Source organism: Amblyomma mixtum, chromosome 4 (genome assembly GCF_055824585.1).
Source record: "Amblyomma mixtum isolate Tamu chromosome 4, ASM5582458v1, whole genome shotgun sequence".
NCBI lineage: Eukaryota > Metazoa > Arthropoda > Arachnida > Ixodida > Ixodidae > Amblyomma > Amblyomma mixtum.
In genome coordinates this window covers 57794531-57866619 of record NC_143015.1, presented here as the reverse complement: position 1 = coordinate 57866619, position 72089 = coordinate 57794531, and positions in this window count along the sequence as shown.

Here is a 72089-nt window from a genome sequence, read left to right as displayed (position 1 = left end):
GCTTAGCTTGGTTAAGCCTGGCTGATTGCGAAAGCAATAACACCTGGCGGCGCTTGGTTGTGCTGGTAGTTTCGTTTCTCGAATTCACGCGTAGCAGACTCGAACTCGCCAACTCTTATCTCTGGTTCTTCACATCGCCGAGCCACGATGTCACCGTCTCGAATCACCACAATGCTCTGCTATGTCTTCTTGGCTGTATACTGCAATCTTCTTTTAGCAAGCCGCTCTGCTTTCTTTTCCGGCGTTTCTTCCGCACAGCGTTTTCTTCTCTTGTGATTATATCGTTCCGCACTACTCATAGATTCTTCCTCGGAATTAAGCAAAATTAATTTAATTAATTTAATTATTTTATTTATTAGATTAATGATTGAATTAATTTAATCGAATTAATTAAAAAATAATTAATCCCCTCCTAGCGAGCGCCCTCACGCGGCGGACCGAGGAGGCCGTCACGTGGTAGCCGCCGCGCCGAGCGAAGGAACGACTACGGCCGAAGAGACGAGTTGGGCCCCCTGCTTTCCTCTGGTCGTGACGTCACGCTGTCACTTGGCCGTGTGCCGCAGCTTGTGGGCAATTCCTCTGCGCGGGGACGCACAGGCAGTCACTCGAGGCAGGACTTTGTACAAACGGTTTATTCTCACATCAGGGGGGCCGGTCGTCGTCGTGGCAGCTGGGTCAGGTGGTCCTTTCGCAGGGCTGGTCCGAGAGCGAGAAGCCGCGAGCCTCTCCGGTCTCGCCTTATAAAGGCTTTCTCCCAGCCTCGCCCCCCCCGCCCCCTCACTCGGGAAGAAGGGGTCCGAGGCTACCCGCGGTGAGCGGCGCGAGATTTGACTTGCCCGCGAGCAGACCCTACATCTCCCCCCCCCCCCTCAAACATCCGTCCCGGGGTCCGCCAGCAGGCGTTCGATGACCTCCGGGTCCGGGTCCATAGAGTCGTCGCAGGGGGGAGGGGTGCTCGCCGGGGGGCCGCTCACCGCTGGCTGGACGGGCTCCTCACGAGCCGCCTGGGGGAGCGAGTCGCCTGGCTCCGCTGGGGGCCCTGCCGGCAGCGCCCTCCAAAGCTCCTCGGCACTAAACACGGCCGGGGACTCCTGGTCCCTCTCCTCCAGGGTCAGGCCGCGGAAAGGCAGCGCCACTTCCTGGAGGTCACCGCCGCGAAGGGGCGGCGCCTGGTCCCGCCACCTGGACCGCGTGCAGTAAGAGATGGCCGCTCCGTTGGCGACCGTGGTCCAGGTGGCCACGTGCCGCAGGACCCTGGGCCGCTTGGGTTGCGGCGGCTCGGCGGCCGAAGCGCCGGCTGGGTGCTGAGGGGGGCCCCTCGCCTGGTCGTCACTGGCCCACTTGCGTTGGCCTGCACCACTGGGAGGTGCTCTCCAGTGGTTAGGCATGTGGTTTGGCGGGCGGTGGGGGCGACCGCGGCCGTGGAACCTGCGCCACTCGCGCGGCTCCTGCCGCCAGCCGGGTGGCGCGCCTTGATGGCGGCCACCGTTCGACGGTGGTCTGCCTTGCCTTCTGGAGTCCGAGCCACGGGCGTCGGTCCGCTGGAGTTTTCTAGAAGACATACTGAGAGGGCGAGAGCACTGCGAGTGATAATTGATCGAGAGACACGGGTGCTACCTGGTCCTCAGGTTGTAGCGTCGGTTGCGAACCGCACCGCTGCCTGCTCGTCCTCCCGGGGATGAGATCGCCGCATCGCGCTGATTTTCCACCGCTTCGCAGCCATCGTCCTTGCGAAGGTGGAAAGCCTTCAAATCAGCGACATGCACCGGACCGGCGGTTTCGCCGTTTGTCAACAACCGCAACTGGTAGGTGAGCGGCGTAGTCCGTGCCGTAACTTCGTACGGCCGAGCCCACTTGTGCGCTAGCGACGCGGCGAAACCGCGCGCTGCGTTACTAAGTGGGTGCGTTCTCTTGAGTACTAAGTCGCCCGTGTTGAAAACGACGTGACGGCGACCTTTGTTGTACTGATTCGCCTGCTCCATGCGCGCCACATCGAGGTTTTCGCGGGCTGCTCGCTGCGCTGCCTCCAGGCGCTCCCGGAGCCTTGCCGCGTACTGCGAAAGCGGAGGGGGCGCAGGCCCCGCCGCGTCGAGTAGGGCATTCTCTAGCGGAAAAGCGATCTCTCTCCCAAAATTCAAGTAAGCGGGTGTAATACCCACTGACCTGTTCACGGTTGTCCTTGTAGCGAACGCCAGTTCGGACAGCCGCGCGTCCCAATCTCTGTGCTGCTCGGTCGTCGCGACCAGCATGCTCTTCAGATTTCGATTCACCCGCTCGGTTATGTTGCTCTGAGCGTGGTAGGGACTCGTTCTCCTGTGGCGGATTTGAAGCGCCCGACAGGAGTCTATAAAGACTTTGCTTGTGAAATACGAAGCATTTTCTGTAATCAGGTCGGAAGGGAAACCGAAACGAGTGAAAGTCTCCAACAGTTTTTCCCAAATTCGTTCCGACACAAGCTTCCTAAGGGGGAAAACCTCAACCCACTTGGAATAGTGGTCCGTTATTACCAGGATGAATTGGTTTCCGCGCGCGGACCGAGGGAGGGGTCCCATGACATCGCACGCGACCACTTGCCACGGGTAGTTGCTAACTACCGCCTTCATCATGCCAGCGGGCTTGCCCGCCCGAGGCTTGGCTACCTGGCATACCGGGCAGGTACGGGCGTATCCCAGCACATCCTTTCTCATGCCTGGCCAGGTCGCGACACGGCATAACTTGTCGTAAGTCTTACTGCCGCTGCCATGGCCTGCCAGCGCTGAGTCATGGAAGTACTGCAGGAACCGTTTCCGCAACCTTCTCGGGACCACGACTCGGAAAGGGGATGCTGTCGCCGCTTCCTCGTCAAGTTGGGGAATATAGCGGAGCAGCAAGCCATCATCGCCCAGCAGATACGCGTCGTACTTGCCCTCAGCGTTCCCGGTGCAAGCTGCGCTGCTCGCAAGCTCCTTCAGCACCCGCTGGCAAAGACCGTCTGCTTTCTGGGCCTCGATCAGCTCTTCTCTACTGACCGCTACTCCCCAAGACAGATTTCTTTCTGCCTCGCTCCTAGGCAGGCGAGCGGTCGCCGCCACGAGCTGCTGTGTTTCCCTTCCGTCACAGCACCGTGCGGGACCTTTGTCCGTCTCCTCTCTTTCCAAACCGGGCGCGACACTCCCGTCCGCCCTCTCCTCCTCTCCAACAGCGGTGACGCCGCTTTTTACAAAGCTGGGCTGCGCCTCTGAAGCGCTTTCGCCAGCATTCCATGGTGCGCGCGATAAAGCATCGGCCACCTTGTTCAAGCTGCCCCGGCGGTACTCGATGGCGTACGCGTAACGTTGCAACGTCAGCGCCCATCTCGCGAGTCTGCCTGCGGGGTTCTTGAGCCTCTTTAACCAAGACAATGCCTGATGATCTGTCTGCACGGTGAAGACCGCTCCGTCTAGGTACATGTCGAACTTCGACAATGCGAACATGATCGCCAGACATTCCTTTTCGGTCACGGAGTAATTCCGCTCCGCCGATGTGAGCGTGCGACTAGCGAACGCGACAGGGCGCAGTTTGCCCTCGTGTTCCTGCAACAAAACAGCTCCAACACCGTAGTCACTAGCGTCTGTCTGCAAGACAAACTGCTTGTTCAGGTCGGGGAGGCGCAGACTAGCGGTATTCGCTATCGCGCGAGCCAAGGCAACAAATGCGTCACTCTGTTCCTTGCCCCAGACCCACTTCGAGCCTTTACGCAACAGCAGGTTCAGCGGCCTTGCAAGCTCCGAACAGCGCGGGATGAATTGCCTGTAGAACGCAACCATCCCCAAAAACCTCTGCAAGCTTTTCACATCCATGGGGCAGGGGTAGTTCAGAATTGCCTGCAGTTTGTCATCATTCGGTCTCAGTGTGCCATCATCCACGACAAAGCCCAAGAGGTTCACTCTCTTCGATGCCAACTGCACTTTCTTTGGATTTATGGTTAGACCGGCACGTCTCATTCTATCGAGAACGGAATTCAGGTGAATGAGGTGCTCCTCAAACGATTGTGAGAATATCACAACGTCGTCGAGGTACGCCATGGCGTAGTTGAACCTTGCATCGCCCAGCACGATGTCCATGAGTCGCATGAACGTGCTCGGGGCGTTAGACAAACCAAACGGGAGTCGAGTAAATTCGAAGAGCCTGCGGTGGCAGGTGAATGCGGTTTTCTCAATGTCACCTTCGGCCACCTCAATCTGCAGGTACCCTCTGCTTGCATCTAGGACTGTGAAGAACCTCGCGTTCCCTAACGCGTACATCACAGCCTCGATCGACTGAAAAGGGTACGCAACCGTAGGCGTCAGTGAGTTGAACTTACGATAATCAACACACAGCCTGACCGATCCATCTTTCTTCGGTGCTAGAACCACTGGTGACGCCCAGGGACTTTGTGAGGGTCTCACCGCACCGGTGTCAATCATCTCGTCAAGGGCACAGTCAAGAAGCTGCCTCTTATGCGCACTTAACGGCCTCGGGTTACACCTGAAAGGGCGCGTATCACCCGTCTGAATCTCGTGCTGAAGCAGGTCGGTTCTGCCCGGTTTCTCCGTGAAGCAATCCGAAAACGGGAGTAAAGTTTCCGCGAGCCTTCGGCGTTGACTACTGGGTCCTGAGAAAGACGCAATAATCACTTCTAACGGGCCACCGTCTCTCAGCGTCTCGAGGGAGCTCACCTGCCTTCCTGTCGCACAGGTGTGGACACCCACCTTTTGTGCAGGACAGCCGGGCAAGGATGCGCTTTCGAAGGGAATGAGGGAGGCGAGCTGGCTGTAACGATAGCCATTCTCCCCCATGTCGAGCACAATGCCTTCGCTCGAGAGAAAATCCCTTCCCAGAATTGCTGGTATCGACAAGCCAGGCAGATAGACGAAGCGATGTCTCCGCTTTCTGCCGTCAAAACGCATCGTAAGGCGCACTGCTCCCTTTGCCTTTGCCGCCCCAGCTGCTAAGCTTAACGGGGTTTCGGCCGGTCTGACACGGATGTTACCTATCCGGCAGGCCTCGTACACCTCGTCACCGACCAGTGACAGCGTTGAGCCCGTGTCTACGAGTGCAGAGTAGCATCGACCCGCTAACTGCACTAGCATAAAAGGGCTTGAGCGCGGAACGACTCCCTGAGCTCTACAGGCGAGCGGGACAAAGGCCTCCCCGTCGCCGGCGCGGGAGTTCTTTTCCTGACTAGCGCCTTGACAACCATGAAATTCTCCCGCTGACGGTGAAAGGTCGGTGCCACCAGACATCACCGCCAGCGCCTGGCGTTTCCCTGCATACGCCTAGCTTGGCATTCGCGTGCCACGTGGCCGGGCTGGTTGCAATTCCAGCAAAGCCGGTCATTCACCCGCCGCGTGGACGGAGGACCCCTCGTTCCACGAAGCGGTTGGGGACGACTCTCCCCTTTCTCCGCGCATTCCTGACGCTCGCTCGGCGCGTGGCCTGTGAGGCCGGCACGGCGCCGCTGCTCGAATGCGTACGGGTCCAGCGCACGAGGGACAACAGGGGGTTCCGCCTGCCTTTCCACGGCCATTACCTCGGCGCGCCGAGCCCTCATCGCGCATTCTCGGCCTCCATCCCATGCGCATCCCGGTTCTAGCGATTCGGCCGGCCTGGGGGGCGGCTGGTAGCGCAGTTCGGCGATTAAATCCGCCTGCACGGTCTTGGCCTCCTGCGCTAGGGCCTCGAGGTTTGTAAAACTGCGGCCCCGCAGATACGGCTTGAAGCGTGGATGGCACTGCCTGATCACACGCGCAACCTGATCTCGGTCGGTTGCCGTCGGGTCTGCCCTCTTGTACAGCTCTTGCATTGCGCGTACAGGGTGGTCCACTCTAAGTGCGAACACGGCTCCGCGTGGCCGCGCTCCGCGGAGCGCCAGAGGATCCGGCGCGTTCGCGCATCGAAGCAAATCCGCGCAGGCGCACAGGGGCCCGGGGCAGGAGCTTCGTGTCGTCTGCTACCAGCAATGCAAGCGAGATGCGCGCCAGCGCTGTAGCAGACGACACGAAGCTCCTTCCCCGGGCCCCTGTGCGCCTGCGCTGCTTTGCTTCGATGCGCGAACGCGACGGATCCGCTGGCGCTCCGCGGAGCGCGGCCACGCGGAGCGGTGTTCGCACTTAGAGTGGACCACCCTGTACGTACTCGAGGAGGCTTTCCTCTGGGTGTTGGGTGCGCAACGCGAGCTCCTCCAGCATCCGGCGCTCATAATCAGGCGGCAAGAACTCGGCGCGGAAACGGTCTTTGAAGTCCGCCATCGACTGGAAAGTCGGCTGGCAGCGCCTCCATCGCGCCGCGCTCTCGACGAGTGCTACAGGCAGGACCTGCCCTAGCATTACGTCATCTGGGGCGCCCAGAGCCGTCTGGTAGTCCTCGAGTTGTTGTAGAAACTCGTGGACTGATTTCGCGTCCGTGTACCCGGAAAAGGAGGGGACCTCCATATTTATCCGCGGGCGCGATGTTGTCGCCGATGCTACCGATGCTGCGGCCTGGCTGGCGCCAGCCACCGAACCGAGCTGACGGGCTAATGCGGCAAACATCTCAGTCACCTGCCCCATTACGGCCGCCGCTTCGGCCGTCTCACTACCGGCTGCCCCGCCATCCAAAGCCGTGGCTGAAACATCCTTTCTGGGAGGCATAGTTCGCGCTAACTGTCCGGCCGCACCGGCTAACTGCTCATGGCAACAAGAACATTCACATACACAACAATCTATCTACAAACACGCGGAAATACAGAACACAAAACGCCCGAAAACTACATAAATAACACAAAACTCCTAACAAATTTACAACACTACACAAGTCGCTACCCCGCGAACATTCCGCCTGACCCGCTCCTTAACCCTATCGGTCCGACGTGGCCCCGAACAAAGAGGGCCTGCCACTAGTCTGGCTGCACGTCCCAAAATCGGCAGAGAAATCGTCCACAAGGTGTTAATTTAAAGCCGCACGCTGGGCGCCATTATTTGTGGGCAATTCCTCTGCGCGGGGACGCACAGGCAGTCACTCGAGGCAGGACTTTGTACAAACGGTTTATTCTCACATCAGGGGGGCCGGTCGTCGTCGTGGCAGCTGGGTCAGGTGGTCCTTTCGCAGGGCTGGTCCGAGAGCGAGAGGCCGCGAGCCTCTCCGGTCTCGCCTTATAAAGGCTTTCTCCCAGCCTCGCCCCCCCCCGTCCCCTCACTCGGGAAGAAGGGGTCCGAGGCTACCCGCGGTGAGCGGCGCGAGATTTGACTTGCCCGCGAGCAGACCCTACAAGCTGCACCGGAGCGAAGGAACGACCCCCACCGACGGCAGAAAAGTGCAAGCAGTATTGCTTTCGCAATAAAAGAAAATGATAGAGAGGCAAAGAGGGGCAAGGAGTGCCGAGGAGGAGTCAATCCTTTAGCATTCTCCCAATGCGGGTCACCTCAGTGATCTCGAACTTTTGTAGCGAGAGCTACTCTACGCCAGTTCTTCGAGCCTTCAGCGTGGCATCCTTTGAGCTCCGTGGCCTTTAGCCGGTTGGTAACGTGGTGCTGAGCAGCTGCTGCTGCCGGCAGTGCGGGACACCGACGAAACCGAGCTGCATCAGCTGTGCGCATGCGCAGTGACGAGTGGGGGGAGGGGGAGTGGAGAGGAGGAAAGTTGTCGCAGCAGCACAAGTAGGCGGATCGGTGGAGCTCTCGCTTCACTCCAAGTTTAACCAGAGCGAAACCACATCAAATTTTATAAGTTGTATCCTGCATTCTATATATTATTAAACTGCGGCTGCTTTTTAACAAACTCGGGGCTTTCGGTAAGGAGTTCTGGTGTCGCCAACATCCTTCCCCGATGGCTGCAGTGTGGGAAAGTTAAATGTGCTCACCCGTTACTTTGTCCGCCTTATTGTCCGCTGCCTCGTGAGGCAGATCTTCCACCACCGGCTTCTCCTCTGCTCCGCTCGCCGGTGTATTGAGCTGCTCTTTCGAAGGCGTCCGCTTCCCCTTGGAGCCCTTCCTGGAACGCCCTACTTGGCAGGTGTGTAACAAAAAATTGAAACAAATTGTGAATTTTTCTGCAAAATTTAGTTTTTGTAACTTTACTTCTACACATTATTTGCGAGCACTGAGCATAGCGGCATACGCAGGTGATTAGCCCACTGAATTTCCACTGATTAACACTAGAAATTATAAAGAACACACATTTTGCTGCGGTCGCTTAAGACAGCTCGCTTAATTCAAATGTGCCACAACAAGCCCCTCGTGTCCCTACATCCGTCTGCTCGATAGTGCCATTCAAATAAAAGAAAAAATATTAACGAACAGTTTACTTTTTGAATCGTTAAAGGGGGACGCGGCTTCTCAGCAAAAAATTGTCTATTTCTTAATATATTTTGAAATATTTTGCTGCACATTAGAAATAAATTTATTACTCTCAAAATTTCAGTGCTAAATCTCCACAAAATCGTTTCCTAACCTATAATTTCTCTCTGAATCCTGTGAAAAGGTTACAAGAGTTTAGAAATTGCGACAGAAGGCTGATTCAATGTTCATAACGTTCCTACTCACATGCTGCAGGCTAAGACATTCTTAGAATTTTTCGTCGGAAAATACAAATCTCGGCGGGATGCTTGAATTTTTGGAAGGATAAAGAAAGGGGGTGAAAATTGATAAAACAGCCATCGCAGCGGTTTAACTCTGTTATACCTATGGTAGAGAGAGGGTGTGGTAGATGGTCCTTGGCGATCACAAAATGAACAAGGGAGGGGAAAACCTCAGGTTGCTTGAGCCTAGTGAGACGAGCGAAATACTCGGTGAAAAATGTCGGCAGGGTGATCAGACGCAGCGTGGTTTCTGTACTGAGTCGTTCTTGAACAAGGCCCGACATCCATGGCGTCGCGGAGGCCACCGGAGTGTGTCCTGGAAGCGAGCGCACTGCCGCGCTTGTATACTACGCATTATGTGGTTAGGAGAGGGGGAGACGTGATAAGCCGAGCGGCGAGACCCGGCGTGGCGGTAGAGTGTACTAGCGGCGGCTGCGGTGGCCGGCACAGCTGCGGCGAGTCACGTGGTATGACAGTCAGGCCACTCCTCCGGTTTAGAGGTCACGGCGCAACGTTCATGACCTTCAGAGTTCCGGCTCAGAAAGTAAGAGCTTTCGCTCTTATTTTCTCCGCAATGTTCCGCAATGTGAGCATCCAGGCAGAAAACCATAACACACATTGTTCAAACGGTTCCCGCTAGCCAGCGCGGCTCACGAAACATTTTTTTAGAGCACTTCCCTATCGATTTCAGTAGAGAGACATCGGGATGGCATAAAAAACAACAACGCATACCTACGGATACAACTTGAGAAACAATCTTTTCGTCCCTTCTCTCGGACTTGAAAGCAGCGTCCTCCCTTGTAAATTGTTGCTGTTTTGAACAACCATAGTGTTGTCGGTAAGGAGTTCCGGTGTCGTGGACATCCTTACCCAACGATTGCAGTCTCGAAGAAGTTAAAATTGCTCAGCCGTTAATTTGTCGGTCTTGGTGCCCGTTGCCCCGTAGGGTCGTTCTTCCGCTTGGAGCTCTTCTTGGAATGCTCCCGCTCGCCGCCATGGATGGACGCTTTCCTGACGGGGCTCGCGTCTTGTCCGTCGGGCGTACGTTTCTTTTTTCCGGTCATCTGGCAAGGTTGCGCTGTATGGCGATCACGGATAATTGAAATGTCTTTCACAAGTAAAAGCGCGGTGCAGGGCTGCACATTAACAACTGGGGTTCCTGATAACGGCCTGTGACAAGACACAAACGACGAGCACTCTATGGGTAATCAATACACGTGTGTTCACATGTTGGACTGATTTGTCTATTGGATATCTGATTATTTTCTTCATGAATGAGATCCTCTAAATGTGCGTTCTTCTCGTACATCGCTATCTCTCTATTGCCTGCCGTGCCGTGCCGTGCCCTGCCGCGCCCTGTCCTCACCTGTCCTATCCTGCATGGTGATCGATCCAAAGAAAAAAGGCTGGATGGCGCGGGCCATACTGCCAATGTTATGTCCCATTTTTGAGATCTCTCCTTGGTATGACGTAATGCGTGGTACCTGCGCATGGCGCTCAGTCAGTCGCAAAAATTGGTTGCGGTTTGACCAATGGCCATCCCGAGGAGAATTGGGGAAGTAACGGCACGGCAACCACAACGGCGGCGGCATCTCAAGGGGCACTTTGTCTAAAGTGCGAGGAGGCGAAAGTGTTTTCACTCCCGTTTGACTGCCTGTATGGCACTGGTGACGTCATCACTGGATGACGTCACAGATATTTCAGCACTAATTGCTAAGTGATGGCAAATTGCTAATTATTGGCTAATTACTGATTAATTACTAAATATTCATTAACCGCTACTTAATGACGCTTAAGCGTGTTGTGTCGTTGTGTTGTGTTGGGTTTTATGGCACATAGGCAGCTAAGCATCGGCTTCAGGACTGGAGCGCGACAGCGTGTTGTAGCGCTGCCAGGGAGTCCACGAAGCGCCACCACCCGTTCGGCGCGATGCCTTGCCCTTTGAAGGCAACGCTTCTTAGCGAAAGCAAATGGTGCAGTAATTCTCTGTCATCTCGGTGGACACCTGAGCCGCTTCATACAGGGAGGGAGGAAGTGGGAGTGAAAGAAGAAAGAGGTGCCGTAATGAAGAAAATGAAAATTCTATTTAAGTAAATGAATTACGCAGTAACTGTCTCACATATCTCGGTGGACACTCGCTATCTGTTTGTAGAGGAAGGGAGGAAGTGGGAGTGAATGAAAACAGAGAAAGAGGGGCCTTAAGGAGGGGAATGAAAATGGTATTTGAGGAAAGAAAATTGAGCGGTAACTGTCTCACATTCGCTCCTCGCGCATGCGCTGTTGTGGCTCCCCGGGGCTCTGCGAAATCGCTCACACCTATCGTAGTGTTGCTTCCGCAACAAACGGCCAGTTCCTACTCCGTTGGGCAGGTTGTGATGACACAACGCCACCTGCCGCCTAGAAGTGGCGAAGGCAGTAACATGGAAAGCGACAAAGGCCTGTGGAAGCTCGCAAGCTCAGAAAACACAAATGCGAAAGGGGCTCCATGAGGGGTATACTCCAATGTATTAATGTAGTGGTATTGTCTGCGGTGGTCTCGTCCAGCAGTCGTGGGCCTGAGTGCAAATTCTCCTCGTTATAGAAACGGAAAGCAGAGAACTCAGCACCAAGCTCTCTCAGACGTGCGTCCACTGCGGCCTTTTTTTGCCGATTAGCTCCGATAACTTTTTGCATTCTTTCGGAAACCAGTTGAAAAAAAAATGAAAATTGTGGCCAAAATACGAGAAACTATTCTGTCGTAACGACAACAGGCAAGCAGATATGTGCACGACTCTTAATAGTTCCGCATGTAGACTCCCACAGCCAAGACACAAACTTCGGGACTTTAGTGGTCTTGCAACTGCCAATACTCAAGCGGCCGAAGGACGGCAGCAGCTTTTCAGCAGAGCATTGGCTAGTAAAACGAGCATTGGCATAATCGGAGCGCCACCTCAGTACCACTGACCAGTGCATCTTTTATAGGGGGCACTGGTACTACAGTATAACCCCGGGAAAAGCACTTGTGGGATATAACGCCTTGAAGCGATCGACACATGGGCTATGAGAGACGACAGAGTGATGTGCTCCGCAGTAATTGCGAACTGAAGTACACCTTATTAGATAAGTAGGCCGCTGCGTCCACTGCCACTATTCTGCCGCGAAATGCTAATTAGCGTACACACCCACACACCATAGACGACAGGCATGGAGCTGAGCTGCTGCCCTCAATGGCGTTCTCCGGCCTTCTAACTGCCCCCCATGCCTGTCGGCCAGAAAAGTCGTCCGCTCACCGCCGATGTGTCGCTCCTACAGCCCGAGAAGGGACGATGCCAGGCCGGAACAGGGCAGCACGAAGCGTGATGGGCCAGCCGGGTTGTACACCGTGACTGCACCGCAGGACAGGATATCTTCTTCTGCTTCGCCGCGAGAGCACCCGCTCGCATATCCATAGTGCGTGCTCGGCGAGCAGACCGCGCTTGGCTGCTGCTTCTTGATTCTCACATTCAGTTGAGCGTTCGGTGCAGAAACAAATGGCACAAAAAAAATTTCTTCAAGACATCCCTCCGATCGCTGATAACGAGATGGAAAGCATGCATAAAACAGGTTTGCCGTTCAACATATAAGACGCTTTTATGCTTTATGTGGGTTTAACGGCCCAGCAAAATTCTTACTAACACTGTACTGTGCCCGGCGGTGTTAATTTTCAACACATCTTTTGATGGCACGTGCCAGTTCTGTGGGGAGGTGGCTGATACCTTCCACATGGTTTGGGCGTGTCAATCAAACCCATCAATCCCCCCCAACCCCAACCCCACCAGAGAGGACTGGGAGGTGGCCCTGCTCGGCTGTCAGGACCTAACGACCCAAAAGGCCTTGGTTCACCGGACGCGGGCGGCGTTGCTTGCCAATGGGGCCCCGGAATAGGGGTCCACCTCGTATTGTTAGGGGAATGGGCCAATAGGGCCTACCCCAGTCACCTCTCTGTAAACATTTATTACACGATAAATGTTTTTTACCACCACCACTATCCCAGAGCGACTCGGGCTATCAGGGACGCCATAGTGGACGGCACAGGACAATTTCGACCACCTGGGGATGCTCAAAACATAGTGACTGGCTAGTTGGTTCTGCATACTGGAAAATTGCAGCGCAGCAGTAACAAGGACGAGACGAGAAGGACGTAAAAACAAGCGCTGGGGTTCTTTAACGTGCACTGACATCGCACAGCACGCAGGCCTCTAGAATTTCGCCTCTATCCAAATGCGACCGCCACAGCCGGGATCGAACCCGCGTCTTTCGGGTCAGTAGCCGAACGCCATAAACCACTGAGCCACCGCGGCGGGCAACAAAAGAAAGAATAATGCTAAAATAATTGCGGGGATACTTTTACGTCCACAGGTGTTACTCTCCACGAAGACGAGAGTAGACATGTGTGCTCGCGTGGATATGTCGAGGACATGGGAAGCAGAAAGAGAAGTAGAGATTGTTCCATCTCATTTTCTCTTCAGCTTTGTTGCTATACTGTCTCGTGTTTAAACATTTTAGCTTGTAAAAGTCCAAAGCGCCTACAATCTTCTCACTGCGGGATGAACACGACTCCTCCGGGACTCCTCTCCTAAGGGGCCGCGCGAAGTTAAGGAGCCCGGTTAGAGGATGCAGCCAGAGCTTCTTTAGGCGCGAAGCTGGCAGACAACCGAAACTACGACCGGAGCAGCGCAATCTACAGAGTTGCACAGACTAAGGAGGCAAAATACCCTTTGTCTGTCGTACCTTTTTCATTTTTTCATCGACGCCCAGCGCTCGCGTGTCCCTGCGGAGCCTTTCTGGATGAGTTGTTTACCGTCCATTGACACCGCCCTGCTCAAGGGTGTCTTATGCATTTCTGCTTCATAGGGCTGGGGCTATAGCTTGGCCATACAGTCCTAGACTCAATGCTTTTTTAGAGTAGCGTCCTTTTTCCATCAAAGGCGTGGTAGTCTCAGAGTAGATTCGGTTAACTGCATCCTGAGGAAAGCATGAAGGAGTGAGGAAACGAATCAATAGAAGAGGCGCCGTAGTAGAGGGCTCCACAAAAACTTAGACCACCTGGTCTTATTTACCGTGCGCTGACATCCCAAAGCATTAAGATGATTTTTTCATTCTGCCTCCATCGATACGCGGCCGCCGCGGCTGCTATTTTATCGCGCGTCTTCCTGTCCAGCAGCCGCGTTTATTATAAGCTGCCACTGCAGTAGGGAGTTGGGACTGCAAATTTATAACGTCCACCCAAAAGCAGCAGCAAACAATCCAACTTTTTGTTTAGACACCGTGTCTGTCTACAAAAATCATACATAGCATCTACTACCTCTGGTCTTCTGAGTGTGCATAGTCTGGTGTTACCAGGACATGGAGAAGAGCATGGACATGCTTGCCTATCACCGCAGCAACTTTGCGTGATGATGCAAGGAACAGCGAATGTAATATTGACCAAGATAATATTATGCGACAATGTTCGGAGTATGAGAAGTATGACCCAACGCATTTCATCCTTATCAAATAGGATATGTACAAAATATCCGCCCAATTTGTAATCGCTACAGATAAAATAAGCATTAGACTCAGTCTCAGAGCCACGAAGATTCTAAAGGGCGGCATACACTTTGGGTGTTGCTGATGGCAACACCTAGCCTCTATTCTGCTTTGCGTTATATTCCATATCAAGAGATTAGTTTGGAGGTATGGAGCCCTTTGAAATTGTTCAAAATCACCTTGATGCCTTAGTGGCCTTGGCGTTCGTCTGCTGATCAAGAAATCATTGGTTGAATTCAAGCAGCGGCGGTTTGTCACGATGTCAGCGAAACACACACAAAAAAAGCCATTGTGTAGGATTTGAGCGCACTCTAAGAACCGAAGTTTTCCAAAATTAATGTGGAGAGCTAATCTATACGCTATTCCTCAGGGCCTTTTTTATCGCTTCGGGACGCTAAACCCCACAATCAAGAAAAAAAAACTTTTTCGAGTAAGAGAAATGTCATAAGATTCGCGAAACCAGAAGGACCGTAGAAGGGCCGCCATCGGCGCCTGTATTTGAACCGGGTGGTTGTCAGTTCAACATTCAATGGAAAAAATTGTTTTTTTTTTTTAAGAAAGGAAATGGCTCAATATATGTCTCACATCTCGGTGGACATCTGAACCACGTCATAAAAGAAGGGATAAAGGGGAGAGTGAAAGAAGAAAGGAAGAAAGAAGTGCCGCAGTGGAGGGCTCCGAAATTATTTCGACCAACTGCGGATCTTTAACTGCAGTGATATCGCACAGCACATGGGCGCCTTTTTCGTGTCACTTCCGTCGAAACGCGGTCGCCGCGGCCGGGTTCGATCCCGGGAACTCCGGCTGAGTAGCGGAGCACCCCAACCACTGAGCCACCGCGCCGGAACTCACTGGTGAAAAACGGTAGTCGTGTCGCCCAGCCACAGAGCACCTGCCATGCGTGCGTGAGCGTCTGCCAGATTATGAATCCTGTTCATCTGTCACTAATATTTTTAGTTGCTACATCTGGAGCTCATTTACACGTATGAATAGATGGCCAGAATAAAACTGCTCTTTATTTTATCATCACAGAACTGCTTTACCATGCAAAACTTCCATTTCCTCTGAGCACCACAGGTTATCCACAATAAACTATGCTAGTTTTATTCGCCAGTACTTCGCGAGTAGTCAGCTTTCCTATAATTTTGTTTCCTTAAAACAAAAGAGGGAGTTGCCTGCCAACGTCGACCTCTGAATCTTTCGCTTTAAATATCATAGAGAGTGCATGCCTACAACAGCTGACGTAACCCTCTCCTGTTAAGCAGCCCTGCTGCTGACGTTGTCGATAGATATAAAGGAAAGCCAATCTTTTTCTAGAGTAGGCTTGGGCGTATAAAATTTGATCCGAGCTCAGGCCTTTTTTGATCACCGTTTACGTCACTCAGTCAAGCAGGTACGTGAAGACGCGTGAAAGCACAAGGTCGAGTTGCAAGGGTCTTTGCACCGTTTTGGTGGCTTACTGCAACCTCTTTTTTCACTTCTTTCTGCTTTCTTTCCGTGTCATGGCCATCAAGCCTTTCGCCATAACAGCGCCGAAGGCCGAGCACGTCGCTGACACCAGGACGACGTGCATTGCTACGCATCTCGCGTGGCGCACACACGTCTCCGGAAATTATGGCCTGGTGGACAGGGAGCTGTGAAAGTGGTCACGTCGGCATGGAAGTTGACAGGGATCGCTCCCATGGAAGTAAGGATTCTTGTTTCTACTTGAAAAGGCTCCACTTTTGTACGAAAGGTCGGTCAGCTCAGCACAAAAACTTAGACACTAACATGGAACTGCTACCTCAGTTTTTTCTAGCTTTTTTTTTCAGTGGCGCCGGTTGCTGTTTTATAAAATTGCGTTCTCCCAATCTGTGTCGTTTGCTGCGCTCTTGAAATCAATCTTGGTAGAACCATTCTCTTCAGTGCTTGTATTTTATTTGCAATCACTTCTTGGGCTGCAGGGTCCTTTCTTAAAGGTAACATAAAAATTATGCTCTATTTTTTATTTTTATTTTTATTTTTGATGATCATCCTTTATGTATATTTATCAGACTGTCATCAGATGTTAGCAAGAAACTTTGCCTCAGTAACTGCTGCCTTACGGTCATAAGGAGCCCTTCGTTAAGCATTTTCAGGACTCTATGCATACATGATGTAGCAAGCTGCCGGAAAACTTTCTATAAAACGTCATTTTGGATGCCTTCATAAAAGCCTTGTGTGCTAGAAAGGGAAAAATTTATTGAACTCTAGTGCTTTTTCCTGGTGCTTTGGGGCATCCTAAGAGAGCTTCTCTCCTTGGTTGTATCGCCCAGGAGTCTCCTCGGTCGATTTCGTCCACTTCGAATCAATGGTCGGTTGCCAATGGTCCAGGGCTCCGCCGGCCACTGCCGCCAGTTGAGCTCGGTGTACCAGACCTGGTTGGTATTCACAGCGATCGCTGGACAGCAGAGTCTCCCATTGCTCCGCGATCGGGTTTTGTATTTCGGGGACCACGTCTATGTTTTGGCAGGCCCTTGTGATGTGATATAGATTGGGTTGTTCGTCGCGCCAGGGACATTTGTCCGCGTGTATCGTAGGGTGCATTTTGTTTAGTATATATAGGCTTGGGTAAGAGCCTCTCGGCAATTGTCTCGAAGTGGCAGCTTCCTGTCTGTTGAGAGATATGTGCGGCAGGGATATCACATTCTTTTGCCTCTATAGTTTTCGAGTATGAGGGAGTATTACTTGGGTGGTGGTGCGAGTTTCGCCATCTCGTCGGGTGCTTGGAAAGTAATGTATCCTCGAGCTATCCTGTAGGCTTCTTGATTCCCTGCAACCCACGTGTGTCGCGGTACCCACACAATTTTGCGTGTGGTCTTATTTTCTTCTTCGTCGTTTTGTATTCTGCCGCTCGCTGCGAGCAGTATACTGAGCGCTTGACGACCTATCCTGCCATTAATGTAATTTCGGCTCACTGTGTGAGTGTCCACGAGCATTGTTAGCGATCGCCCGGTTCTATAGACCTCCGCCACCGCTAGAGCAACGGCTACTTCCTCGGCCTCTGCAGCCCTGTAGTCTTGCATAGACGCTCTCGTCATTTCGCATACAGACGAATCAACCACCGCGGCCACTACGATTTTGGTGTCTCCTCTCCAGGACACTTCTGCATACACGGTCGTGTGTTGAGGAGCGTATGTTTTCTCAATGAATTCGGCCCTCGCTTCTCTTTGGCCTCGGTTGTGGTTGGGGTCCATGTTCCTTGGTATTGGCGATATTTTGGAGGACTTGCGAAGCTCGTCAGGGATCGTTCCCGCCCTTGTCAATTCTCGCATCTGCTCTCGGTATCCGAGTCTCTGTAAGAGAGCTTTTCCAGTCGTTGTCTGGAACAGCCTGTGTGTTCGCGACTCGAGCTGCGCCGCTCGTAGCTCCTCAAAGGTATTTTGCAATCCCAGGGCAATTGAGCTTTCCAGTAGACGTGCTGCGTGGTAGTCGGAGCGCTGTCTTGTACGCTTTGCGTAGCAGGGCATCCGCTTGTTGTATTTCGCTTTGGTTGAGGCACTGGTGGGGTAGCTCGTACGTGATTCAGCTAACTATTAGGTTTCTAACTAGTCTTAGTGTGTCCTCTTGAAGCATTTCATGTCACCTGTTGGGGATGCGGGTGATCATGCGTGCGACTTGTAGCGTTGTTGCTTTGAGCAGGGTGAAAGTGTGAGTACTGCGCTGGTTGGTTTGAACCCACATGCCTAAGATTCTTATTGTGGTCATTGCCGGTATGGGCGTCCCTTGCAGGTAGACCTCCAGTTTCAGGTCCTCGGTGGTTGGGACGCTCTCATTTTGCTTGCCGCTCCAGACTCTCAGCAGTTCCGATTTCTCGGTCGAGCATGCCAGTCCGCTTTCTCCGAGGTATTACTCTACACAGGAGGCCGCTTCCAGTAGCCTTTCTTCCTTCTCTCCGAGGGAGCCCGTGCTTGTCCAGACTATTACGTCGTCGGCATACATGGCGAGCATGATACCTTCGATCTTTGCTACCTTCCTAGGTACGCCTATCATAACTATGTAGAAAAGTATGGGTGAGATAACTGATCCCTGTTTGCTATCTGCCCGAAGTTTCCAACCATATGTAGAGGTTCTCATCAGATGAGTCACGAGAATGTCAAATTTTGCAGTGGTAATTTTAGGAGGGGCTTCCGTTTCGTTCACGTGCACCTTAAGTTATGCAGCGGAGAAGTTTGGATCCGCACATCGAGCGCTGCCGAAAAATGATTTGCGTATATGCAGAGTGGGAATACGGTATAAATGGCTATATAAGATTTTGGTAGAGAGAGTGTAGGACGGTGCTTTCTTGGCTCACACAAGGTAAGCAATGGGCGAGAAAGCCTCAGGATTTGTGGAAACGTTCTGATAAGAGAGCTTGCTTCTGTCTGAACATAGCGTTCATCGTTGGCCAAGGTTATACAGGGTTTTCACTTTGAGCAGAAAGTTGCGGTACTGGGATGAGGGTGTGATGTGGGAAGAGGGATAGGGAGGAGGGGCGGAGAGCATGAACATTAAAATTTTTCTCAGTCAGGATGGCTTTTAAAGGAAATCGTCCGGTTGACCTGAAAAACTCTGATCAAGAAATAGAAAGGAATCCAGGGGTATGGAGAGTGGAGAGATAGTGGGCGTGGGCTTGAAAGACTGTGTATCCAGCTGCGACAGATTGCACGGTATGACTAGTTGGGCTGACCTCGGAAAGCTAGGATGAAGGAATTAGGCAGCGTTCGAGAACAAAATATAAAAGACGCCAATTGGAGGAAAAAGGGAAAATGAGGGAGGGGCGAAGAAAGCGCGAAAGGAAGGGTAAGAAGTGTGCGGAAGCCAAGGGTTAATAAAACATGATAGCAGGAGGTGACGGGCATAAGGTAAAAATCCAACGATAACTTAAAAGAAAAGGAAGGGCGGGAGAAAACGGAATGGGGAGGGAATGGACGTGTTGGGGCGGAGCGGTGGGGTGAAAGAAACAATAGATGCGATATGAAGCACTCGGAAAACCGGTGGTGGTGGTGGCGGTGGTGGAAAAACTTTTATACACAACCCTTAGCAGGAAGCCTGTGAGGGTGGGGATAGGGCAAAGAGGGGTTGCAGTAGAGAGGTGGGCCCTCGCGGTCCCGCTAAGTGTCCAGGAACCCGTGAGCTCTGGCGACCCCACTGGCCCAGGTCACCATTCGGAACTGAACCTACGGATATGAGCTTCGCAGCGTGACCTCCTGTCTCTCCTGGTCGCCGAGTCTCAGAAAAGGGGGAGTTCGGCTGGTAGAGCAGGCGCTAAGTGCAATGTTTGTTCTTTTTTCTTCTCACCACGTGCAAGAACGTTTCAACTATGTCAATGCCTGAATGTACCTGAGAGAGTAAGTTTCCTTTCGATATGGGGATCTTTGCTGATTTTAAGGTTTTATTTTTCTGCCGTTTTTAAGGATTTTTGGCGGCTTTTTACGGTAAATCGGATATATGGTGTCAGTCGTGTAACCAAAATCCAATATGTGCTCTGTGTAATCGGTGTTTTAAACGACGTAGCTTCAAAATTGTTTGTTCTTGTTAAGATAGCATTTTAGCAAACGCTTACCACGAAATGTAGCGGTTCTTGAAGAGTGTTTTGGCAAGTAAGTCAAGCGGAACAAGAACAGCAGTTTCGGGGACTACGGCTGAAGCGACGTCGTCGTTTTTATTAAACAAAACATGTGTTTCGTCTAGTCTGAATGCTGTGCGTGCTTATACTGACTGCATAATTTCGCAGAGACTACAGGTCGTACGAGCCGGATTTTAAGCAAAGTGTGTGTACTTCAAGGCAATTTGCAGCAGTTCGAGATATAAAAACTTTGGCTACGTTAAGGCAGGTATCGAATGTGCTACGTAAAACCACTTTTCAAAACATCTCCTCCAAAAGCTGGCTGTTTCAAATGTTATGCAACTGCTTTTTATTCCTATGGCATTCTAGAACTCTCGTCATTCTACGGAAAGAAGAACTGTGTATATAGGGAGATACGTGATATTCATTCATTCATTCTGAGAAATTATGACAAACGGACACCTGCCAGTGCAATGGCACTGCGCTGGTAGTGGTATATGAGGAGTCGCTGTCATCTATGAATCTTAAGTGGGAATTACCAATTCAGCATACATGGGCATTAACCCAGTAAAGATATTATGTCACACCCCTAAGGCCGAGTTTAAGTGCCCCCTCCGATTGAAGAATGAACACCTGCTTTCGTAGGCCTACTCGGTTTAACTACGTTAAGCCCCCCTCCCCCCCCCCCCACCTTTTTTTTTAACTGATTTCGTGTTTCTTCGTGCTCAGGCCAACCCTTGAACAGACGCAAGGGCGTCAAGGTGACTGCTCCCAACGCCCTCACCTTCTTTGGCCCCATCTTCTACCACAGGATCTGAGTTTTCCTAGACAGGCGGCTGTAGTTTTCCTCTTGGGCTTGTCACAGGGCAAAGACGAGAAATCACACACTCTGCCGTCTTTTGCTTTTTCTCCTGTAGACCGCAGGCTTTCCAACATGTCACACGAAAGGCGAAAAAGGTATCTGACCGTTCTTCTCTACTCTTCGATGCCCCAGAGTTTCACGATGCATGCGTGCCAGACGCTACGTGTCTCGTTCGCTGCTGCATATTTTCAAGCGCCGAGAAAGTTGACAATGATTGATGTTGACGGGAATTCACCTTAAAAGCATTTTTGCAGGTTTTTGCAAGGTTCGTTTACACTCACAGTTCAGTGGCTGCAGTATTAAATATGACATCCATTGTTCCCTTCATGCCACGGCAACACTGCCTGCATGAGTGCCAACATACGCATAAGCCCATTCTGTAGTTGTTCTTGGCTCCTGTGGACTGTGTCAGTCGATCTGCTTGCAACACAGCGACCTGGACACTTCGGGTTGTGTGGCTCAAAGCCTTGCGCATAGCCTGCCATCAGAAACAAAAGGCCAAAAAGTAAATGTAAAGAAAAGGTCTCCGAGGGCTACCGCTACCGGATGGTGTGCAGTAAAGGTCAGCTTAAAAAATATGGTTTCTCAGTGTGACAAGTCAAAACCATGAACGTAATTAGTTCGAAAAAGCCTGCGACAGAGGCAAATAAATGAACGTTCTCAGAGAGCAAATGCATGCTTGCTGAAGAATCTTGCCCAAGGATCCGAGAAACAATGACTAGTTTTTTTCGGGAAAATACTCGAAGATGCGATTTATCTCCGATGTCATGGGCAAAACGTAGGTTCTAGTTAGATTCGTGTGACCACTCTCGTATAAGTAACCCGGGTACCGCATAAACAGCGCAACATCGAAACGCTCGTGGATATACATCGATGCTGGTGGAGACTGTATCAAAAAATGAAATGTTGTTGAAAAAGAATGCATTCCTAAGTTTCATTTCAGCGTATGTTGTATCTTTATATTCTCGCCGCACAAAAAGTCCAATGCACCATACTTTCATCACTCTAAGTAATGATTGTAAGATTTTTAAAACCCGGATTTTCACCCGTCTGGAAAGTTTACAGGAGTGTCAGAAGACCGGAATTTTTTTCTAAAAAATATAGAGGGCAATTGCTTTGGGCCGTGCGAAGAAGGCGAATAAATTCACTGCAAATATGGGGCTGGATAGAGAGGAGAATCTTGTGCGTTTGGCAAGGAATGGTCTTTAAATTGCACGCTTTTTATAGCTAGCAGTGATATGTCTCTTTCAGAAGAATTTAGTGTTTTTCGTATTGCAAAAGGATTTTTTTTAGGTCTGCTCGTTAAGGCACTAAGTATTATACTCAAAACAGCATGCTTGGCAACCCATCCTATGCCATTTTGACAAATGCAGGTTTAGCCTGGACAAATAAGTTTTTGTTCTGAGCCTCTCACATCAAGTTCTACTTTTAAAAATTTGATCTCCAGGATCATTAGCTGCTGAAATCACAAACATTGATTTTTCGATGTTGCAACCTTTGAGATACTTTTCAGCGATCTTAAATATGTTCCGAAAAAAAGGCTGCCGCGGTGGCTCAGCGGTTATGGCGCTTGGCAGCTGACCTGAAAGACGCTAGTTCAATCCTGGCCGCGGCAGTCGAATTCCGATAGAGCCTTAATTCTAGAGGCCCGTGTACTGCGCGATGTCATTGCACGGTAAAGAACACCAGGTGGTCGAAATTTCCGGAGCCCTTCACTACGGTGTTCCTCATAGGCAGAAGATCGGCGTCAGCCGGACTGCATACGTCATGGACCAACACCACATGAACGTTTAGACCGTTAGTTGGGTCGTGCGGAGACCCACGAGGCCTGCGGTCCTCGAATTCTCTTGCTAACTAAAGTTTCCCCATCCATCCATCCATCCGTCCTTCCGTCTATCCATCTGTCCGTCCCTCCATCCGTCCGTCCATTCGTTTTCAAGTGGTTCACAGGGGAGATTCAGAAATGCTTATTTGCGTCACCCTCTGTTCGCAGCAGCCAAAATCCGCCAGCCAATATATAAACCACGTCCCGGCATCTAGCGGGGAGCAGTTCACATCATAAAATCCCTCTAATCATAACATAATCATAGGCGTAAACAAAAACATCCAACAATTGACTGGAGGTGGCGGTTCCTTGTCTGAAGCCAAAACTCTAAGCTGACTCGCTTAAATAAACCACACACGACACTCTCACGCTCTATAGCCACTTCCTGACCGCTGGCCTCTACAGCCGAAGGAATAACGGAGGAGTGTATGAGATGATGAAGAGCGTAAATTGTCCCCCGTGCGCTTGGCATCGTTATGTATAGTCAAGGTTGACATGGATTCGACTTGGACAAAAATCCGCGACGCTGTACAAAGAGGCTTGGGATGATCCGACTAATGCGTCAGCCCAATGTACAGCCGCAGTATTGATCTGGCACTGAAATCACTCGTTAAGCTTCTCCCTGGATCGTTACGAAGATGCGTGCATGTGTTCTTGTAAGACGAGCCGGCTGTGCGCACTTTGTTCCCCCCCCTGGATCCCTTTGAGGATGGCGGATATGGTAACGTTTCTTACATGGCGCTCTAGAGCAATCGTTGAGCGCCGTGAATAGGGGAGTGGTAGGTTGCAGCGTCACGAGGTTCTCGTGGGTCCCGTGTTGTTTTTGAAGACCAAGTGTGACCCGACCAGCGAGATCAACTGAAGCGCTTTCACGGACGCCACCTTAAGGCAGTTAGTAGGATAACAAGGCATTCTGTGGCGCCTATACTAAACAGTCTTTCCACTGATTTTGGTTATGGGGCCCCGCAGGGCCATGCAAAAATTTCCTTGGCTGACAGTGACGTCTGCTTGAGTTACATAGAACGCCTTTCAAGAAAAATAGGTAAAAAAAGATATTCAAAGCAGCTCTGATGTGAGTGGGAGCGGAACATTTGCCCAACGTTAGCACAAGTGAAAACGAATAATTTACTGAGTGAGTCAAAAGTCGAATGTAACCGTCAAAAAAAAAAAAAAGCAGACTGAAAGAGGCTGCTGCTTCACAATTCATTACAGAATAGATGTCATTGTACTGAACATTTCCGAAAAGGGGCACCTCGTTCTGATTAGCACAAAACGAACGGGTAAATTGCCTTGAGCATGTTAAGTTCATTCCCTGCTGTCTACTGCAGTTTTATTGTATATCAGCTAGAAAGACAAAATCTCTGTGCCATACAGAAATCTGTCATTAACTAGTGCATTGACTCTGTGCCTCCGAGAATGCAGTGTACTGTGGAGTGATCTTGGCTAGACTGATATGGGAGCATGCTCGAGGAAGCAAGCGGGTTTCGCAAGCCAGAGCATTACTGCATTCGTGGCAACAAAATGTGTAACTAATGTGGCCGGCCTGACACAAACCTAGGACCACCGGAATGCTCGAGGCCTCTGCCTTCTCGCTAACAGGTAATTACTTGCTTCCCTGCGTAGCTCCGCTCCGCTAGCGAAGGGGGAGCAAGACGTGCCGCAGCAGCGACCAGCCACCTCCACTGTCGTTTATCACGCGGTCAGTGTCGTGCAGATGCAGTGACCGTGAGAGGCGAGATAGGCGGCTTTTTAGCAGACATTAAACCTTTTCGCTCTCAGGGGAGTAGAAAGACCAGTCTACAGCGGTCTGCATGTTATGTATATACGCGAGTTTGCGAACTAATTATGCATGGGTAAGCAGGCAGCATGCAGTGGGGATCTTTTGATTGAAATCTTCGTTTGGGAGTCCATGCGCTAACAAAACCGCAAACGGGAAAGTGAGTACTAATGATGGGAGAAAAAAATCCTTCAAACCACAGAAAAAAGAACCAGAGGTGGCATATTTCGCATTTAGGTATGAAAGATTAGCTTGAGTTCTAATCCTGAATAAATAGTATTTACGTTGATGTTGACATCAAGAGTGACGTTTAGCATAGCGCATCCTGTGGCCGTTAGCATAATCCGTTTTCGCGCACAGCCATGCGCACGCTCTGATTGGTCCCAACGCGACATATATGCAAGCAGCTTGCCTGTAGGAGGCTCCATCTGATGACCTCAGGGCGATCTGTGGATGCCCAGCGGCTTACCGTGGAAGTGTCTCGCTCTGCACTACATTTCTCTGTTGTCGTCATTAAGACATGTTTTGCACATCGCAGAGCAAAAGTTTCTCGCAGAGATATCAAATTGCCCTTCTCCTGTTGTCAGGCGTGAATCGCTTACGCCGATGTCATAACATCTCTCTCGCTGGCTCTCTGCTGCTCTCAGTAATGGTTTTCTTCGGTACCTCGACGAATTTTACGGCGGAATTAATGTCAGAAACAGAAAAGTTGTGTAATTACGTTGTTGTACTGACTAACGAATGTTGAACGCTACTAACCTTATGTGGTAATTCGAAGCAGTTACTACTGAAGACTGCGCGAAGTTAGCACTGCTCATTCCATTGAGTCATGTTAACTGCAGTGTTATTAGTCACTGATGCTGAGGTGTAAAAGCAAACCAAGGTCTCTGTACATGCCACGACAGATCAGATGCTTTGGAGGCCGACTGCTGATCTCAAGATTGTAGGTGCGATATTAGCCACGGCGGTTCTGTTTCAATGCAGACAATATTAAAACACCGTCGTGTACTCTACGATGTCAACACACGCTAGAAAGCCCTCAGGCGCTGAAAATTATTTCGGAGCCCTAAACTACGACTTATTTTATACCCTGACTCACTTTGGGACTCCAAAACTCTACGATCCGCAAATAAGCTACATTGGCGTTTCATCGTTTCTTCTTTGGCTGAATTTGTTTCAGAATTACGTCCATTATCACCCACTCAAAAATTGATAATATGGTTGCAGTTCATAAACGTGAACACCTATTCTGCTGTAAACTGCGCAACCCTTTTCAAAGCACTTTTTTTTCACGAGAAATGTCGACACAATTTATATTCTCTCCACGTCTGGAACGGCCTAGTTAAAAGGTTCTTTTTTTATTTTTCATCGTCAATTGCGGAATTCTTTTGATTTTTAACACAGGTGCCTCTTTAAACAATGCAATTGCATGGAGGTATGTCAAAAACGTTAAGAATGATTGACAGTTATGCATATTGTCACAGATGGGTCCTTAATCACACAGGCTAGGCACAGGCCGCAAACAGAGAAACAGTCTCAGCTCCGAGAGCACGCGAGTTACTCACTTCTTCGTCCTTTAGGCGCCGCACGGGGACACCTGGCGGCATTATTCCCCCTCCCCCCAAAAAAGAAAGCAAAAACGTGGGCGCACATTGAGTGAACGGGAGGAAGTAAGCAAGTGAACAAACGGTCACATGCCGCTCAACGGCTGCAGGTACAAATAAAAAGAACACACGGAAGAGGCTACGTTCCTTACTGTGTACAGTAAGGCTTCATGCGCAGTACGTGCACGACCTCAGGCTGAGGTCGACGGCGCGAACTCGGTAGAGTGCCATCGGGGAGGACTTCATACGTCACATCCGTGATACGGCGCAACACTGTGTACGGTCCAAAGTAGCGGCTCAGGAGCTTCTCCGACAGTCCTGGGCGACGTACTGGGGTCCATACCCACACTTTGTCGTCGGGGTGGTACTCTACGTGTCGATGTCGTTGGTTGTAGCGTTGTGCATCCGTGGCCTGTTGCCGTCGGATGTGCATACGGGCCAGTTGCCGGGCTTCCGCTGCGTGCCGGGTAAACTCCTCGGCGTCCGACGTGAGCTCCTGGTCGTCAGGGGCGCACGGAAGCATGGCGTCGAGCATTGTCTGTACCTCACGCCCGTAGACGAGGCGAAACGGCGTAAAGCGAGTCGTTTCCTGAAGCGCCGTGTTATAGGCAAACGTCACGTATGGGAGGATCTCGTCCCAGGTCTTGTGCTGTACATCGACGTACATGGCGAGCATGTCCGCTAAGGTTTTGTTGAGGCGCTCCGTGAGCCCGTTTGACTGCGGGTGGTATGCAGTAGTCTTGCGGTGGGTCGTGTGACTCAGCTGGAACACCTCGTGCATGAGCTGTGCAGTAAACGCAGTGCCTCTGTCGGTGATTACGGAAGACGGGGCGCCGTGTCGTAAAACGATGTGGTGTATGAAGAAATGCGCGATTTCCGAGGATGTACTGCGCGGCACCGCCTTGGTTTCCGCATAGCGCGTCAAATAATCAGTCGCAACTATAATCCACTTATTGCCAGATGCTGATACAGGAAATGGGCCCAGAAGATCAATGCCGACTTGGTCAAAAGGTGTGCGGGGTGGTTCAATTGGATGGAGCAAACCTGCAGGCTTTAGCGGTGGCGACTTACGACGCTGGCACTCACGGCAACCTCTGACGTAGCGATGGATGGTCGCTGCAAGTTTAGGCCAATAATAGGCCTGACGCACTCGAGCGAGCGTGCGTGCAAATCCCAAGTGGCCAGATGTGGGCTCATCATGACACGCTGAAAGGATGTCGTCGCGGAGGTCGGATGGCACAACTAGGAGGTAGGTCCGGTCACCGTTACGTGAGTTTTTCTTGTAGAGTACGCCATTGCGAATACAAAAAGAGGACAGGTGGCGGGAAAAGGGTCGAGGTACGTTGGAAGCATGGCCCTCTAGGTGATCCATGACAGACCGCAGGTCAGCGTCAGCACGCTGCCTTGCCACCAAGTCCGAACTGCTGACCACACCTAGGAAACGATGGTCGTCCTCTGTGCTGTCATCAGCTTGCTCGACGGGTGCGCGCGAGAGCGTGTCGGCATCTTCGTGTTTACGTCCGGACTTATAGACAATTGTATAATCAAATTCCTGAAGGCGAAGGCTCCAGCGTGCCAGGCGGCCTGAGGGGTCCCGGAGATTGGTCAGCCAGCACAAGGAATGGTGGTCTGTGACGACTTTGAAAGGGCGACCGTAGATATAAGGCCGAAATTTCATCGTGGCCCAGATGACGGCGAGGCACTCCTTTTCTGAGGTGGAATAGTTGATTTCGGTGCGCGAGAGTGCGCGACTCGCATACGCGATCACACGTTCCACGCCTTCTTGATGCTGAACGAGGACGGCACCAAGCCCAATATTGCTAGCGTCGGTGTGTATCTCGGTAGCAGCCTCCTCATCAAAGTGAGCAAGCACAGGGGTAGTGTGCAGCCGTCGGCGCAGCTCTGTGAAAGCAGCCTCTTGCGCGGCAGTCCAGACGAACGGTGTATCTTCACGCGTTAAGCGGTTCAAGGGTTCAGCGATGCTGGAGAAGTCTGCGATAAAACGGCGGTAGTAGGCGCACAAACCCAAGAAGCGCTTGAGCGCTTTCTTTGTAGTAGGACGGGGAAACTCGGCTACGGCGGCTGTTTTCTCGGGGTCGGGTTTTACACCGTCGGCGCTCACAACATGGCCAAGAAACCTGAGCTCTTTGTAGCCAAAGTGGCACTTCTCGGGTTTAAGTGTTAAGTCGGCCAATCGCAGGGCATCCAGCACGGTTCGCAGGCGTTCAAGGTGTTGGTCGAAGGTTTCTGAGAACACCACCACGTCGTCTAGATAAACCAAACAGGTTTGCCATTTGAGGCCAGCCAGGACAGTGTCCATCATGCGCTGAAACGTCGCAGGCGCTGAACAAAGGCCGAAGGGCAACACCTTAAATTCAGATAGGCCGTCGGGTGTGATGAAGGCAGTTTTTTCGCGGTCACGTTCATCAACCTCAATCTGCCAATATCCGCTCTTGAGATCGATCGATGAAAAATACTTGGCGCGGCGAAGTCTGTCGAGTGAGTCGTCGATGCGAGGCAGCGGGTAGACGTCCTTTTTCGTTATGGCGTTCAGCTTACGGTAATCAACGCAAAAGCGCAAAGTCCCATCCTTCTTCTTTACCAGAACAACAGGCGACGACCATGGGCTCTTAGAAGGCTGAATTATGCCGTCTGTAAGCATCTCCTTCACCTGCGTTTGGATGGCGTCGCGTTCCTTCGGAGAAATGCGGTATGGCTGCTGTCGTATGGGGCGAGCATCATCGGAAGTGATGATTCGATGCTTTGTGACCGCCGTTTGCCGCACTTTCGAGGAGGATGCGAAGCAGGTTTGGTATTGAAGCAGTAGAGTGCGTAGGTCGCGCTGTTGAGTCGCTGATAGCCCGGAGCTAATATCGATGCGATCCAGGGACGTGTCCGGTTGTACCATGTCCTCGGACGCAAAACACTCAGTAACATCTGCCAATTGGTCGGCCCACGCGATGGCAGTAGCTCGGAAAAGGCGACGAGGTTCGTTGGTAAAATTAGTAATCAGGAGCTCCGACCGACCGTTATGGAGGTGGACAAGGCTTCGGGCCGAGCAAATGCCGTGTGTCAGTAGCAAGGAAAGGTTACCCTCGGCGACTGCAGGTCCATCACGTAGCCTATCATCGCATTCAACTCTTGCAAAAACACTGGCGCGCGGCGGGATTAAAACACTCTCAGTGGAAATACGAAGGGCGGACCTGCGTTGACGAACATCGGAGGTGTCGTCGGCTTTCGCTGTAGAAAACGTAACGGTTCTGTTCCGCAGGTCGATAACGGCCCCATTCTCACGGAGAAAATCTACGCCCAAAATCAGGTCCCGAGAACAGTCGCGGAGCACCAGGCAGCTCACTACGAACGTCGAATCGATGATCTGGACCCTAGCCGTGCACTGTCCAAGCGGAGTAATGATATGGCCCCCCGCCGTCCGGATCTGCAGACCAGAGCAGGGAGTCGTGACTTTCTTGAGAAGCGCTGCCAATTTGCCACTAATAATTGAAAACTCTGCTCCTGTGTCCACCAACGCGCTAATGCTGTGACCGTCGAGAAGCACGGGTATGTCGAGTGAGAATCGCTCCTTTAGATCACCTGCTGTCGTCGACGTCGACAAAGCTCTATCATCGGATGTCGGCGTCGTCGGGGGGTCCTTGCAGCATCGATATCCAGCGACCACGCCCCCGGAGGTCGCTGTCTTCAGTTTTCCCGACGAGGACTGGGCGAGCGGTCCGCTGTCGCTCGCGAAAAGTTCTGCGGATTCGGCGAAAATGATGACCGGCGAGGGGACGGTGATCGGGACTGACGGCGCGCCATGGACCACATAGGTTGCTGCGTCACGTACGCTTCAATCGCAGGGGGCCGTTGACCAAATCGGGGTCTTGGCGCATCGGGGGAAAAACCCTGCAGGCCAAGTTCACGATATGGGCACCGCCAGAACAGGTGACCGGGCTCCCCACAATGGAAACACAAACGTCGTCGGTCTGGGCCACGCCAGACGTCCGCTCTGCGCAGGGATCGTCGGTCACTCGGGATGTGCTGCACTGGCTGCACCGAGGGTAGCGGGACGTCGTGATTGGCTTGAACAAACGCCGTTGCATTTGGGGCAGGGCGTCGTAAAGCGTCAGCATACGTCGGGCGGCAGTAGTCCGTCTCGATAGGCCGTGTAAATGCCGCTGGATTCGGTGCAGGGCGTCGCAGAGCTTCAGCGTACGTCGGGCGGTAGTAATCTGGCTGTACTGGCTGTGGTTCGCCGCGTAGCAACTGTGGCCTGATAGCCTGCTGCACCTCGTCGCGGATAACGCCCATAAATGAGCTGGCCGTGGTCTGCGACGTACCACAGATCTTCTGCAGCTCCTCGCGGACGACAGTGCGGATCATGTCACGGAGGAAGTCGGTATTGGTGTTGAACGCCGGGAGAGGCTCCGTAACAGAAGCAGAAAGGACGGGCCGGTCGTACGCGGTGGAACGCTGCCGGAGAACCTGCTCCATCGTGATAGCCTCTGCTAGAAACTCGGCAACAGTGCTTGGGGGGCTGCGCACGAGGCCGGCGAAAAGCTGTTCTTTCACACCACGCATTAGGTGGCGCAGCTTTTTGGCTTCCGACATGGCTGGGTCAGCCCGTCGGAAGAGACGCGTCATGTCTTCGACGTACATGGTAACCGTTTCATTGGGCATCTGCATGCGGGACTGCAGGGCGCGTTCAGCTCGCTCCCGACGATCAGCGCTGACATACGCGGCGAGCAGTTGACGTCGGAACTCATGCCATGACAAAAGAGCGTCCTCACGGTTTTCGTACCACGTCCGAGCACCGTCCTCCAAGCTGAAGAAAACGTTCCTCAGTTTGGCGGCGTCATCCCACTGGTTAAATGTGGCGACACGTTCAAACTGGAGGAGCCAATCTTCCACGTCCTCCAGCTGAGTCCCGTGAAAGGATTTTGGTAGCCGTGGGTTGTGGAGGGTGTAGTACGCGGCGCCTTGCATAACTGGTTGAGGGGCAGGCGCCGAGGTAGTGTCAAATGGCCTGAGCTCAGGAGGCAGCCGGCCAGGTGTCGAGGTAGTCTCCAACAGCCCCTGCTCAGGCGGCAGTCCTAGATTGCCGCGACTGACCCGATGCACTGGCGTGTCGATAGGGAGAGGTCTGGGGTGGTCCTCGGTGTTAGGAGGGGTGTGCGACATATTCCAGGGCGATGTACCCCGCACCTCCACCACAAATGTCACAGATGGGTCCTTAATCACACAGGCTAGGCACAGGCCGCAAACAGAGAAACAGTCTCAGCTCCCAGAGCACGCGAGTTACTCACTTCTTCGTCCTTTAGGCGCCGCACGGGGACACCTGGCGGCATTATTTCTAATAATTTATCCTCCATAACTCAAGTTTTCTTCAGCCTGACCCTTCTTTTTTTCTGCCGAAACAGCTTCTCGAAACCTAACTTGTTTTTTGAAGATTTTTCTACTAAGAGAAGACAAAAAAGCCGTGAAAACAAGCTCTTGTTTAACCTTTTTACGGCACAGACAAAAGAAGTTAGTGCCGAATAGGGAAGGTGAGTTTATTACATTATATATCCACTCACCTACAAGCCAAACAGCTCCTTCGCAATGCTTAAAAATCAAACCGAGCAACTCTCACACGCCTCCTACGGGACTTCCACTGCCTTTTGTTAAATGCGCCTTCGACACAGACCTCCGGACGTACACAGTATTGTATTCGCGACAAGACACATGCGAACGAAAACCCACTGTCACCAAAGGCGTAAGATTATGAATTGAAGAGTGACTTGATAACCAGATATAATATTACCCGCTTAACGGTGGCCATGTAAGACCTACCGTCATCCTACTGAATGATGAGGCCATGGTGCCGTCCAAAATAAAAATCCTCCGATAAACCAAACATTTCGCTCTGGCTGTCTAAAGTAATAAAAATCGCGTAAGATTAAGCAAGGTGAAACCAAAGGCAACGAAGGGAGTGAGGAAAGGAGACATTGTGAAGGAATTTTTAGAAAACATTTTTCGTGGAGCAGTACGAACGGATGAAAGATAACAAAAGCAAAAGAAATTAATTAGCCGAAGCCAATTGGGACCGTACGCGTACTGTCTTCTCTGAAAATTGTTTGCTTTCCTAATTTTGTTTTCGTTACGGGAGGCGGGGGGAGGGTGGGAGAGGAAGAGGTTTCTGTTGCTGCTGATATCGCTTGGACTGGCATGAATGCTGCTACGCGCCTGTGTTTTCTATCTGATGCTGCGATCCAACGTTTTTAGATATTCCGTAGCCACATTTGCACCGTAATTCTATGCGCGTCACAAGGTCATTTAACTGTTGCATACTGTTTTCTTGTTATTGTTGTCGTTTATCCAATTATTCTTTCTCTGTTTTTATATGTACTTGTCACAAAAATGTTGATTTTGCTCCAGTATAATCTAATGCCTTCTTCGGGCCTTTAAGAGGAAATAATAAGTGAAATAAAATGAAACCGAAATTAGATTTCACTGTGGAGCGGCGAGATTATAGCGCCCGGCGACGCTATAAAGCGCCGGCGCTAAGATCGACGTTACAGCGCGCGCTTGAAAGAGAATAAAGATGGACCGCGCGTGCTCGGGGCGCACGCCCGGCACGGGCAGTCCGGAACTAGAAGCCTGCCACGCTGGACGTCTCTCGCTGGTGCCCCGCTGCGACCCCGCAAATTCTCAACAGTGGTGACTCCGGCCTAAGACATGACCGACCCCAGCAACCTACCGCCCTCAGGCGGCCTTCCGCCTGACGCTACCTTGCGCCCACGGGACGTCGCAGCTCTCCAGCTCCGCCTACCAACATTCTGGCCCAAGTGTCCGCAGACCTGGTTCGCCCAAGTGGAAGCTGTCTTCCATCTGCACCACGTCACCTCGGAGGCATCTCGGTTTCGTCATTTGCTTTCCAACCTGCCTTCGGAGGTGGCTCAAGAGGTAGCGGACATCATCGCTGCACCCTTGGGCGATACCCCGTACCAGCGACTAAAGCAGGGCATCCTGGACCGCACCACGGCGTCCGAGAGTGCGCGCCTCCAGCAGCTGCTAACCTACGAAGAGCTTGGAGACCGCCGCCCCTCCCAGTTACTCAATAGTATGCGGCAGCTCCTGGGCGAAACCAATGCAGACCCGAATGGCGCACTGTTGCGGCAGCTCTTCCTGCAACGCTTGCCGCAGTCGACCCGCATCGTCTTGGCTGCTGCGGGCGCCTTGACCCTTGACCGCCTCGCCCAGCTCGCTGATCGAGTCCACGACGCGACTTCTCCTTCCGTCGCCACCCTCTCTTCTCCACCGGAGACCGCCGTCATTTCACGCTTAGAGGCCCGGATCGATCAGCTGGTCGCTTCTATCGATGCCCTTCGGACGTCCTCTCATGGCCCGCACGGTTTATCCTCAACACCTCGCCGCCGTTCGTCTTCCCCGAGTGGTCCGCACTCGTCCAGTCCTCGCCGTCCGCGTCTCTGCTGGTATCACCGAACTTTCCAGCACAACGCTCGCCGCTGCACTCCACCATGCAACTGGTCGGGAAACGCGCAGCGAGATCACTGACGGCGGCGTGTGACCTCGCTCTTCAACCTGGCCGCCTTTTCGTCGTCATGGATCGCATTTCTGGCCTGCGCTTCCTCATCGACACTGGTGCCGAAGTCAGCGTACTGCCGGCCTCCAAAGCAGACCGTGCTTCCAAGTCACATGGACCTACTCTTCGTGCGGCCAACTCAACCTCCATCGCAACGTATGGTCTCCGATCCCTCACTCCGGACATTGGCCTACGGCGCACGTTTCGATGGATCTTTATCGTCGCCGATGTACATCAACCTATCCTCGGTTCAGACTTCCTGACGCATTTTGATCTGGACGTCAGCATGCGTCACCATCGTCTCCTCGACAGCAAGACGCGCCTTTCCATCACTGGCGTTATATCAGCTGTCGCTTCCACTGGAATCCGAACTCTGCTTCCGTCATGCCCGTATGCTCAAGTCCTCGCAGACTTTCCCGAGGTCACGAACCCTTGTAATCTACATCAGCCACCCAAGCACGGTATCACCCACCACATTGTCACGCGTGGTCCACCTGTCGCAGCTCGCCCGCGCCGCCTCTTCGGCGAGCGTCTGGCTATTGCAAAACGGGAATTCGACCACATGCTCCAGTTGGGTATTATTCGCCCTTCATCCAGTAGTTGGGCCTCACCACTCCATCTGGTGCCCAAGAAAGAACCGGGTGACTGGCGTCCGTGTGGCGACTACCGGGCTCTCAACGCTCACACGGTCCACGACAGCTATCCCCTTCCACACATCCAAGACTTCACTGGACATCTGGATGGCTGCAAGATCTTTAGTAAAGTGGACCTTGTCAAGGCGTACCACCAAATCCCTGTTGAGCCGGCCGATATTCCGAAGACGGCCATCACTACACCCTTCGGACTGTTTGAGTACGTGCGCATGCCTTTTGGGCTACGCAACGCAGCTCAAACTTTCCAAAGATTCATCGCTGAAGTGACGCGTGGTCTCCCGGCGGTATTCGCCTACATCGATGACATCCTCGTCGCGAGTCGTACTCCACAGGACCACGAGCGTCACCTCCGGGAACTCTTTCAACGCCTCCAAGAGTTTGGCTTGGTCGTTGTGAGGAGGTGAAGACTGCAGGTAAAATTTACGCATTAACATTCATGAGTTAAAGGAAAGAAATAAACGAGGCGGCGTTTGCAGGAAAGGAAAATCTAATTGAAGTATTGAAATGAAACCGGGAAAAAACAGACAAGAGAGAGAACAAAGAGGAAAAAGGAAAGGAAAACAAACACTCGCGAGAAGACAGTCAAAAAGGAAAGTCACACTTAAGTTTCTTTGTGTCTCGGTGATGAGCCTGGTGCGTCGATCGAGGAGGCGTGGCTGGGCGTCGGGGCAGACTTTAGGCACGTGTGTCGGGTTCCCTTCGTTGACACCCGGTTGACGGCGTTCTCCACGGCGGCCTCAACGCTGCCGAAGAAAGTAGCGTCTGTGTGCTCCGGGCACGGCCCCCAGGTCAGGTAGCCCGGGTGCGCCACGGAGATGTTAGAGGCGGCCCGTGTCGAGAAGCTGTCGGCTGGGCGGGAAGAGAGGCGCCTGGATGTGACGGCCGAGGCTCCCGAAGACGGCTGTCCGGGTCTGGTCACCCGGACGTCTGCAGCTGAGGCCCAAGCCTGGTAACTCGGGGAGCCAGCAGAACAGGTCCACCTCCGTCGCCGACCGCCGTCTTCCTCTTCTCTCCCGCACGTTCTCTCTGCCACGTATTCCTTTCCTTTTCTTCTTCGTCCGCCTCCCGTGCGTCTTCTGTAACCGCAGTGTGGCGCTGGCTCCTTACAAAAGCCCCCCTTTCAGAGTTTTTTCCATGGGAAAAAATTACCTGGGGCAGCGGCACACAAGGCTGAAGCCGAAGACGCAACGAGTAGGCGCTGGACACTGTATTGCACGCACCACATCACCACACACACGCACTCTGAACCGAACGACTAGTTCGCACGAACGCAGTTCGCACCAGGAAACACTGAACACACGACAGTCAACCATACAGCACAATGGAACACAACAGGGGAAACAAAGGAGCACACTAAATGAGCATATATACATTGACCACTATGTACAATATTTACACCATGAGTACACTTCAGTAATTCGAGACATTCAGCCCGGTCCATCAATGAGCGGTAGACAACCCAGTGGGGCCCTCGCTACCTTCCCTTTGGGTAGAGTATGCTGGCATACAACGCACGACTTTACGAATCTTTTGATATCCGCCAGAATTCCTGGCCAATAAAACTCTCTGCGCACCCTCTCAGTGGTCTTGCGGATGCCCTGATGGCCTGAGAAAGCACTTCCATGCGCACGTATGAGGACTTGATGGCGAAGGCTTTTCGGTACAACGGCCTGCTTTATCGTTTGTCCTCGCGAGAACTGGAACGCACGGAACAGAACTCCGTCTTCGAAGTGAAACGAATAGGCGGTGTTGTTCTTGCCAGGATAAGTTTCGCCGACTTTGTTCCGGCACACATCCAATGTTGTGTCCTCCTCTTGCTTCCTGCGGAACGTGGGTCTCGATACCTCCAATGCTTTGATGGACACGTCCCTGCACGCCATAGAAACCTTCGCTGTCCCCAGCACGGCAGAACCTTCAGCCTCTTCTATCCCTTTCTGGACAGTCCGGACTCTTGGTGGTACCGTCCGGTTAATGGAAAAGGGGTCCTGGGCGCCGGGTACATTCCCAATGATCAAGTCGTACAGTGGAGATTCCAAGCAGTGAGCGATGGACTTGCCCGAAAAATATGGCGACGAGATCAGCACCTCCGCCTCTGGGACCTCCAAACTTCTGCCATCCGCCAGGAGCAGAGTAGCTCTAGCACCGGTCAAAGCCGCTTCGGGAACCAGGTTCCTACGCACCACGATACTGTTGGTACCAGTATCCCGCAAAATAGAAACCGGCTGCCCGAACAGCTCACCTTGCTGCACAGGCATGCTGGCAGAGAAAACCGTTGGCCGGTAACCTGCATCCACACTGGTAAGATCAGGCCGCACTTCAACCGGAGGACTAGCAGGATGCATAGAACAGGCTGACGCCTCGTGGTCTTCTGGTTTCTTGCGCCTGCAAGACTGTACATTATGACCCTGCGTGCGACAGAACGTGCAGTACTGTTGTTTCGGCTGCGTCCGGCAGTCCGACGCTTTGTGTCCCGCCTTATCGCACAAAAAGCATCGCACTTGTAATTTGGATCCCGTAGTACTGTCCTTCGCCTTGGGGATATTTGGCTCCAACTTATCCTTGAAAGTTGACAAGTTAGATTGCCGCTGGGCCTCCAAAAAATGATCCGCGGCAACCGCAATCTCGTCGACTGTCTTGCAGTCCCGCTCGCGAATGAATATTGCAAGCCTCGCATGGCAGTTCTTCAAAAATTCTTCGGCGACAATCATGTCGCGAACCTCTTCGAACGTTTTGCCTCGTCCTCTCATCTCGACCCAACGATCGAAAAAACTAAACAGCCTCGTAGCGTACTGCTTACCGGTCTCGCCGTCGTGGGGCTTACTATGGCGGAACTTTTCGCGGTATCCCTCCGCCGTGAAGCGGAATCGCTGCAAAAGCGCTAGTTTAGCTTTGGTGTAATCTAGAGAGTCTTCCGGCGATAACCTTCCAAAAACACGAAGAGCTTCTCCTCCCAAGCATAGGCTCAACGCCGTGGCCCACTTGTCTTTCGGCCAACCCTGACCTGTGGCCACGTGCTCAAATAGCTTGAGGTATGCGTCAAGATCATCCCGACCTTCGTTGAAAACGGGAATGAGCCCATGAGGGTTGATGAGCACAGACGATTCGGCCCTGGAAACATTTGGTTCAAAAGCGGCAAGTCGCTCCCCACCCTCCATAAGCTTCACTCGCAACTGTAAGTTTTGTGCCTCTTTCTCCAAACGTTGTTTGGAAGCTTCACGCTCAGCGGCTCTCTCATCCCGCGTTCTCTTAAGCTCCTCTTCTACCCAAGCGCGCAACTCTGCACCTTGGAGCCCCATGCGCTCTCCTGCCGCCACAAGCTCGGACGCGCTCATTGTGCTTAACGAAAAACAAGTACCAAAGCGATAACAGCCGACCTCGTCCTGTCGTAGCGGACGCCAAATTTGTGAGGAGGTGAAGACTGCAGGTAAAATTTACGCATTAACATTCATGAGTTAAAGGAAAGAAATAAACGAGGCGGTGTTTGCAGGAAAGGAAAATCTAATTGAAGTATTGAAATGAAACCGGGAAAAAACAGACAAGAGAGAGAACAAAGAGGAAAAAGGAAAGGAAAACAAACACTCGCGAGAAGACAGTCAAAAAGGAAAGTCACACTTAAGTTTCTTTGTGTCTTGGTGATGAGCCTGGTGCGTCGATCGAGGAGGCGTGGCTGGGCGTCGGGGCAGACTTTAGGCACGTGTGTCGGGTTCCCTTCGTTGACACCCGGTTGGCGGCGTTCTCCACGGCGGCCTCAACGCTGCCGAAGAAAGTAGCGTCTGTGTGCTCCGGGCACGGCCCCCAGGTCAGGTAGCCCGGGTGCGCCACGGAGATGTTAGAGGCGGCCCGTGTCGAGAAGCTGTCGGCTGGGCGGGAAGAGAGGCGCCTGGATGTGACGGCCGAGGCTCCCGACGACGGCTGTCCGGGTCTGGTCACCCGGACGTCTGCAGCTGAGGCCCAAGCCTGGTAACTCGGGGAGCCAGCAGAACAGGTCCACCTCCGTCGCCGACCGCCGTCTTCCTCTTCTCTCCCGCACGTTCTCTCTGCCACGTATTCCTTTCCTTTTCTTCTTCGTCCGCCTCCCGTGCGTCTTCTGTAACCGCAGTGCGGCGCTGGCTCCTTACAGTCGTCAATGCCCAGAAATGTGTCTTCGGCTCTTCTGAGCTCGAGTTCTTGGGCCACCACATCTCGGCGCTGGGAATTCGTCCATTGCCTTCTCACGTGCAGGCCGTTAAGGACTTCCCAGCACCAACTACCCTACGCAAGCTTCGTGAGTTCCTGGGCCTAGTGAATTTTTCACGGCGCTTTATCCCACACTGCGCCGAGCTTCTTCACCCCTTGACTGACCTTCGCACCACGAAGTCCTCATCCTCTGCGATTTCCTGGTCTCCCGAAGCTCAGGCCGCTTTCACGGCTGCCAAACAAGCCCTCGCCGATTCAGTCGTCCTCATCCACCCTAGGACTTCCGCGCCCACTCGCATCATGGTGGATGCTTCCAGCGTGGCCATTGGCGCGGTGCTCCAGCAGAAGATTGACTCCGAGTGGCACCCACTGGGTTTCTTCTCTCGGAAGCTCCAGCCTGCTGAGACTCGCTACAGCGTATTTGGCCGTGAGCTGCTTGCTATCTACTCCACCATCCAGCACTATCGCCACTTCTTGGAGGGCCAGCCTTTTTACGTTCTCACGGACCATAAGCCTCTGGTGTATGTGTTCCGTACGAACTCTTCGAAGTACGTCTCCCGTGAACTTCGTCGGCTGGCCTACATATCGGAGTTCACAACCGATATTCGACATATCAAAGGCACCGACAACGAGGCAGCTGATGCACTTTCACGCATTTCCACCATCGGCGTGTCTCCACCTGCTGTGGACTGGCCCTCCCTGGCGCGGGCACAGCTTGAAGACCCTGAGCTGCACGCCCTGCGTGACCACCCTCGAGCACTCCGTCTGCAGCTCGCGCCTCATCCGTTTGTGCCCGGATCACTCTGGTGCGACATATCATCGCCTCTACCGCGACTGTTCATCCCGGAGGCCTTTCGTCGTGCCATTTTCCATTCCCTTCACGACATCTGCCATCCTAGCATTCGGGCCACGCAGCGCCTCGTTACCCAGCGGTACGTCTGGCCGAACATTAACACCGACGTTCACCAGTGGGCCCGCTCGTGCCTTGCTTGCCAGTCCTCCAAAGTGACACGCCATACCAAGACTCCCCCTCAGTCTTTCCTGCCGCCTGGTTCACGCTTTGACCATATTCATATCGACCTGGTTGGACCGCTTCCCCCTACTCAGGGCTACAAGTATATTCTGACGATGGTTCACCGCTTCACCCGTTGGCCCGAAGCCGTGCCCATTCCGGACATTACTGCGGAAACAGTTGCCAGAGCCTTCGTTTCGACGTGGGTTTCCCGCTTCGGCTGCCCCGGCATTGTTACCACGGATCGCGGCCGCCAGTTCGAATGCGCCCTCTTCACTTCGCTCACCCGGCTACTCGGCACTAAACACTGCCGCACCACATCGTACCATCCCTGTGCCAACGGCATGGTCGAGCGGTTCCATCGCCAGCTCAAGGCTGCCCTTACTGCGCGCCTGGATCGCGAGCACTGGGTAGATCACCTCCCTATGGTGCTCCTAGGTCTTCGCGCCGTCCTGCGTCGTGACCTTGGCTGTTCGGCGGCCGAACTCGTCTTCGGTACCTCCCTGCGGCTTCCCGGAGACTTGTTCGTACCTTCGGCTCCCTCGTCCCAACCCCTGCAATACCTTCACCGCCTACAGGACTGTCTCCAGCACCTGCGCCCAGTGCCGCCTCGCTCAACTGCCCATCAAGTCTTTGTGCACCCGGACCTTGCTTCCTCGACGCACGTTTTTCTCAGGCGAGACGCTGTAAAGGCGCCTCTTACCCCTTCATACGATGGCCCGTACCGCGTCCTCACCCGGACGACAGTCAGCGACAATCCTGCTTGATGGTCGTCAAGAGGTCGTCTCCCTCGACCGACTCAAACCAGCGTACCTCGAGACACCTCCCCAGGAGCTCCCCTCAGATGTTGCCGGCCCACCTGCAGACCTACTTGCCGCTGTGGCTAATCCATCTCTGCCCCGTCAGCGCGTACATTTCGCCGTTCCGTCTAGGCGGGGGGCCCTATAGCGCCCGGCGACGCTATAAAGCGCCGGCGCTAAGATCGGCGTTACAGCGCGCGCTAGAAAGAGAATAAAGATGGACCGCGCGTGCTCGGGGCGCACGCCCGGCACGGGCAGTCCGGAACTAGAAGCCTGCCACGCTGGACGTCTCTCGCTGGTGCCCCGCTGCGACCCCGCAAATTCTCAACAAGATAAAACGCTAGCTGTAGTAACGTAAAAGTTTTTACTCAAAAGGCCAGGCCACTTAACTTGGGAAATAATCTTCATTTAGCCTCAATCACGCATTATGAAGAATGGCGTACTTCCAGTCAAAGGGACAAAAATTTCCCGTCGCAACCTTCAACTGTTCGTTCATTCCCTGCAGGTACAGGACCTTTTGCATTCCATTACTAGTTGCGCTTTTGTGATAACCGGACTTAAGGCGATGCGTCTCATCGGAAAGTTATTGGAATTTTTGTTCGGCTTTGTACTACGTTTCACTTCTTGTCCTGTTCCCGTAGTTATGTGTTCGGTGGGTTACAAACCCTTCACGACAAATAACAGCTAAACAGTGTGCGCGCACAATAAAGGTGACGATAATGTAATTTTTAACAGCGAAACCCGCGTTACTGCTAACTAGCAGGTAATCATCACTAACAGCCCGCTTAGTGCTTCCCATGCACGCAGTCTAAATTAGTTGCGACAGTCATGGGGAAACTAAGCGATGACTGCAGAATGGGCCGCTCACTACTTTGCAATAAACTTTAGCCTTTCAGTCCCCGGTTTCGACAGAGACGAAAAGCTAGACACCGGTGTATCGTGCGCTGTCAGTGCACTCAAAAGAACCCTAGGTGGTCGATGTTATTACGGCGTTCTCCACGTCAGCGTCCCTCATTCCCACTTGCCAGTATAAGCGCTAAAGGAAAAAAAGCGATACCCTTAGAAGCTAGAATGAAAAAAGCCCAGTTAGACACAGTAAGAAGGGAAAAACAACACAGCCACCTCCTAACGAGCACACGTCGCAAGAGATAGCAGGCAGTAAATGGCAACGTAAGAAGTGCGTCTTTTATCCCAGACGCTTTTTTTCGGAGATAAACATCGCCACTTTGTTTAGAGACTGCATACAACAATGACGACTTCTCCAATGCAGCAACGCTGATTAAATACATGCAGCATTAAAGAGGTAATACCCGACTGTCACCAAATCGCTGCCGAAAAATGAAGTTTTGAATTAAGACGGCAGCGGCGTTTACCATTTTTTTTTTGCTTCTGTAGTGGTCGTTGTAAAGTTTCCCTTGATTTCCTCGCTAGCCTTGGTGTATGCGGTAAGCTTTAAATCCAAGAATATTTGGCAAGATATCTCCCTAAGCTAGTTCCAGTTTCGCCGTTTTTCAGCCGCTGTGGCGGCATTGCAACAGCATTTTACAACAGAGCACTAAGTAATGGGGTTACTTCTTAGTGTAGCCGGACATGGTTTTATGGCGGCGAAACGCGAATAGGGTAGCGGGCGAAGGGTTCAGTCCACGGCAAAGAACCAGATGCGGTGAAAATTATTCTGGACGCCTCGAGAAACCCCTTATTCGTTTTCCACTCTCACACTATCCTTAAAAGAGGAGAGGTGTAGGAGAGAAAATGATTTATCGCAAAGAAAGCATTCAAATGTGGAATGAAATATGTACCTTAATGCAGATGGATACCTGTTCCACATTAGTGAAGGAAATGAGGACAAATTGCGTTGAGGCGAGAGAGAATATGTTTGTTCTGAAATATCTTCTGCCCTGCGTCAGTGCCCTGCGTCAGTGCACTACCTATTCGTACTGTTCATGAAATTCTCACCGTCTTGTATGGAGACGGATTGATGGAGAAACGTTATTTCGGAGTCAATGGGAGGGTCACAGGACTCTGTCCTCTACCTCACTGCTAGCCGTCACCCGTAACCCCTTGGGACTCGGTGGCGGCCAGAGATTGATTGACGATGTTTCTTTGGACTCCTGGGTCTGGGTTGCGTATCAGAGCCTTCCATGAGCCTAGTGTGCGTGTGTTATCTTTGTATCGTGGACATGACCAGACCATTTGTACCATGGTTACACATCCGTCAAAGTGTTTACATCTAGCATTGAATTGCCTTAGATATATTTTGCTATAGATATATGGGTTTTGAAATACTGTGGCCTGGAGTTTCCTCCAAGCTTTCTCCTCCTTTTTACTAAGTTTGCTATTCGCTTAATTCCGTTCAAGATAATATGTGGTACTGCGCGATTTCATGATGGGTGAGCATCCTATCCCTTTCTGTGGCTGTCAGTTCGTTTGGAGGAGAGCTTGACCTCGCCCGGCAAGTGAGTCCTCGGGCAAGCTCATGTGCTTCATCATCCCCTCGTGGTGTGTCGGTTGTCCGGACCAGCAAAATCGGCTGATCTATTCCTTTTCCCGCCTCCAGAATCTTCACTGCTTCTTCAGAAACTCTGCCTCTGTTGAAGTTGTGTACAGCGCTCTTCGAGTCACCAATATTGAGAGGCGTCTTACTCCGCGCGCCACCTAGCGTCTCCTCCTGTACGGTGAGCATTTTTACTTCATCCTCTCACGTGCGAAGCGAGGACGTTACCATTCCCAACCTGTCGTCCTGTTGCACACAGTAAAACCCGTGGCAGCTAAGAATCGGTCTTTGTAATAGGAACTTCAGAGAACGTGGCGCGCTGTTCAAACGGCTTTCAGGATAAGCCATCAGCTTTGTGCACCCTTTGTTCCTCAATAAACAGAGCAAGCTCCATAGAGGACGGATGAAAAGCGGACGTGATTAAGTTGCACTCAGCATGTCTTCACTTGTTGCTGGTGCTACCTGCCATTCTCATCGTCGCGACGGCCAAACACTGAACGCTCGTTACTGGCATACCTTTGTGCTAAAAGAAATTTGATGTTGCCATCCTTTTTCGGTTCCCTTTTCTATGCGACGGTCCTCGCTTGTTGTTGTCAACGAGTTGAGCCTCCGCACATTGTTTTTGCCCCAGTGTTAATTTATGGGCTATTTCTTACCAGCATACCAGCGCACTATAAAGAAGTAATCTATATCGCAAAGTATAACATAACATGCGCACAGCATTTTATGTTCAGGGTGCAGACAGTCCAACAATTTGTTTTCATCATACACAGGCAGTGGGCTTTGTACCATAAATTAGCGCACGTGTCGCCTCTACTGTTACTGAGGTGAGATCAGACGTTTGGCTACGTGGGCTCGCACTGAGGCCCATTTGGCAGAGCGCTATCTGCATGAGGGAATTTGTCCCGTTTCAAGTCGTTCGGCTTTTTCAAGTCGTTAGTACAGATGCCTCCTTGCGCAGGCTAAGCTCAAGCGTACAGCTGGGCAAACAAGGTCACCAGCGCATCTCTGCGGAGTGACGGGCAAAAAATGAGTGCTCATGAGAGACCGGACAGGCGAAAGTCTGAATGTAACCATGAAATGCATTTCGTGCTTTGTAAATATAAAAACAACCCAGCTACTTAAACAATCACTAGAGGCAGCAAAAAGAGTAGTAGCCGATTCTCGGTACTCCATCCACCCCTTGAAATGGATTATTTCATGGTTTACTTCTTCTAGCTCTCTCACCCTCGAATAGAGATAGAACATTTGGAAGAGTCCCAGCTTATCAGCCTCTAGGACATCCTTAGAGCTGTGTCTACTTCCACCACGTCCGGATTAGCTAATCAGAGACAAAACAAATTGCTCAGTGCGTCCATACCTTTTGCTCGTTTCGCGAGTTGTTCTCGGGTCTTTAAATAAATTAAAACAATACAGCCACCGGCGTCCCACGTGTGCCAGTCGTTCCGAGTCATTACCCGTTCTGCAGGTGGCAATCAGCTGAGGTTTAGGAGAGGAAATGATGCGTCAACGACCAGTGCGATCTGACTCGAACTTTTCCGCTGGATAAGTGGACTGTGACATCGAACATAGTTGTTTCAAAGAACACCTTTTCAACGCCAATATAATAATTTAACTCGAAAAATACAGAATTTGAAGTTAGCGCTGCTTCATTTGAGCCCTAATTTTAATTTTTTTTCTTCCTGTGGGCTTCTCAGTCTCACGCAAAAGGCATAGAATTTTTTCAAACGTTTCAGCAAACTATTTCGCTTTCTCGCCCGCATGATGAAAAAATAAATAAGTGGTCATAAATGTTTGAATTTGTGCACGGCTTTCCGTTGGTGAGATAAGCTTTAAGGGATGCCGGAGAAAAAAAATATCGTCAATTAGCGCAAGTCTTGGGATTGCTTATTTATTTGTTTTCGTAACCACCGCGTGTTCACATGTCTCGCGAGATACAGTTATGCTGTCGTAGCATATATGGAGTAAAATTTAGGTCGCAAGAAATTGCAACCAAATCGCACTTCTGATAGTTCTGGCGCATCGCGAATTGCGCGCTTTTCGGATAATGAAGAAAAATCGCGTTGGTATCTCTACGAAGAGGATAGATCAGAAAATCGGAGCTTCTGTTGGCTAGAATACCGCATTCCTCTGGCCAAAAGCAACATTGTACGATTCGAGAAACGAGGCAAAAGGAGGAATAAACAGCAAAGTTAACTTTTCCACCTTGGCAATTTCTGCAATTTCCCTCGCCGACTTCTCATGAACTCTTTAAGAAATCACAGTAAGATTATCTAGTTTTTGTGCATGAATCCTGGTGTGGTGTGCATTTTTTGTACATGTGCTATATTTTTTAAAAGTTAATTTCGAAACAAACGTAGGCAGGTATGCACTCTGAATTTTTCCTTTTATTTCTCTGGCTGGTCGTCTAACGAAAAGACTGATAGGCTAGTGAACGGTAGCTTGCTCGAAGCGCACGGTGTGATTTCTGTAGAAATCATGCGCGTTATGTCCTGCGTCATTTGGGGACTTTTCGAAAGATGCAGAGCTGGTAAGAAGTATCCTCTGTGTCACTCTGAAATAGAGCGTGGCGGACGGACTACAACAATGTGATCCTAACTGCTGTCGAGTGTGATTGTTGACTGCAAATGCAATTTTTATGTTGGGTGCGAAGGTTCCTTTGTTTGCGCACAGCTAAATGTTGCACGGCCCATGCCGAGGTCACAGATTCAACTCGACAAGCCGAGCAGATTTTCCACGTGCACGCCGAGTCGGGCACATTTTCTCTTTTGACTGCGCAGTAAGGAACGGGAACCGGGGCGTAGGTAGCACGCGCAGAAAAGCTTCCACCCGCGTTTTAAAGCATGTCGCTTTTTGACGCAGGTTCCGCTGGCGTCCTACAACATCTCATTCTTAAGCACGCTCTCCTGCCTCTTGAACTGCGGGAGCAGAAATTCTAAATATAAAGCGGAATCAGGATAAGGCTTCAACACGTTTTTTTTTCCCCTATTTTGGTTTGGTTTATGGGGTTTAACGTCCCAAAGCGACTATTTAGCCACATAATTGCGATCGCGGGGATTAGATATTAACAAAAAGAGGGTGATTAAATTGAGATTGGCCCCGCCCACGACGTATGAACATCTTTGGAAATAAACTGAGTTGTCGTTTATGTTGGCATCCCGTGTAACGCTTGCTGCGCTTAAAGGGATGCTGAGACGGCTTTTTGAGAATTCGAGGTTACTGAAGAATTCAAATCTACCAATCTGCTAGGTAAAGCTCGCAAATTATTTTTGCCCTAGCATTTTAAATTGTGAAATAATCGTAAATTAAAATTGCAATGATGTTCAGCCTTCTCACTCAGTTGGAGAAGGCGGGGAAACTTCTAGTGACGTAATTATCGCCGAAATTTGACATGCCAGCTGCCTTCTCCTGCATGCTGCTGTGTGTCATTTGATGCGCAAAACAATGCTTCGTGAGCTTCACGTTCGATGGCACGGGTTTTATTTTATGAAACAACTCTTTCTTTGCCGTAAACTCAACGCCGTCATACGTGACGTCATTATCGGGGCCTCTGACCGTCGCTGTACACTGCAGAGAAGCCTGATTGCCGACGCCGCTTTATTGGGTGAATTACGGCACCATTTCAACTGTTACCGCAAAGTGATTACGCAGGCTTTACCTGCATGTTTCACACAATCGGTCATTTTAAACTCATGGAATTCTAAAACCACTGCAGTTGCCCTTAAAGATACCTTATATGCATCAACCATTGTCCGTTAGGCGTTATCCGAAGTTCAGACAAGGGAACTTGTCTTACGACGACAAGCCCACTAGTGGAGAAGACTGCCGGCGAACAGAGGCTGCCCCTAAATGCTTCTTCACTGTTTGCGTCGTCGTTAATCCTGTCGTTCTTGTTTCAGATTACAGTGTTCCTAAATACAATTAGCTCTTTTTAATGAGCCCGCTGCTGCCATTCAGGAAGCGTGAGCTCAGGTTTGTGTGCTGTACTCTCGCAAGTCTTGCGGGACCTTCTATAAAAGAAGAATCAAGAATATTGCAGCCAGCCAGGAAAAGAAAAATATTATTTTGATCATTGGAGTGAACACACAAAAAAAATCAGCAGCTATCAGGCCTAGCGTCTTTTCTTTAAAACCGTTTCTGTTAACAGTTAGGGAAGAAGTGAAGGTATTAGAAAACCTTCACTTGAAGTTCTTGTTCCGGGAAAACCATTTGAGAGGAAATCTAAATTGGCAGCATTTTTGCGCTTGAAAGAACCGATCGATCTGGGATAAGCGAAACCGGTAGAACAATGTAACAAATGTGGACATTAGAGCAGAACGATATTGTGGACGACCATCACAGTGGCAACGAATGAATCTCCGCGACGAAAGGAAATTGCGATATTTACGGTGCTACGAAAGAGGAAAGTTTGGAAAGAGCCTGGCGCTGCAAGAGACATCAGCACGGATGTAAAAGTAGAGGCGCAATTTTCGTAGTAATCCTAGCTGTATGATTCCTGTGAATTGGAAACTGTAGTGTGCGGCTTTGAAGGCTTCGACTTCAATTTACTCCAGCCGTCAGCAGTGCAAACTATCATAAGCACAATAATCATAGATGAGATTGCGTCAGCTGCAGAAATTTAGCAGCTTTTATGGGTCGATTGGCGCTGCGAGATGAAAAAACTGCTTTGAAGACAATGAAATACAGGCTGAAGGCCCCCGGCTCGCTAGAAAAGCCGTTACAAGTTTACAACTGAGGCATGATGAGTTTGTTCTGGAGCATTTGCAAAAAAAATTTTTGCTGAATGAAATAGGGGACACAATTTTTATCGCAATGTTTTTCGGAGGCATAGCAGTTTGAAAGAAATGCGTTTGCAAGCAGGAAAAGCAAAGTACCGTCCGCTTCAGGCTGACATCATTTTTTTCATTCTCAGGCGTCGAGACTCACCTGCATTCAAGGATCAAGACGTGTTTAGAATAGTCTCTTCCAAAGGTCAAAGAGCTCTAAAGTGCGCAAGCCGAGCGGAATTTGCCGAGAAAAAAAGGCAAAAAAAATGAACTGATTAAATAAAGTAGCAGTACAAATAACCTTTCGTACGTGCCCTTTTATAAGGTCGCAAGTAGCGCAAAAACCTGCAGAAATATTTTATTAGAATCCATACGATGCGGTTGGTGGCGCAACGATCAAACACGAAGTGAGTTCAACGTCTTCCAGGGATAGGTTTACAACCTTCCAATTCTGATAAATTGCATACGGTAAGCTCATCTCGCGGCGACACCAGACGAAAAGAGAAGGCATGTTTTAGTCATCGGTGTACATCAGAAAGAACTTTGCAACAGTTTGCTGTAATTTTTCATGGAGTTCTGCTATGGAAGCATTTTTCAACTATAAAATACTGCGTTGGTTATCCAGCAAGTCGTTTTCGTTCTGAGCCGTACTTAGGACAACTACAATTGCTCTTTATCAGGACAGAGAAGACGTCGTTAGCGCGGAGTGGTGTTTTTTTACCGGTTTACAAATCCTTTAATAGCTGCATGCGTTTGTCTTTAACTTATGACTAACCGTATTTATTGGTGTAAAAAGAAGCAGGGCTTATAAATCATATATTATTAGGTTGGGGAAAAATCTGGTGGAGGAAATCAACCTGCTGAAAGACCCTAGGCACGACACTTAAGGCGCAGCGGTGCAGTGAGCTTAATCCTAGAGAAGTGAACGTTTCTCTCGCGAAGAAACCCCTTAAAGGTGTAAATAAACCTGCTCACGGAATATTAGATTCCGCTTCTGCAGCTGCGAATCAAAATCGGCTGTTCGGCTCAATAGCAGATCTCTGCTGCGAAACTGTTGGCCCAAGCCTAAGACTGCCGGAAGCCAGAACATGGCAAAGCATTCGTCTCGTTGCCAAATTCGAAACTTTTACCAGCGCTGCGACAGGGGAAGGAAACAAGAAGAGACGGAAAGACAGGCGGTACTAACAATTAAAAGTTTATTGAAGCATACAAGGGTAATATACACTCTCATGACAAAACGAAACGCATGCGCCAGCCTTCCCGCGAAAAAACAAAAAGATACAGTTACTAATTCAAATATTACAGTTCACATTCATGGATGATTACTGGTGATGTGCTTACGCACGTGTCGCAGTTTTTATGCATACGATACGCTTCATTCTGTTCTCAACTCCATTTATCTCGATGCTTGAACATAATCTTAGCCTTATTAAGACGCGGATTGCATGCTTTTCTATGCGACAGTCAACGCACTGGGATCATTAAGATTACAGTCCCTGTAATTTAGGGCCAAACTGGATGACGGATGGCATAAATTGGATGGATAGCGTAGAGAAAACAATTTTTTAAGACGGGGCACATAAACTGGTAAGAACTGACTGGTATGACGAAATATCGTTGCTAGGGAAGCGCAAAAAGCAAAAACCGCAGTCAACGAAGCTGTGGAACCGATATAGCGAAACAAGCAGGTATAGCGAAACAAGCCTCTTCTAAAGCAGGTAGCTTTAGAAGAGGTTGTTGCTCTCCGTGAACATAACCCGGGCTGTCAGTCACGATACTGCTGTCTGTTGCCGTTAAAGCAGCGCCTCCAATTTAGTAGTTTTCCTGGAGAAAACGTCTTATGAGCGGTCCTGTGTTGAAACCAACCATAAAGTACTGTTCATAGTGTGGTTTCTAGTTTAAGCGAAAGCAACGCTTGAAGCTTGCTGGAGAACTTTTAGGGCGATGTTTCTGCTGATAAAAAGTACAAATGGGCTGGTTTGTGCGTGTAAAGAAGTAACTAAATTGGTGGGACAAAAAAAAGGAAAACTATACAGAAACAAGGCCCGGACTAGCAAAACCGTACGTTTATTCACCATGCGAAGTCGGCATTTACGTGTATATGCGCAGATACAAAAGTAGAGCAAGTTGCATGCAAAACTAGCCGCAAAAATAATCGTGACGCAGCAATGATTTACTCATCTACAGGATATGCCAGCGATTTCAGATGGAGAGGTATTGACTTAAAGCTTTTACATTCTTTCCCCTGTCTTTAGTCACAAGTGCTTAACAACTTCATTTCCCTTCGCTGACGATACTTTTCCAGGATGGGACTAAACTCGAGTTATGGCCGCTTTTGCGGAATAGACTATATCATAGATAGTTTTCTTTTTTCACTTCCCGTGCCAACGTGTCCGCGATAGCCTACACCGACAGTCGTCTAGTTGACTGCCGACGGTGGTTAATAATAGGAGTCTGGTGCAACTGCTCCGCTGCCCACGTTCCCTAGCGAAAACAAGGCTGTAGATTACAAAGACACTGACCCTTAATACCGTCAACGGGCAGCTAAGGTCAGCAACTAAATTAACTTTCGTCATCCAGGCTGTCCGCAATGCCGTAGTAGCAGCCAGGATCCCGTGAAATGTTGTGTGACAAGACATTTCATAGGGTACAATATACTGCTCTCGCAGTTTCATCACGGGAGTTCGAGGAGGTTGCTTCTCTATTAATGGAAGCTTGCGAAGTAGCGTCTTCCACAATGCAAACATTGACCTCGTGTAGAATGCACGGAGGCAAAACGTTTTCTTTTTGTGGGATATTTCCTGAAACAGCAGACTGAAAACTTGTATTCATTTATATTATTCTTTCATATTCAGCTCAGGAAAGGCAATAACATCAAAAGATATGCTATGAATTCACAGATGCATTGAAGCTTCTAGGCTTTAGGTTATAAAAGTAGAAGTAATCAGCGAACGCCTTGTGGTAACATTGAACTCTCGTAGAGCAGTGGTCTCCGTTTGAAGGTAACGAATCTCCGTCTTTCAGCTCCTTTCTTTAGCATCCGTTTTTTATGTGATACATAAATTGCACGGCTACAGCCTTTCTGCTCAAACAGACCATTAAATGATAATTAGTTGCGTTAGGAAAAGCAGCCGAGTGAACAACATACTTTCACTCTTCGCAGCATTGCAATTTTTTTTAAGTTGGCTTCAATATAAACGAAGATATTGACGATTAAAACTTACGCTTCTCCTCTCTCCCCCCCCCTGGAATTCATAAATTCTGATGTACGAAAAAAAAAGAGAACACCTCATAACTGCACCCTGTCACTCCCTCTTCAGCCTTCGTCAGTCGGCATGGCCACTCAGAAAGCTAGCTCAGATTCGGTGCTCTACGTTGGTGAAGAAAAGGGGGCTAAGAACACAGGGCTAGGCGTCGCCTTAAGCAGTTGCGAGCAGAAATTTTTTTATATTTTGTTTAATATGAAGTCCAAGCATAGCTTTTAAATTTCAATAGAATTTTCAGGAAGAACACCTCTAAAATACGTTTATTTTCACCCTGACCATCAAATTAAATTTGATAGCACCTTTAAAGCCAATAGCAGCCTGCTCACACCTCAGAAACCGTGTGATGGGTCAGTGACTTTCATTTTCAAAATTTTATCGAAAATATTACACATCTTCTGAGAAAAACGTTTGTAAAGCAAAAACGTTGGAGGATGAAGGAAAAGAACGGCTTGCTGAGGAATAACGACATGGTTCCAAATAACTTTCTAATAAAATGCCCCTGTATCAACGCGAAGCGAAGAAACTTCTGCTGATGTCACGAAGCCTCTTTATTTTTCAATAAAAACAAATATCTTAAATTAATGTTGTAAAACGACGTTTGTCAAGCCAGAAAAATAATAAGATTCCACTAAGGATTCAGCAAAGAAGAAAGAGACGTTGCTTTTTGAAAAAATCTCTCTATTGCCCCAACAACCCAGTGAACAGGGCGAGGTGCCTGATGGCAACTCCGTAATGCATAAAAAATTTTAACTGATGAGACAGATTTTGCTTTTTATTGCATAAAAGAGGTTTGTCTATGTTGCCGGGAACCAATTTTCTTTTGTGTAGTCTGTGCTTCTGAAAGGAAGCGGGCAGAGGATTTTTTTTTTATATTGGATAGTATTTTCTAAGTGAACACCAGGTTGAAATCTTGAAGCCTCTGAGCTTCGTATTTGCTTGCGATGTCCCCATGAACACTGTCGCGCTTCAACCACCAAGAAGGATTGCTCCCCTGGCGGTCAGTTCGCTTCATTAGGTAACTTCGTCCCGAATGATGGGTTTGTTTCACCGAGATAGGCATCCAAAAAACACATCAATTACTGTAGTTTTTTGTTTAGTCTGCCGCAGAAACTAACCCTTTTAGTCAATAACAGGATAGCTTGAATAAGTTCGTCTGGCTGTTTTGCATTGTTGCAATATTTAATGATATTTGAGGCTGGGGAAAAACAGGAAGCTAAGGAGTTGGATAACGTGTCAGAGGTAGCATATGATGACAAGCTGTGCTTGCTGTTGTAATCAATTTCATGAACAGGGTATGTAGTACACCAGTGTGAACACCAATTGCAAGTACCAGTCGGAATCAGCGTTTAAATGAGCGGTGTTGAACTGAAAATGTTTTCGAATCGCATTGCAGATTGCACAGCCCAAAAATGAGTAAGCTCTCAGACCAAGGGGCACATGTCTGTCGGAGAAATGTATCTGCAGAGAAGAGTTCTGTAACCATTTTTATTTCTACAGTTACCGGGAGATCACTTGGGTATTGGCGGATGAATTGGCGAGAGTTTTGTTGGTGCGTACAAATTACTAGGAAATTGCCCTGTCACTGCGAAAACTTGTTTTCGCAACACACTTATGACAGCAAAACAAAAAATTACGACTGCCAGAGAATCTAAGGATGAACAAACGCACCACTGACTGCAAGAATTAACCGCCACGATAACACTGTCCAAAATTTAAATGACTAACTACTAAATCGGCCCGTGACGGAATTATTTTAACACCGGTTTTGAACTGTTGACAGCGGTTAAGTGTATACCGAAGCTATTGCACCTCTCATAAAGTTTCATAAAGTTAGCCTAATCTACAAACACTATTTAACAGTAACTGTGTATAGCTTGGCAAATGTCCTAGTTTTTGTTTTTACATTTTTGCCCAATAAGAGCCGGTAGGAAGGATCCGCTCGAGCTTCATACCCTGGAGCTTCATAACTGCGGTCGCTAGAGCGACGATTCTAAAGCCAGACCGCTATTTCAAACCAGGACCGTAATTCAAGCCGGCACGACGCGGAGCACCGCTCTGAAGGCGCTTTGCAGCAGACGTAATTAGAAAAAATCAGGGTTAGCGTGCAGTGATTCACGTGAAGTCAAGCTGTTAAGTACAACATGTGCGCTAATGAGCAATAAGTTGCAGGTTGCGAATTAGTGAAGAAAAAATTTCTTTACGCGGCCTCGACAGTTAGTCAGCAAATATTCTTCGAAGCGATGTACAATGTAGGTCTCTTCATAATTCAATACTTATTGACCTGCTTTGACGGACCTCCAGAAATACTTGGTTTTTTCAAGCCCACATCCCGGAAAATTTCGTGCATGATTGTAAACTTTTAATGAATGGTGGAAGAAAAAATTCAGGGGGCACTTTGTCTGAAATGCGTAGAGGCGAAAGCGTTTTCCGCACCACTTTGACTGCCTCTGTGGCACTGGGGACGTCACCACTGGATGACCTCAGAAATAATTAATGACTAGTTACTAAGGAATGAGAAATTACTAATTCATAGATAATTACTGATTAATGACTAAATACTACGTAACTTCCAATTAATGACGCTTAAGCTTTGCCTTTTGGAATGAAACGCCACAGCGTGTTGTAACCCTGCCAGGGAGTGCTGCAAGGACATGCTGTCGGAAAAGTTGGTGACGCAAAATGTAAAGAAATCATCGCGGAAAACAAAAAAAGAAGAACGGAGGAGACACATGAGACGACTGGCAAGCGCTAGAGATGGTAGGTCAAATTAGGAGAAGCGAAAGAAAAAGAACGACAAAGCCTAGAAGCGACATAGAAAATGTGGCAGACTGTTACATGCACAGACAAAAACAAAGCCGTTGCAGCAGCACTGAAAAAACTGCGAAAAACAAGACAGCAAGAAATCTAGGTTATAAAGAACGTCTCCTAATCATATGTGTATGTGGACAGGCTGCAGAATTAATGAACTCATTCAAGTTAGAAGCGCGTTCTGAAGATCAGTCTGGAAAGAGTAAAGTTTGTGCTTAAAGAGGTGGATTCCATTGTAGTACTTGTTACATGTGCAGCCTTTCTCAAAAGTTAATAGCCCGTGGAGTTTGCGTCTAAGTCACACCATGTGGCTCGTAATGTATCCAGAGCGTTCCATATCTCTTCTTAAGGTAACAAGCTCTGGGGTCTTCCCTCATCGAATGAGTAGTTCCACCAATATTTCAGGCTCTCTCAATAGGACTTGGAAGCAGGCCACCTGGGCTGTAAACTTTTTTTGGCAAAGGCTGTATGCAATAGTATGAAAGATGGGGAGTACCTGTTGCTTGATACTGATGTGTGGAGAATGTCAGTTTCCTGAGGGTGGTAGTCTGAGACTTATTTGAGCCTAGAAGCCTGGTGAAGAGAAAGATCCATTCATGTGTTTAGAAAAAAGAAAGACGTGTTCGGCTTCTGCGCGTCCTGCGCTCACGGAGGAAAGGCGATAGAAGTGGATTCAAACAAAGTTTGCATGCAGTTGTCTACAATGCAGCTTAATCTCCAATGAGAGTAATCAGGTGCTCTACGCGTTCTCTGTAAAAGTATGCGGTGGAAACTTTTGATGTAGCCTTCAATAATTAATTAAGCAGAATACATAGCTTCTTATTGAGTAAACGTCGTAATATGTAATGAATGTACAAGCGCCGAAGGAATTCAACCACAGTAAATTTAGAACAATCCCATCAGGACATAACAAAGCTGGGGATGCATCTATTCAATTGGCTGGACTAAATTTATGCGCGAATATTGTTTGTCTGCAGTAATAAAGAAATAATTACGCATTTGTGGAGTTATTAGAACAAAACAATCAGCTCATGCTTCATTGAACACGTTCCAAAAATAGCAACATGGATTCAAACTTTTCCAGGAACTTTGGGTACAAAGTCATTATTTCTGATGGTTCGTCGGAACTCCTTCGGAAGCGCCAGACATAGAACCAAAACAAAAAGAGAAGGACGTCTAACTTCCTGAACACGCGGCGCCACAGCTGGCGCGTGGTACTTGCAGTTCGAAGTTTTCCAACATATTTCGCAAAGCGATACTTTTCAATCAACAAATTGCAAAAACACTCTTTTTGAATGTTAATTGAAACTTCATGTAGAAAAAAAGCAAGAACATGACCTTAAAAGGGAAGCCAGCGCTTCGCTTTTTCGTTTTCCTGCTGTGAAAAAGTTTCCCGCCGAACTTGAACTAATGAATGCCAGTTCTTGCGTTGTACACACTGTGGTAGCTTGATAGCCCTTTAAGCTGAAATGAACTATATAACTCAACCTAACTGATTATATATAAAATAATGAATTCCGCAAGTTCAGCCAGTCGCCACTACTAAGCGCATCTAAAGGGTAACAATAGGCACATGACCGCAACCCTTCGTTCTGCGGTTGAAATCTTTAATGTATCATCTTCCTAGTACAATAAACCAACTGAGTAGTGCAACTGCCTAAAACAAGCTGGCTTTCTTAGCACGGGTTCTCGTGCCATTCCTGCCACACGCCCGCGCGAAAAGCCCCCTTTGCTCTTATTGTTTTCGTCATACAATGATACATGCCCACACAGGGAGCTCGGCCACCTTTGATGGGCCCTTATTTTAATATTGACTTACTTTTTTTCTTGGACGCCCAGAAAAATGAATTGCACAGTCTACAAGATCTCTTTCCTTAAACTGTTAATCGATCTTGCTTTTATGCTTGTCCGCAAAATCTGCAACGCGATTTTCTAATAACAGAAAAATAGGAAAGAACACAAATTATCTCAAGAAATAAACAAGTGTTTGTAAGAACACTTGTAAGACTCAGAACCTGTTAAAATATTGCTTCCTCATCCCCTTATGCGATATAGTGTGAGAAGTCTGATGCGCTATACCGTCCCAGAGTAATTATTTTGTTCCGTACTGATTAAATGAATTGCGCAAGGAAACTGAGACATTACTGAAACCACTACGGCATGATTTCTTGAGCTAAATTGTTTCCGCCTTGTTGGTTGATGGGACCTTGGTTGACTACCGGTCTTAACAACGCAGCAGTGCAGCTGATGTGCAATGCTACCAACTGATAACCTACAAAGTGGTCCGCTCCTGGGTTAAACACGTGAGTGTGTGACCGTGCTCTTCAGAACGCCCGAGCGTTTGACAGGGTCGCGCATACAAGCAAAGCGCCACATGCGCGTAAGGACTTCATAAGCAGCAAAGGTAATCTGCCAAATATTGGAGGTGGATGGTTTCACTCTGGTCCTTTATAGGACCAGCATTTGCCAGTACGATTCTAGTACTGGTCCGATTATCTGCGCTGCTTGCGTTAGAGGTGGTGCTTAGCGTCGCAGTATGCTCCGAAGAGTGCCGCCACACACTAGATTATTCGCTCCAAGAGTGCATCACATAACACTGTGCACTACGCTGCCTAATTATCGCACAGAATATTACAGTCTACTGCTTGCCAAGAACCATCCACAGGGGCCTGAAACTAGGCACTGAATTGTTCCTCTGACACTCGTACTCGCGACTAGAGAAGCTCGACGAGCGCAAACAAGACACTCGGATTACGCACGACAGATTGCATCTTACGAGTTCCCTAGTGGAGAACAAACAGCCGGCTTCCACTGTGGCGGAAACAAGACAGAGAGCGCAATCGCGGGCCAGCAGTCTTGCGTCCTGCTCGCATGCTGCCTAATTGAATCCTACCGCGCGTGCCCTTAGGCAGGAGCGGCCGCATCCTGATTGTGTCCCTTGTAGCCATGGCGTTCTTCGAGTGCCGCACTCAGCGCAGGTTGTTTTGCACTGCGTGTTAAGGGCTCCCTGGGCAGCATTTTGCTCTGGAGCCCGTTTCCGGAGTGATGGACATGGCAAACGTGTGGGCCGACGCCCCTGTAAAAATTGAGCAATAATTTTAAGATGTCGTTTCCTTGTTCTAACACTAATACATGCCAACAAAACACGTTTTGCAGCCTACAGTCAGTCACTTAATTTCCTACATGCCAACACTGTAGCCCAAAGCATCTTAACAAAATGGTAACAGGGTGATAGTAATAACAGCATGAGTTTCGCGTGGGCGTGTGCCATATCATGAGAGAACACGCATACACAGCATCTAGTTCGCAGCAGTTTGCTGCGCCTGGTTCTGCGCATGATGGAACGGAGACTACAATGCAGCTAACAAACGAAACCAGCTGAAATTTCTACCTAGCTGATAGAACAATTATACTAAACTTTACGTGAGAGATTCGGCCGTCTACAACAGGAAATTTTGTGCTGCCCTGCTAAAACCACGTATTTTTAAATATGAATTAAAATGAAGCAACGTATGAGCTGGTGAGGAGGGCAGGTTTTGAGCGGAACATCTGTTTCACCTCCAGAAGTACACTATCGATGCTGAAGGTCACTCTAGAGAGAGTGAATAATTCGAGCTCACACAAGACATTTGTATTAATGCGCGCTCTCCTAATAAAATTCATAGCGTCCAAAGGAAAACTTCATTTCCAATTAGCAATAAGCTTCAATTGCAACGATTCGAATTACCTAGCCTAGGCAGTATCTTTCTGTCCCAGAAGTAGGCAAATAAGAGACTGCATCATCATGAGCTAGCTGCAGCCACCGAATCTCCGCAGGCTTCTTAATTTCATCCATCCACCTAACTTACTGGCGCCCCCTGCTGCTCCTGCCTCCTCTTGGAATCCACTCCGCTAGACCTAAGGACCACGGATTATCTTTTCTCCGTATTGCATGTCCTGTCCAAGCCCATTTCGTCCTCTTGAATTCGACTAGGATGTCTTTAACCGGCGTTTGTTCACTTCCCTACTCTGCCCTCTTCCGGTCTCTCAACTCTACACCTTTCATTTTTCTTTCCCTAGCTCCCTGCATTGTGCTTAACTTAAGCTGAACCCTTTTCCTTAGCCTCCACGTTTCTGCCCCGGAGATGTGTGCCGGAAAGATACAGCTGTTGTATACTTCTCCCGTGATGCATATTGTTAAACGGCCGTTCATGCTCCGAGAGACTGCATCCAGCGACAAAAGTGAGAGGGTTTCGTCTAACCACTAAGTTCCACTCAGCTGGCGTCGTAGTAGTTCTATTATTCCTGTTCATAATGCGCTTACGAAGAAAAACTGCCTGCTTTGACAAACATTAACTCTACTCTCAGGAGCATCGCAGGCCGCTGCCTGATATCCCTAGGCTATGGCTGACGCCGAAGACGCCTGGTATCAAACTTGAGCACACTCTAGTGATGTATATCGCACATCGTTTTCTTCATCACCTAAAACTGCCATAAAACTAACATAATTGTTCTTTGATATATGTGGCGGTAGTGACAGAGAGTTGTGCTCTGTATGCGTTGGCGTGGAGAGCGCTGTTCCAGAAACAGGCCACTGAAGCAATACGCGTTGGCGTTTACAACACTGCTACAGAAACGCTGCATTTGAGCATAGATCACCGGCATAATACGTAAATTGGCATAGACGATGAAAAGGTGAACACGCGCATACCAGGCTCTCTGGGACAGTGGAAACCTCAATTGCACATTCAGGTACGTAGAGGTGCTGTCTACCTGCAAAAAATCTAGTTTCGCGCAATATACTGGGCTTAGCAATTTTAAACCATCAGCATTTTTTTAGGCAAATTATGATTGATTTATTACGGCACACAAAGATTCCGCACTGTACGAAGAGGACAGTGTTAAGGAGGTAAGCGATGACGAGGGCAAGTGAGCAGGAGCAGATTTGTGGGAAAAAATGTCGCTTGTGTTCTATACCTGCTCTCGTTCTCAATTGTTTGTTTCGGCGGCTTCCGTTATAGGAGAGTTTTTTTTTTTTTCGGGGTGTTGGGGCCTTCAACATTTGGGTGTCGCCTTACAATCTTGGCCGACCTAGTTTCGAGTAAATACGGTAAATGCGGAAATCTCATTCACCACTTTTTGTTTATTGATCGCTGCTGCCGGAGTCGTCCGGCGGTTAAGCGATGCACCACTGCTGCGGCAGTTGGTTGTTTAAACAGAGCCACCCCTGGGGCTTTTCACACAGAGGTTTCCTTTTTCCCAGCAACCCCTCTCGACCACTCCATAATTTACGGTGGGCTGTTTGATCGCAATCCAGTGGGCAGGTTGTGATGCCTTTACAAGGTCAGGTAACCTGGGTGGCCCACCCTTGTTGCTTCTCTGCGCAGTTTGTGCTCACGGGACCACTGCCTACAGTGACGACGACAACGACGACGCTGGTTTTTCCGCGGAAAAATGTCCTTAGAGCTACCGCGTCAAAGTTACATTTCGTCTTTCCCCGCGATAGAGTTTTATGATTTCACAAACCAAACAACGAGATTAATTTGTGTTTTCATATTTATAAGTTTCTGCCAGCATTGAGAAACAAAGGCCATCATGACTAGTTTTCTTTATTTTTAGGCTTTCACGCTAGAAACTGTCAGTGATAGCCCTGAATAAATTGTTCTCATTCCCCGTCGACGGTTATTAATCGCATGTGTGTGGTGCAAGAGTTCTGCTGCCGTAGTTCAGTGTCGAAAACTAGTGAAGAGATCACAAATACCTCCACCCCTAATACGGTCAACGGGCAACTAAGGCAGACAACGAAAAGGTCTTTCGTCATCAACGACTCTCCGCAGGATCATCGTTGGAGTTCGCAAATGGTAAACGAGTATATGGCACCACCTTGCCTCGGGCTATAAATAAGACTCTCGCAGTATCATCACAGTAATGCGAGGAGCATGTTTCGACATAATGGAATCGTCTGGTGGGACACTACTTGCGAAACAGCGTCTTCTATCAAGCAGGCATTGATCTCGTATGCAGTCTACGCTGGAAAAATATTTTTGTTTTCAGGGGATTCTTGGTAGGCGATTGCAAGCAACACTTCCATAATTTTTTTCCTTCGACGTCAACTCCAATCGTCACTGTCAAAAATTATTTTGGAAATACAGGGATGTAAGGCAGACAAAAAGCTTCTAATATCAAACCCGTATGCATAAGTGAACTACTTGTCGTGACCCAAAAGTCGGTGCATTACGCTCAGCTTTCGTGCACCAAATATCTGCGTTTGGGAAATCAAAGCTTGGTGTTTGCCGCCTGTTTCGTTGCCACTCGTTTTTTGCGGTGATATCGCTTACGGTGCATGAAATTTAGCGGTTCCTTACTTCAAGTCGCAGCTCATGGTCTGAAATCATAAAATGAGGAAATCGTTTGCCACCCCAAATTTTTATTTAGGAACTTATGCAGCTCCAGAGATGAGTGCAGGTGAATGAAGCACAATGGAGGTTAAAAATAACCAAATAACGAGAACAACTTATTAAGGAGTATTCGTTGTATCAAGTAAATACATAATAAAATATTCACGTGACAACGCCAAGCAAATAAATTTGACTGATTCAGCCACTCCTGAATTTTACAAAAAAATTAACACCCAAAATTTCTTTTAGTAAAAGAGCTTTGTCCAGGTATAAAAAATACTTCGATCCATCTGAGCAGCAGGCGAAGAAACACGTATTTTTTTGGAAAATATTTCATCAGCGTCAACAATGGTAGAAAGCCATGTGATGAATAATGACTCTTTCTGAATTCATAAATTTTATGAATGGTGTACATAGGTTTATTGTGTTTGCATCGAAAGAAGAGGTTTTGATATGGGTTTGTTAACGCCATTTTTTTTCTGTAGCCTAGAAATGCGGGAAGATTGGTATTTGTTTTCGTTTAGAGTATTTTCCAATCACAATTTCTGTTCCTAAAGCCTCAGAACGTCACAGTTGCTTGCGGTCTGAGCATGAACACTGTTGTTGTCCTTGAAAATTAGAGTTAGTTTATGGTTACGTAACTTAGCGCTACAGCAATGCTCTGAACAATGCCTTGCAAGGCATTGCTCAGAGGCACCAGAATATTGTTACATGCAAAAACAAACTTCAGACTGAAATCGTTGAGGCATTTCACATTTCTAACTCTGGAGATAAATGCATTAGCACTACATCTATGTTACTTCTTAACAAAGAAGTGACTTTTCTAGATGGACACGCGTAAATTTTGCTGCGCCTCAGGTTTGCACTTTATTTTAGGGCGTACTATGTTGGGTGGCCTGGCCCTCGATTCTGGTTTGAATTCTTCGATGTAATGCGTTTTTTACCCTGTTGACCGGCTGTTTTTACTGTTCTATTTTGCCTTTTTTTCACACTGCTTTTGCTACGATGATTTGTTGTTTTTACGCTTTGACATGTCTTTGGTTTTGTTTTGGTTTTGACACTGCTTTGCAACGATTTCTTTTAATGTCACCTTTCCTCATTTTTCACCTCATGATTCTTCTTTCCTTCTTGATAGCAGTGCGGGGGGTTGCTGGAACTATTGATATAAATGAGGCTGCACCTGTGGTGGCGGTATGCTGACGTGAAATGCGCATGTGATGGTTTTTATCGCTGTGTTTCAGCTTTAGTGTATAAATGTGCAGCTCTTTATGAAATAGACCAGTTGGAAGTTGCGCAGTGTATACATGTCGCTTGTGTTTACTCGTTATCGTCCCGCCTTTTACGCACGTACGTACCCCTCTCAAGCTATGAGCCAACTCGCCCAGATTAGAGTTTTAATTGTATTGCACAGAGAGCAAGTACACCCGCTAATGGTCACGAAAACGTAACGAACCATGGCCCGCTACAGATTGTGGCATAATGATCACCACCAAGATGAGTGCAGACGACAGATGAGTTGACCAAACTTTTTGTGCTAAGCATATCCACTTTGCCCCACCCCATTGTTTTGTTAATTTCTCAGTAAACGAGGACATCATATGGGGTCTCAAACGAATTCCAGTTATCTTTGACTAAGTCAGTGCCGGTAAATTGCCACTTATATTCTTACATACAGTGAACATTGCGGTACAATATAAACCCAGCTTACTGCCTATTTTCACCTCACCAAGGTCATCATTCTTGCTGAATCAAGCAGTGACCAACCAAGCAGTGTATCAAAGAACATAGCATAGAATCCCGCAAATACTGCAGCAAACTATGCTGTTCTATATTTCAAACCTGTCGCCGTAACCACTGGACGAACTCGCTATCATATGCGCTTGCTTTCTTTCAGACGCACATTTCCTTTTCTATACAGTCCTTTGTGGTAATCGGCGCGCTACGAGAAGTGAAAAAAAAAAACTGTACCTTGTTATGAACTGTACAAGCGCAATGTGTGCTCGGCCGCCGTCAAGGCTCTGTGTCATTCATTTTGTGGTTGTAGTTTTCAGAGCCAGAATGCCTCTATTTTCAGTGGTGAAACTTAAGAAGGACGGTCAACAAACATGATTGTGCTTTGTAACAACTAAAACTTATAAATATTATTAGCATACAGAATTGCGGAGGGTGAACCAAATTGAACCCAGGTCACCGGCAATCCCTTGGAGACCTTAAGTAACATTTTCATCCGGCGCCTCTCAAAAAGGAGGATCGCATACATGATATAGCACTGAGCAAAAATACGCGGCTTCAGAACCTTCGGCGTTGCCCTCGAAACGGAAACAAATCAGGAAGAATATCGCCAAGCACTTGCGGGGAAATATACTTGCTCCAAACCTAAGCCATGGTGCTCATCATTTCAAACTAAAGAAAAAAAGCCGGCCATACGTCCATCGAGGACCGGCCTCAAGAGGACAGAAAGGCAAGCGCATATTTACATATTCTGTGAGCGCATCCTCCAGAAGATGTTATTTTATAATGCGGCTGAAAAGAAAATGTGAAGTTCTGAAGCTGCCCCTGGGAAGGCAGGGACGACATATAGAGGTTCGAGAGGGCCACAAATTATTATCGACCACCTGGAACTCTTAAGCATGTATAGATTCCTCATATCGGACAGGCTCTTTTGCGTTCATTCGCAACAAGACGCGGTAGCGTAACTGATATTTTAAACCTTTGCCATGTCGCCGAGATCCAACTTGAATAGCGATCACGATTAGTGAACCAGAATCGTTTTTTCTCCTTTATGGATATGCAGATAGACAAGCACCGAGAGCAGGACAGGCGTCGAAAGCTTCGTTAACGGTTTACACTTCACGCAGCATTGTACCATACAGGAACACCAATGTCAAGGATCCTGAAATGATAATGACCGTCCTGAAATCTTCGATAGGCTCTGAGAGTACTTTATACGCGTGTCCTACCAGTAGGGAATTCGGGGCTTTGATTATGTACAACAGGTAGAATATAATATTCACTGAACAACTGAGGCGGAAGGAGTAGGTTTCTTTTTTAGAATTGTTACTGACTGCTACTAAAATAACGCTTTTGCTTTCAAAGAGCAGCGCAGTGAAGTAAGTGTCTTTGTTTCTTTTAGTGCAGCACATTGCGCCTAATTAAAAATACGCCGAATTCTTTTGGTTCGCGCAGAGGACAATAAATAAAGCCGTACAATAGACAAAAGTGTGTGCCTTGTTTGCAGCCCACACGCTAAATGTACGAAAGTTCCGCCGTAGCTGACAAACACTGTCAAATTACCATTCCTAAGTATACAAAAATTGTAGCCGATTTAACTGATTAACCTAAATGTTAGATGGCTGCGCTAACACATTTTCCCTTCCTTAGGTTTGTTTATCTTTGTTTATCTTTTATTAGCTTGCCGTTTCGAGCTGCACCCAAATGTTCTTGCAGTCGTTGCTCTACTTTCCTCTTGTGATAGGCCGCCTAAGCCGCCCGTTGAGGTTTAAGGCGGCGCTCTGTCTGTTCAGCGGTCTCTGAAGCCACTTGTACACGCCTCTCGACCGCACGTATCGGCGGCGACTTCTTCACCGGCCTCTTCTTTCTCGTTGTTCTTCCCGTTTCTCGCTCTTCATCTGTGTCCGCATCCCGTTTAGCAAGGTTCTACGTTCTTCTGTATAGATTCTTCGCCGCTTTTCTTTGGCTTGCGCCTCGCTATATCAAGTAATCCGTTGACTCACGTTACACCTCTGTTTTTATGCGTTTCTATGCAGCTTGCCGTGCACGTCGTTTTGCTTGGGATTCTCTCGAAGGACTAGCTTCAGCCATGATTTGGCGTTTGCTGCACTGCATGTTCCCCCGGCGGCGTCATACTTCGCCTCTCCTCACTGGCATACGCATGCGGACACAACAGAGTTTCTCGATCGTCTTCGCATCCTCTCTACGCTCGGCTGCAGCTGTCGCGGCGCTCACCTGAGCTTACCGTAGTTTCTGTCTGCCATCAACATGACGAGTGACTACTTTTTCACTAGTGATCCATGTAGCGATAGCACGCTGAAAGCACTTTCCCCCTATTCTGTGCCAGAAAAGAAATTAAATATCAAAAGCTGTACACATGGAATCAAAGAATAGAGAAAACGGCACAAAGAACAACAGAATGCACATGAATAACAAAGAAAGAAGAAATGAAAGAAGAGAGAAGGGAAGTAAAGAGAGACAGACAAAAACAGGAAAGGGAAAGTAGTCAAGGAACGACGGAAGGGAAGAAACATGGTGGGAGAGAAAAGGCCAGGAAAAGATGGTCACTGAGAAAATGAAAAGGCGAGACAAAACAATCCATAGCAAGGCTGGCAATTCAGGCAAGGATGGGAGAGAGTGGCAAGGCGGGGAAAGCGAGAGAGGCGCTGTAGGCGGGCGGAGCAGACCAGGAAAGCAGCAGGCATGGCAGGCAGGCGGACACGGTTAACGTTTTATGACAATAGTTTTTTATAGTTCAATGACAAGTTTATTCAAAAGAATCCGAAATGTTAAGTTCCATTCTGCTTCAATCGTGAAGCAGGCTGAGCTAATATTTATTTTCATTTTGTGAAAACAATAACTAGTAGAAGATACTGAAATGCACTAATGGATATCAATTTTATAAGACAAGCTAGTTGTCAGGTGTTGAGGACGGACTACTCTAGGCCACAATGTGATTTTCTGAATTTCGCAGTGCCTCACAGTAACTTTTCCACCGTGAATGGGAGCTGAAAGAGGAATTCTGTTGGCTTGGGGATTGCCTTTCTGGCTCTTTTTTCTGCTTTTTCTTTTTTATTATAGAGTTCGTACCGTAAAAAATCCCTGGAAGCATTAATCACTATTGCTGTAAGCGCAAAAAACAAAATGCTAGAGAATATAGCGATCACAATTCTCTATATATCGGCGTCACATACGGTAGCCTCCTGGAGTGAGAGCTTTGAAATAACAGAACGAGTAATTTTCTTGCAAGTCCCTATTCCACGCTTTAGTTGAACATATAAAAAATTTAAAGTTTAATGCTCATACTAAAAAGAAAGAAAGAAGTCATCATCTCCAAAATTCACTAGTTACTGGTCTCGCCTTCGAAATGCCAATGCTAAAATTCCGCTATCGCCGCAAAAAATTGAGATATCGGCTATATCGTCAATTAGCAGCAATCGGTATTCGGCCGACAATGTACGGGCAGTCAGAGGTGCGTGAAAAAAACGAATGGAAAGCCTCGAACCACATCGATGGCCAAAGGACAGCAGATAATTCTTGTTGAACACAAGACACCCGATATGTTCCGCGAAAAATTGTCAGAAATTGGTAAAGAGATGAAATGAATTTGCGCTAACTGAAGTCACTAATTCAATCCCTCTTTTTCTCAGCACGATCTCGTGGCATTGACGCCATTACATGTTCCATTACATGTACAGCATCGTTGCGCAAGTTGTGGTTCTTGAAAAGGAAACTTAGAAACGCACCTTTAAATACCAAAATGTTAGCATACCACACATTTGTCCGTTCGAAATCGGAGTATGCAGCGGTTGTATAGGATCCGCATACTAAAAAAATATAATGAATTTAGAGCGTGTTCAAAGGAAGGCTATCCTCAGATTCCTCTTTGGAAAATATAAAAGAGAGATTTCCCCGTCTTTAATAATGCTTACAAATAAAATCAGCACGCTGGAAAACAGGCGTAAAGTACATCGTCTCCAATTTTTACATAACATTATAAATGGAAAAAGCGCACTTCAGCGGCCTCATTGCGTAAAACCTCTTAGTTCACGCCAGACAAGACACAGACATAACCTTTCACTTAGGCCAATAGTTTCTAAAACAAAATTCCATATCAATAATTTCTTTCCGCGTACTATACACGAATGGAATTCTATACCTGTCGAGGTATTGCAGTCACATACCTTTGCACAAGAGCTGGAAAAACATCTTTCTTCTATAAACTAACGGAAACAAAAGCAGTGTCCACAATCTACTATGTTTTCCTAACTTCTTCACTCTGTGATGCCTTTTTTCCTCCCAAGACAGTTCTGTTCTTTCGAGTAAAAATTTCCCGCCTATTGATTATTTCACATGTGCGGCTCTACATGTTTTTTTAGTTATTGTGCTGGTGCCAGAATGTATTGATTAAGTAACACTGCTACACCCAGCATTATTTTTCGTTAGTGTTTATTGTTGTTTTGCATTGTCACACCTTTTACTGTATTGCCTCTCCTGCTAGGGCCAGCTTTCTGGCCTGCAGTATCAATAAATAAATAAATAAATAAATAAATAAATAAATAAATAAATAAATAAATAAATAAATAAATAAATAAATAAATAAATAAATAAATAAATAAATAAATAAATAAATAAATAAATAAATAAATAAATAAATAAATAAATAAATAAATAAATAAATAAATAAATAAATAAATAAATAAATAAATAAATTGTAGGGGTGCGTTTATTAGGCGTCCTCAAGAGACCGAACCACCGTGCAGGATCTGGCAGCGTAGACGGGCGTAGACAGCACCAAGAGAGCGGGGCAACTTCGTCGTCGTCAGGCGCAGCGTAGTGTCGGCGCATAACTTCGTCGTTGTCAGGCGCAGCGCAGTGTCGGCGCATGGCGGTAGCGGAACCTGTCACAGTTGGCACACTACAAAATAAATAAATAAATAAATAAATAAATAAATAAATAAATAAATAAATAAATAAATAAATAAATAAATAAATAAATAAATAAATAAATAAATAAATAAATAAATAAATAAATAAATAAATAAATTAAATAATTAAATAAATAAATTGTAGGGGTGCGTTTATTAGGCGTCCTCAAGAGACCGAACCGCCGTGCAGGATCTGGCAGCGTAGACGGGCGTAGCCAGCACCAAGAGAGCGGGGCAACTTCGTCGTCGTCAGGCGCAGCGTAGTGTCGGCGCATAACTTCGTCGTCGTCAGGCGCAGCGCAGTGTCGGCGCATGGCGGTAGCGGAACCTGTCACAGTTGGCACACTACAAAATAAATAAATAAATAAATAAATAAATAAATAAATAAATAAATAAATAAATAAATAAATAAATAAATAAATAAATAAATAAATAAATAAATAAATAAATAAATAAAAATCTATAAGTAAATAAATAATCTTTGTGCTCAGTCGCATAAAGTAATATGTACACGACAACGTGCAAGTGGTATGTCGCGAATTTCCAACACTGGCCGGGAAACGAATAAGGTGCCTGCGGAGTCACCGCGAAGGTGCATCTTCCGGCAGTCCAGCGCATGGCTAGTCCCAGCAGCATGTGTCACCAGCCTGAAAGAGTGCCCACTTCAAGCGAAATAAACAAATGCACTCACATTTTCTCTGTGGGTGCCCTAATTATTATGTCAAGGTGATTTTGTGCAGAATCTGTCGTTGGTCTTCCAAATCATGGTTTCTAATTGCTCAGAAACGGTCGGCGGTCTTAACAAGTCACAGTGATCAAACAAAGGAAGCAGTACATGTTGGCGTATGTTTCATTCCTTTTTGTTGCTTTTAGCTATGAGGGTTTAATGTTACAGCAATTATTTTACACAGGTGCCTATCGGTAAATGTCCACTGCATGCTCTGTTTTCTTTCATCCAAGGAAATGTGAGAAATGAGTTACTGCCAGACAATTTGCAGGAATTTTAATGAAGCAATGTCAAGCTTGTGTGTTGCTATTTTCTTATTAGGCAAGGAAATTTTTATCTTGCAAAACGCAGTTAAATACTCCTTAAACGTTCGCATTGCGATAAAACACGCACATCAGAGGTCCTCCGTCATTAATTGCCACTTTATTGCAACCACTTGCTTCACAATGGTCACAAAATTGACGCTAAATGCCTCTATATGGGGAATTTGTCATCCCCAACTTTACATTTATAGATTCCTGGTAGTCCTCATACCTCTCCTGGCGCAGAGGTGCTTCGGTTAAGTGATGCGCCACTGCCCTGCGATGGCAGGTGCTGACAGAGGCCGAGCTTGGGAAGTACCGGTTGCTTTTCCCTACCAACTGCTCACGGCCAATCATTTTATTAACTGTATTAAGGTACGTTATTAGAGGAGTTGTTGCTGAGAGTTTTGAGGGAACATAGCGCTCGTGTATGTTCTCTCCTGTCCCGTTGCTTTAGCGCTGGGTCCCACATAATTTACTGCGTCCTCCCGTGGTGGTATGGTTGCTCGCAATCCGGCGGAGAGGTAGTCATGACACCCCAAGGTCAAGCGACCTAGGTGAGCCACCTTGCTGGCCGAAGCGGCTGATTCCTCCGGCCGCTCAGGCTACGAGGCTTCAAGTAGTCGCCTACGCCGACACCAGATAATTTTTTTCCGGCATTTGGATATTAACGCTCTGGCGTTAAAAAATGACGGTCAGCTTAGCGTTTTTAGGCCAGATGCGAGATAAGTGCGCTAGCATTTTGGTTTTCAGGCTCTCATTCGTCCTTCTCAACGTTAAATTCATTGATACCTGGCAGTCCTCATCCACTCCTGGCGCAGCGGTGCAGCGATTATTGGATGCGCCACTGCCCTTCAAAGGCAGATGCTGCCATCGGTGGGGCTTGTGAGGCCCAGGTTGCTCTTCGAGCAAAACTCTAGCGTCTGATCATTCATTGAACTGCCACCACCCACGATGGTAGTATGCTACCAATAGGGAGCATACTACCACTGCTCCCAACTACTACTCCCAATACTACTGCTCCCAATAGGAGGGCCACCTACATGGCCCTCCTGCCACCCAGCTATTCAAGGTCGCTCAGGGACGGCCAAACACTAACGAAACCGGCAGTGAGGGTTCCAGCCCAAACGCTACAGTGGCAGGTTGGCAGCTACGGCAAGTGGCCTCGGGACGTCTTTACCAACCGCGCGCGCAGAGGTGGTGGCGAAAAGCAATTATTATACATATAGAGAGGTCGTTTGTTTGGGAGATAGCTTCTAGTGGGCCACCTGACTCACAACACTAGGTTGATCTCTATTCCTCGACCCCATCTGTTTCTACCGCAGTTCGGGTACGCCAGACTATGGCCTGTTGGGCCGGGAGTTTGGGGCAGCCGAGCAGGCCCCCCCCCCCCCCTCACTATTACCATAAATACACCTATATGGGAGAAAAAAGAGAGTACAGCCGTCCTCTAGAGCACATCATTTAAAGAGGGGTGTGCGCTAGAGGACAGCTTTACTCCCTTTTCGCTCCTCCCTGCTTAGAGTGCAGTACTCTCTGGTTGGGTTAGAGGGACCGTACAGACAGCCGCTGAGCAGCTGTGTCGAAGCGCTAGTGTTAGAGCACTGAAAATTGCCTCATGTTTAAGTTTCGATGACAAACTAAGCTACGTGCTTGTTGCGGTGGAGTGTGTTGGCTACTAAGGAGAGCGAATTCGAAGGATCTGCTCTGATACAGTCGATAAACTCAAAGTTTCCTTTCTATTGGTGACTTGCAAAAGACAGTGCACGTGGTAGTGCCGGAAAGCTTGGAAAGGAAATCCAGGGCTCTTTCTCCAAGAATAGAGCCTTTTTTTTTTGAAGTAGTGATAGAAAGTGCAGGCTAGGCTAGAAATGGAAAATAAAAACAACACGGAGAACTTTAATTTCGTATCAGTGCTTTGCCGCAGGTCGTAGTCGATGTTTAAACACCTGCGCTGCTTATCTTTTTTAGCAAGATATATGCATTTTGGTTATAGCTATCGACAACTGAGAACTTTGTTTAACTTATTTTCGTTGTTAGGCGCAATTTCTGCTGAGTTTGGCCCGTTGCGTTCGCACAGTGGGTAGGGCCCTCGGCTACTGAGCTCTAGTACCCGAGTTAAATAGAATTATGGAAGAAAACATGTTTCAAGTAAGACCAAATAGTCCCAGAGAGGACTCCTTTTAAAAGACACCCATTACCACCAGGTGTATATGAGACGTCTTCAGTAAGGGCCTTTTCTGAACGGAGTGAGCGTCTTGTATACTGCATAGTGCACATGAAAGTTTACTTCAAACATGTGGCAGGCGGTGAATCTAGTACAAGCGCAGGGAAGCGAAGCATTCTGATATTTTTAGTTTTTTTCAGATATATTGCAGTGGTTCTCCGAAATGGTACTACATTTTCCTCCGTCTTTCAGCTGTGCTAAATTTCTTCATGTTGGACTCCTGGTGATGAAATGGCCAGACGCACCAGCGTAAAACAAGCAATCGCTCCGAAGTATCTTTGCCTTATCCTAAAAAAATAACTGCTTACAAAATCCGCTTTGGAGTCTGAGTCAGAACCTTTTTTTAGTACTACAAGTGTTGCAGGGTGTGGGCATTCGAACGGTATTATCACAGTGTGCGTATTGCGTGGAGGTGTGTTAAAGCATGTGGAAATGCGCTTGTGCAGCCGTTATTTCACAGTATTTACAGCACCCTCTTCTGGATGTTATGCTACAGAGGACACAATACAGATAACAAATATATACAGCGTAAAACTCATCTTATTATCATCATCATCATTTATTCTTATGTCATAAAAAATCATACATTGAAGCTGAACTTCACATCACGAGTGGATTGTCGGTCACAAAAAGTAACATCAGCCTTGTTGACTTGCTAAAGCAGTGCATGTGTTCAGAAAATAGCAGGACACTAGAAATTGACAATTGGACAAGACTGTTCATCTTTTTAACGAGTGGTCGTTTAAAATTTTTCGGTACCATCGAAGAGACACCAATGGATCATTCAATTTCAATAATTTCAGATCAGCGCGGTAGCTCTATCCTAATGACCTGCATGATTACTCACACAACATACGAGTTCGCAGTGTGCAGGCAAGAAAAATAAATAACAAACGCTAAGAATGTCTGACCAGATGGCCTGCCTAAGCATACCGTGATTGTGTGATGACGCTTTTCTATTTGATGCTTTTCCCTTTTACCGCATCTCATTCTCTCAAAGTTGAGCGAAAAAGTTTCCTTTCACTGCAAGCGGCTTTTATGGCTCGCAACTGACTAGTACTATAGATTTTCACTATTTGCCCTTTGCCTTTAGCAGGCTTTACGGCTCAGAAATATTGCTTTTGTAGTTGTATATTTTCTTCCTTGTGGCACAATTCACATTGTTTCGCGCGTCGAGTTGGATCAGCCATTTTCTCGCACTTGCGTTCGATGGCGCAATACCCGTTTCAACAATCGCTGGTCGCTTGGGCCGTCGTTGTGTCCATCTCTTTCGAAATTTTCCCTTCATCTGCTCTTTGAAACGAAGCTGGGGGTGTGTTTCACGCTATCGCCTGGCTTGCACTTCCTTCTTGCCTATCGTCGTAGAAGTGGCCGTCTCAAACTGGGCGCAGAGTGGGCATCAGTGGCTTCACTCGGTGGCCAGCAGAGACCCATGACGGCATTTTGGCTTGATGACAGTTATAGTGCTTACGCAGTAAAACGCAGTCTGTCGCGTGCGGCTCCACGCCTCTCCATGATGCCGACGACAGTGGCTTTGGGTACACTGTGCAGCCCATGTGTGTGTTAAGGGCTATACTGACAGCTGCCCACATATCCAGTACTTGTTGCGGGACACTCCGGGCCTCGCCAGGGTCCGGAACAAGCACGAGCCGCAGCTAGTGCACACCTCGCAGGATTTGGTTCATTCCGTTGTCTACCCATATAACAGTTTATTTTCCTTGTGGAAGTTCTGAATTGAACCGTAAAATTACGATAATCTGGACCCCACCACACAAATCAGTCCCAGGTAATGAGGCGGCACATGAGTTGGCCTGAGCTCTGTACTTCCGGGTAACCGTAGAGCCGCCCGACTGTCGAGGACTGGATGAGCGCGCGCAAACCTAAACTGAAATCGTCGAGCCCTATAGAGTTGGAAGAAGTTCTCTGCCACAACTGGACCGAACTTTAAACAACAGAGAGGCTGCCGCTTGGCGACGCTTGCAAGCTGGGAATTTCTCAAATCCATTCTGGTTGTTCCTCACGCAACGCAAATGAACGATAGACCTGATGATAAGCGTAAAATCTGCGGAGAAAAGGGCACTCTTGACCATATAATCTGGCAAAGTCCTGACTCCCCAGGCGTCAGGAAGAACATTAAAAGTAGGGATGCCTGGGAGGCCTAGCTGCGAAGGGAGTGCCCCACCGAGCACCAACAAGTCACCCGCCTGGCGACGGAAACGCGAAAAAACGCAGCAATTTCGCCTGTCTTTAGTCGCGGAGGCCCCGGCCCCCGCCTCTTGAGACTGCGCGCCAGGGGCGGGGAGTAGGGGCCCTCCTACATAGGTGGAAAATAAAGTTCTTCTTCTTCTTCCTACCGGAACTTTATGGCGACTATCAACCTGCGGAGAGACTGTAGTGACCGTTACGTTTTTAATATAGCGTCTTTCCTTTCTTTCTAGTTTTCCATTCCCCATACGAGCTACGGGCCCTCCTACAGCTATAAAGATTCATTCGTGCAGAGACTTAAGC